This window comes from Rutidosis leptorrhynchoides, chromosome 3 (genome assembly GCF_046630445.1).
Source record: "Rutidosis leptorrhynchoides isolate AG116_Rl617_1_P2 chromosome 3, CSIRO_AGI_Rlap_v1, whole genome shotgun sequence".
Lineage (NCBI taxonomy): Eukaryota > Viridiplantae > Streptophyta > Magnoliopsida > Asterales > Asteraceae > Rutidosis > Rutidosis leptorrhynchoides.
This window is the reverse complement of record NC_092335.1, coordinates 348,509,630-348,581,718: the sequence shown is the minus strand read 5'-3', so window position 1 is coordinate 348,581,718 and position 72,089 is coordinate 348,509,630. Positions and strand designations below refer to the sequence as shown.

Here is a 72,089-nt window from a genome sequence, read left to right as displayed (position 1 = left end):
AGAATTTTGAACATTTGTAATCTTTTTAATGATGTTAATATTTGTGATGTTATTTTAAATGTTTATCATTTATTTATATTTATTACATTATGGTATAATGCTTTTTGTTTTGAACATCTGGGCAGAAATTGTATTTTGTATGATCAATTCGGCTGGACAACAGCTGTTTTGAAGTACATGTAAAAATATTTAATACATGCTTTCCAGACGACATGTCGTCGCAAAAGGGTCGTCGCGAAAGGTGACTTTGACCAAAAATGTCAAAATCAGTCAACAATTGACTTTTTCATGTCTGACGGCATGTCGTCACAAAAAATCGTCGCGAAAGGAGCAACTTCATCTTTGACTGTGTCAGTCAAAATGGGTCCCACCGTCGTCGGGATAGACGCAAAATAGGCGTCGGGAAAACCTTTTCGCGATGAGGCTTTAGGGACGACACATAAGCGACGAGCTGTCGTCGGAATAGGGCTTTCCAGACGACATGTCGTCGCAAAATGTCGTCTGGAAAGGGCTCATTTGTTGTAGTGTTTGTAAATTATAATTATATCGTTACAGCTCAGGTCAATTACTGTTCACGACATTTTTTTATTGGTATAATTACTATATGTTGTGGTAGGTATATAGAATTTAATGGGGTTTGTATCACTATTGTGGTGTGGTTTAGATGGTTAAGGCCGCTGACCCTTAAGAAAGGCAATTCTGGGTTCCTGTCTATTCTAAGCCTTTTTTAGCCCTTTTTCAGCTTTCCTCTTTAGCTGATAGTGGGATCCACATAATACTATGAGTCCATCTATTTGTTTGACGTCTTTTTCACATTTCTTTTTTTCCTTATTTCTCTTTTCTCTTTTATCCTGTTTACAACAACAACAACAACAAAACTCAATACCACAATTAGTGGTGTATGGGAGAGGTGAGATGTAAACAATCATTCCCATATCCGAGAATAAAGAAAAGTCCTTTCTCTACCCAGAATGAAACACTCTCAAAAGTAGAGAAAGTCATCCATCTCTCTATTCGCCAGATAGAGAGATTGCTTCCGAGTGGACCTCCGGCCAGTACGTAGGGGAAAAAAACGTTAACACAAATTAAAAATAAATTTTAAATATTGAAAATTGAAAAATAAAAAATAATAAAATAATAATAAAATAAATAAAAATAAAGTAAAATAAATAAAAATAAAATAAAATTAAGACGCCATGAAAATGGTTGAATCAAATTTCCATGAGTTTTAAATTTTGCTTGGTATTCAATTTCGGCTCTAAACTGCAAACAAGACGCCAATAATTCGACGCTTGCTCTTAACTCAAAAATAGAGACGCCAATAAAAATACTTAATAGCTAAAATAATAATAATAATAATAAAAATAATAATGATAATAATGATGATGATGATGATGATGATAATAATAATAATAATAATAATAATAATAATAATAATAATAATAATAATAATAATAATAATAATAATAATAATAAATAAAAATCGAAAACGTACCTGGGTGGGGGTGCTGGGCAGAGTTCAAAACATGCAAGAAAAGCTACACACAAGGGACGCTAAACGTATATAACACATAAAAAACTTACATCCATTAACATACATCAATATACATACATGTCTAGGCCTACCTACCTACATACATACATACATACATACATACATACATACATACATGCATGCATGCATGCATGCATGCATGCATGCATGCATACATACATACATACATACATACATACATACATACATACATACATACATGCATGCATACATACATACATACATACATACATACATACATACATACATACATACATACATACATACATACACACATACAGAGATACATAGATACATACATACATACATACATACATACATACTTGCATAAGAATACATACAATACGCATGCTTACATTACACTACATACATAAACATACAGACGTACATATATACCTGCATAAGCATACACACGTACGTGTGTATGACCATACTTATATACAAAGCTAAACATACATGCATACATCCAAGAACATATAAACAACACCTTCCTACCTACATACGTACGTACAAAAATACATACATCCATAAGCATACACACACAAACATGCGAACCTAAAGTAGACATATATACATATACATGTATACCTACATATACACATACATACCCATATAGACATACATACATACATACATACATACATACATAAAGCAACCTACGCCCATACATAAATATTGCATACAAACATACACATACAACAAGATAAATAAAGGGGAAAAACTTCACACATATAAATACATAATATATAAAATATGTCAATATATATATATATATATATATATATATATATATATATATCAAAAAGGGGTTTACATATATAGGGTACAAAGGCAAGGTTCTAAAAATAGAAAATGCTATAATACACATAATCTACCTAAAAAGTACAACCTTACCCATCTACACTAATTCTAGCCCTCCACGCATTCCTATCAGAAGTCATGTCCTCGGTCAATGAAAGCTCTCTCATGTCGATCCTAAGTCTATCATCCCACCTACGTCTGGGTCTACCCCTTCTTCTTACGCCCTCAACTGTTATGGCCTCCACTCTCCTGACCGGAGCAATATGTGGTCTCCTCTTCACATGCCCAAACCAACGCAGTCAATGTTTTCTTAGTTTATCGATGACGCTCCTAACTTCTAGGTTCTCCCTATAAACACCATTTGGAATCCTATCTAACATGGTTATACCACACGTCCACCTAAGCATTCTCATTTCAGCTACCTCCATCCTTCTCTCTTGAGCCTTCGTCATAGGCCAACACTCTGATCCGTACAACATGGAAGGTCTAATTGCCACTTTGAAGAATTTTCCTTTCAGTTTAAGTGGTACCTTCTTGTCGCACAAAACCCCTGTCGCCGCTCTCCATTTCAGCCAACCTACTTTGATACGATGGGTCACGTCATCATCAATTCTCCCATATTTGTGGAGTACCGAGCCTAAATATCTAAACGAGTCTTGCGGGTGTAAGACCTGGTCCCCAATGCTGATATTCACACCATCACTATGTTCATCTTCGTTCTCATCGAAATCACACCTAAGATATTCCGTCTTTTGTCTACTAATCCGTAGACCATTACGTTCTAGGACCTCCCTCCAAAGCTCAAGTCTTCTATTAAGCTCCTCCTTTGATTCCGATACTAGAACAATATCATCGAAAAAAATCAAGCACCACAGTATCCTTTCCTGTATCCCCCGAGATAGCTCGTCCAAGATCAAAGCGAAAAGGAAAGGGCTAAGGGAGGATCCCTGGTGTAAGCCTACATTTATAGGCTAAAACTCTATGTTTCCTACAGCCGTTCTTACACACGACATTGCCCCTTCGTACATATCATGAATAACTCGAATATAACTACTCTGGATGCCTCTAGCATCAAGCGTCTTCCAAATCAACTCTCGTGGGACACAGTCATATGCTTTCTCTAAGTCAAGAAAAACCATCTCTAAGCTCTTATGTTTTTCCCTATACTTTTCCATCAGACTCCTAATAATATGAATCGCCTCTATGGAAGAGCGCCCTGGCATGAACCCAAATTGTTTCTTCCTTTTTTTTTCTGCCATTTTTTCAGGTTTCCTCTTTAGCTGATAGTGGGATCCACATAATACTCTGGGTCCATCTATTTGTTTGACACGTCTTTTTTATATGTCTTTTTTTTCCTATTTCTCTTTTCCCTTGTATCCTCGTATACATTGTTCCTTCTTTCTTTTTTCTTTTCATCACTTGCTTCATCTTCACGTTTCTTACCGGTACGACGTTCATGTTTCTTGAATTGGTTTACCGATTGTTAATTGCATGTTAAAATATACTCTTTTGATTTGTTTATTGTATGTTCTTTTCCACTGAAATTCCGAGTCGTTTGCCGCTCCCGGGTTTTGCTAATGTTGTTCATTTTTTGTTGTTGCGGGTTATACTAGTTGCAGAGTATTTGGTTTCCTTAAAGTAAGTTATGTTCTTTGATTTTTTTTGATTTATTTTCTTCGTTTGTTTGTCAACGTGTTTTCTGTGATGTGAAGTTTACCGTCTCTGCGTCTTCCTGGAATTTTTTTTTCAAGGTTATTTTCTTAACCGGCGTCCATTTGCTTATCAGGTACGTTTTTTTCCTCTTTTGAATCGATGATGTTTCCCTTTTTAAGGGTTCAGTTGGTGCTTTTTTTACTGTGGATTCAATTGTATTGTAATTATGTATTTTCAGCATTTATCAGTGTGTTATTTAGTATGTCTTATTATGTTTCATGTGTGTCGTTTGGCCAAGGTTGGAGAACTCGGATCTTGAAGAGATCTTGTTTGGACAATTTTAAGGAGATTTCGGCATCTCAGAAAAATCTCGGAGAGATCTCGGACGTTGACTTGTGTTGACTTTTAGTCTTTTAATATAAATATATAAAAATAAATAAATATGTATAATTATATACATTTTTACAATATTTTACAAGAAAATCCGAGAAATGAGTGAGAAAAACTGAGAGTTTACGAGAAAAACTAAGAAATGAGCGAGAAAATCCGAGAAATCGTGACTTTAACCAAGTTTGACCCTATTGACCGAGAAATCTCGGGAGATGGACATCTCGTCTCGGTCTCCTTCCAAAAAAGAGATCTCGGGGAGATCTCGGGGAGAAATAACGAGATTTACAACACTGCGTTTGGCTATATGTTATAGACATCGTTGTTGTTGTTATGTTTCAGTTGTGTTCATTGGCCATATTTAGTTTTCTCTTGCTTTTACAGACTTGGTTTTTCCTTCAATGCATATGAATGTCAAGTTTTGTTCATTGCATTTTTGATATGTGTTATTTCTATTGGCCAGTGGTCAGCAGATTTTGTAACTTAGCTTTTGTTGAATTGTGTTCATACAATTCTGTGTGTGCTGTTTGATATAATTAAAATGCCGCCTAAAAAAGTCAAAGGAAATCACCCGCTGGTTCCTAATGATCATAGTTTTTCGACAAATACGTCTGCATTGTCTTCTAGACAAATAGCGGTGAGAAATACGTTGCGGGGATGTAATCGTATGGTCGGGTTACCTTCTGAACATTCGTCTTTCTTTATCGTTTCTGACGAAGCTTCTAGTATTCCTTATACTTATGATCATTTTCAAACTGCAACTTCATCCAACCATGCTAATTAATGAACGAGATCAGGTAGCATGTTTATTGGGTTTTTTTTCCTAACATACTTTTTGAACATGTTTTCATCGTTGTGTTGTGTTTCTTTTTTGTAATAATGGCTGGTTTAATCTGTCCACCATCAGCTCAATCCTCGAATGATAATGAAAGAGTGTGCAAATCGCCTGTTTCTCATGATTCATGGTTGTTTAATTCGGATGGTATGCTATCCATTACGAACTGCAACTTGCACTTTTTTTTTTTTTTACGTAATGTAATTATTTATCATTTCCAACTACATAAATTGAATATAAAAACCAACCAAGATTTCTAAAAAGCTCTGAGAGTTAATTTAGATTCTCAGAAAGTCATTGTTGTTGATGATTCGAGTCAAACTTCTGTCAAGCTTGAGGTATCTCATTAATTAACATAAAAAGCTACGTATCGAAACACGAAAGTCAAGCTGTGATAGGGCTCTACCGACCATTTACTTGTTTAACTCATTAACCCAAAAGGATTTATAGAACGCTCACACAATATACTTGAACTACATGCATAAATAATTATACATGATGAGTGGATCTATCTGGTAAGTAGAAATATCATTGCCATAAATTTAAGGGCGGGTGGACGTTTATACAATACAAAAAACCACACGTTTCACCGATTCATTGTGCATATTGAATTTGTATTGTCAACACATATATCGTTAGTAACGTCAATTTCGTTTGAAAGCCATTAGTAACTCTTATGAAAATTTGGGTATTCTCCTTGACATTGATAATGATTAATGACGTTCATAGGATTAGGTTGAATAGTAGTTTGAGAGTCTTTGCAATTCATTACCCATAAACCCCTTTCCATTACACTTACGTTATTATATGCTTGATTAAATCACATCATTCACATTAACGTGAAAGTGTTGGTGCATTGTTGGTGTTATCCTAATTTTTCATAAGAGATATTAGGGGTTCGATATTCATGAACTGCAAAAATATTTCCCTTAAGGTTACCAGCCCATGTCATGGATCGATGAGGTCTCGGACGTCTTCCGTACGAGCCTCGCACGAGGGGGTACACGCAATGCCCGCATGAATTCGCCAAGAAGGTTTCCATCTGAGGGGTATTAGGAGTGTAATGTTCGTCCCATATTATGATCGAGTGGATGAGTTTCGATATAGCGTTCGCAGCTCGTCAGTGACTTTTAACCGTGGTTTAAAGAAAAAAAAATCACATCATTCACATTGCATTTTGTGAGATTTTAAAAACTTACAAGAATAAGTCAATTATGTTACTCATGTGTTCACATTTTCATTTGGAGTAGTCCCAAATAAAAAGTTCACTTCGTTATCAAAATGATCTTTAGTTGAGCAATATGACATTTATTGAGAGATATTGAGGAAGATTCATTAAAAATCGACTTAAATAATTTGTCAAAAAAAAACATTTGGTCAAAATGCCCTCACAAATCGCAGTATTTTTCTCTTTTATGCTCATTCGCAAGTCCCAGATGGCTTTTGCGAATGGGTAACCGAGATCGCGAACCGTAAACTTTCAAAATATATCTTTTAATTCGTAGCTCCGATTTAGTCGTCAATGTGTGTTATCAGGACCTATCCATTTATATTAAAGTCGAAGGCCCATTTTTATTTGAAAAATAACCTCATGTTGTTTTGTGTACAAATTTGTCATTTGCGATTTGTGTTATTTATTTAAATTGATTGAGGGATTTATTGTACCTTTAGTCAACATTGTTGACAAACTTAACGAATTACTTAGAATGTTTTATAACAATTTATGGAGCGATGAAAGTATGTTTAGAAGTCAAAATCACGGAACACGTCAGAATCGAAGATCTTTGAGACCGAATTTTATAAATTGTTGTGAGCTAGGAATCAAAGGTTATGACCTTTCAAATTTTGGCAAAAGGTTTACGCTCCAATCTCGCAAGATACAAAAGTGATACACAAATCGTCAAAAAAAAAAAAAAAGTTTCTATTTGCGAATAAGCCAAGTTTCTCAGTTATGTCCAAGAAATCCAGGCCATACGCAAATCGGCAAGAAAAAATTTACGTATTGCGAGAACAGTTTCGCAATTTTTTTTTTTAAATGTTATAAGTCGTTCAAAAAAGGGCATATTCGTTACTATTCCTATTGATTGTTGAAAGGTAAATTAATAAGTGGAAAGAGTACCTGGTACCGCATTACAAAAAAATATATAGATTAATTATCCTACTTCCTATCCTATCTTATCCTACTTCCTACTATACATTAAAAGAGAGTCTTTATTAGCTAATAAATGTTTTCAAAACCCCCTTAATCACCGTTAAATTAGAAAATTACGTTACACTACCCTTTAATCTAATGGTCCATATTCATCCTCTTACATTATTAACTAATAAATCAAAAATTCTCATCTGTGTACCTAAACTACCCTTAAATTATGAAAAAACACGGGATAATAAACCTAAAATAAGAGGTCTGTGAAAATAATCTCATTCTAATGCTCAAAAACCCTAATCTTCAAAAGCCGGAATCAGTAATACTAAATTCAAAACCTATCCAAAAGTAAAACTAAGAACTTCAAAACTCAATATTGATATATGCTATCCGATCTGCTGATATTTGAATCGATTTGTTTCATCTGCTTCATGTTATGTTTCGTTTTTGATCCGATGGCTAAGGTATTGTTTAATTTGTTTGTTTGTGCTTTGTGTATATATGATGTTGTTCTAACCGCTTATATATGTAATATATGTATTACAATATTACATCGTGTATTATATATATATATATATATATATATATATATATATATATATATATATATATATATATATATATATATATATATATATATTTAAAAAGTTCTGTTAATTTTTGAAAGGCGAATATTAGCTTTATTCGCTATAGGTAGGGTTTTGTTTTGTAAAGTTCTGCAATCGGCGAAGATGAAAAATCAAAGCACATAAAGGTTTTGGTGATTGTAACTTTTTGACTTGGATAACGAGTATTGTCTTTCGAACTTTATGATCATGAATGAAATAAACAATCAACAACTTTATATAAAAGATATGAGGTATTTTTGGAAGCTGAATATGTAGTACTCCCGTATGAACTAATACTTCATTTAAAGAAATACGAATTAGTTAGTAGATGTGACAAAGCTCTGGTCTCCTGGTATCATTTGAAAGTTTATTTGATAAAAGTTTATATACAGAGATAAGGATTTGTTAGTTGATTTGACAAAGCTTATATGAGCTTGATTTACTCTGCCCTACTTTTTTTGGTATATGTTTGTGTTTTAATTTTTTCTTGTCGATATTTGAAGAGTTTAATTGAAAACTTATTGTGGACTGGTGTTGCAGGTTCCAATCTTAATGGACTATTTGGAAGGAAATCTGGTACCACTGCTGGATACTCTTACTCTGCTACTAACAAGAGCAAGGTTGTTCAATGGGAGGAAAATACTCTATACGACTATCTCTTGAATCCCAAGAAGGTATGAACTTTTGGCTACTTTTTTAAGCTTCATTTCTAGAAATCAAAAACAGTTGTGAACCTGTGTGCATCTACATATATGTATTGAATCGTAACTTTGGTTTTAATATATATCATGTTCTAAACAAATGCTAAAATAGTTGCTATTCTTATGATGCACCTGTGTGAGTAATAATGTTTGATGTTTAATGACAACTAAGTATTTAATCATGTTGAAAATTAAATCATTTTATTTCATGTTATGTGGGCGTCACATAAACCAGATGGCCTCTATCAAACAATAAAGATAAACGTTAATTTTAGTTTTGGATTTAGGGTTTTGAATCGGGGATGAATTTTGTGTTGTAGATTTGGTGTCCCTGACTTTTTTTCCTGATTAAGATAAAGATAAAGGTTAAAATGACGATTTTACCCTCACATGCAATGCATATGTCATGACTTAACGGACATTTCTAGCGGCTGGTTGACGGAGGGACTCGGTATGTTTAAATGGAATAATGTAATGATGCTGTTAGCAAAACAAAAAACCAGAGGGACGCTGTTAGCTTTTTGGTGTATAATGGAGGAACCAACGGCACAAAAAAATATATTTTGTACTTAATCGTATTTATTAGTGGCCATTCCAGCCCAAACGTAATATAGAAATGGGTAAGATGGGTTGCCCAAAGTGTACCGCCAATGATTATTGGAGTGTGAAGTCTTATTATGACTTAAATGATGGTTGATGAGATACTTATAAAGAGTTGAAGAAAGTGGACTGCCAATCGTTTGGATCGAATAACTTTACCCAAGGGGACCCTCAAGTGGGTTGAAAATTGCCCAACTCTAATATAATTCTTTTACTCTATTGTTTTAAGTATGTGTTAGCAATCTTGATTAACACATGACAAATGATAACGCCAAAATCATACATATTTGTTGTCGTTATTTCGATCCGATTTTGTATCATTTTGTATGTAATTGTTGTACTTGTGTATTGTAATAAATTAAAATGTGTGTATAATCCGTTGCGAGTGTTGAAGCGAAGATTTATGGAAAATAGTGCTGATTTTAGAAGATTCTGCGCACCTGCACGATTTTGGCCATAACTCGGTCATACGAACTCGAAAAAGGGTGAATCTGGAACCCAGACGTCCGTAACTCAGAGCACTACAACTTTCATTTAGACATTTTCTCATTTTACTAAAGATATGCGGCGCATCTGAGGGTTTATGCGGCGCATCCATTGCCTGCCGACGGTTTTGAGTGCTAAACGAGCTGGAATCCATAGAACTTAAAGAGATGCGGCACATCCCTTTTAGATGCAGCGCATCAGCCCCTGAATCACTACTGTACCTAACTTTTAAGCCTATTTATTGATGGTTAACATTCATAATCAGGAGAGAACTGAGACCAGTAAGATATATACGTAATAAAAGGCTTAAGGAAGGGTTCAAGAGCTTGTTTTGAAGGAATCTTCATTATTTCAACACCAAGATTGAATTTAGATTAGCCATCTCAATTGGTACTCTTGTTTTCATTCAAATTATGAATTTCAATTGTATGTATTGTGTTATTGTTCTTGTTTTAATCATGTCTAGCTAAAAAACCTTGTGTGTTTACTTCAATGTAAGATTTATGGCTTGGGATTGTTCTATATTTTGATGTTATAATAGGTACAAGTATGTTTTGATTGATTTATTAATCTAGTTCAACCATCAGAACCATTGTTATGCTTGCTTAGTTCATTACTTCAATTATATAGATTGTTAATCTATTAATGTGAGTTAATTAGAAAAACAATCTATACTTCAATACACCTAGTAATCTAGACGATTAGATGCATATGCTTAAGTGATTTTGTTATGTGTTTAATTCGGTAATTGAATGAGTTCCAAAGCAATATAGTTATGAAATTACCTTAAGTGATTGTTGTAATTTAGGTTTTACGTGAGTTTAACCGGGTTGGGTCTAGCTAGTTAAATCAATCTAAATCACCATGTTCTTTCAAGAAATCCATTGTTGTAACTATCTTTATATTCTAGTTTAATTATACGAGTTATGACTTGATTTATGTGAATTTATCAAAGGCTATAACTTGTACTTCAACACCTAGTGATCTAGACACCTATATGTGAATATAGGATGGTAATTGGATGATATTTAGGTCTTACAATCGTGTAGTCTACTTAGAGTGATCTTAGTAAACTAGGTTTTATGTGAATTTAACCAAGAAAGAATCATGTTGATTAAACATAGCTCTTAAGTTTATAGATATTGTGAAATTGATATAAACTAATTACTTGTAACTATGAAATAACCGTTTTAATTACAAAAGAACAATCCCTGTCATTTATCAAGCATAGAAGTAAAAACCGTTTTCTCATTCCTGTTATTTACTATATCTTGATTATTGTAGTATTATACAAAAACACAACTTCAAATACAAACCCCCTTTTAGAATAATTAATCGTGGTAAAATCCTTAAAACAAACTTCTCCCTGTGGATCGAACTGGTCAATTTACTTACTAGTTATTGCATGATCGGGTTTAGTTGCCTGTATTATGTGTTAATTATTGAGCATATTGTCTACATTTTAAAGGTTACGTCTTGACACATCAACTTTTTGGCGCCACTGCCGGGGAGCGGTTTTGTTAAAAGATTTTAATAAACTTTGAATTATTCGATCCTTTTGTAGGAATTCAATTCCTAGAAAAGTTACTTTTTATTGTAAGCTTGTGTTTTTGCAATTGGTTTGTTTGTGGTGTTGTGATTGCAGGATAGGTATTAGTGCAAGAATCTACGTTCTTCCAACTCTAATTTAATTCCTTCATATCCTGAGCCTGAAAGAGAACTTCACGAACGCTTAAGAGCTCAAGAAGTAGAATCTCTTGCTCAGGGTTTAGAATCACTTTCATTAGATTCTAACTCTGAACCAATTGTTCAACCAATCATCGAGCCAGTCACTAAAGAAGAGGAAGAGATGACTGCTACAAATCAAACGATGGATGCATTAATGAAGGCAACAAGAATAGGTCAAGGCCACGCAATTATTCAACCCACGATGACTGACGGTTTTGAAATAAAGGGTCAATTTCTCCACATGGTGACTAATACATGCCAATTCGGTGGAGCTCCGAATGAGGATGCTAACGAGCATCTTCGTAAGTTTGTAAGCATATGCAAGCTATTCAAGATCAAGGATGTCACCGATGATGTCGCATGTTTAAAAATCTTTCCATGGTCGTTAAAGGATGATGCAAGAGATTGGTTAGACTCGTTACCAGAAGGTTATATCGAAGATTGGAATGATATGATGGACAAGTTTTTGTCAGAGTTCTTCCCTGCTTCAAAAGCAGCAAAGTTACAAAGTGATATAAATCACTTTAAGCAAAAGCTTAATGAGACTCTTTATGAAGCTTGGACCCGATTCAATAAAATACTTAGAGTATGTCCTCAACACGGGTTGAATACATTCCAAAAGGTCCAAATATTCTATAAAGGAGTCAATGTGGCTACTCGAAAAGATATTGATGTTGCAGCAGGAGGTTCAATCATGAAAAAAACACCCGAAGAAGCTCACACAATCATTGCCGATATAGCAGCACATTCTCATAATTGGCATCAAGAGATGGAGTTCTCTAGATCAACCACGGTTGCTAGTGTTGAAAGCAACGATGAAATCGCTGCTTTAAAAGTTCAATTGGCAAATCAAGGAAGGCAAATTGAGAAGATGACTAAAGAAATGCATGCTATAAAAGTAGGTTGTGAATTATGTCAAGGATCGCACCTTACTAAGGATTGCGATCGAAGTTCAATGGAGGAGCAAGCTAATTTCATTGGTTACTTCGAGAATCAAGGTTCTAATGGTTATCAAAGAGAAGGAGCTTCGGGGTCCAACAATTATAATTACCAAGGAAGAAATTCGGGTTATCAAAACAACTTGAAAAATTTTTCATATCAAAATGGACCACCAGGGTTTAACAACAGAAATCAACCATCCTACAATCAAAATCAATTCCCACAACAGCAAAATCAAACTCATGTTAGCCCAGGTTTAGAAGATTTACTTAGGGATTTCATGGTGAAACAAGGAGAAAGTGGAAATCTTGTACAACAACAAATACAAAGTCAACAAACTACGATTCAAACTCTTGAAAGAGAAGTGGGTAGGATATCACAATTACTAGGGGAGAGGCCACCGGGCACTCTTCCATCTAATACGCAAGTGAATCCTAGTCATAGCATGAATCAACCTAGACCACCAAGTGCAAGTAACCCTCCGGTTATACTAAAGAAGAAGGATCCTCAAGCTCCAGCATATTCACAAGTGAATGCTATTTATAGTTTCTGTGAGGATGAAGCAAGTTTCAAGACACCGGAGTATAGTCCTATTTTTACTCTTGGGTGTGAAGATGATGATGAAGAGTGTGATGAGTTTATATTTTCTGATTTATCCAATATGGCGGATTACACTCCTTATCAAAAGATTGATGATGTCCGAGTTGAAAGTGTGAAGAGTATAACATGTGAAGATGAAGGGATCCGAGTTGGTGACATAACTCCCGAGTATGGTGATTATTTGATGAGGTTGATGTCGGGAAATCATGCAAAAGTGCAGAAAATGGAAACCACCGAGCCTTCCGAGTTTAGGGTTAATGATAATTTGAAGATGATCAAGGAAGAAGCAAAAGATACGGTGAAGCAAGCACCTAAAGTGGAAGACTACAAACCACCCATTCCATACCCGCAAGCACTTGCATCCGAAAAACCAAAGGAGAATCATTGTAAGCCTTTAAATACGGATAATATTTGTGTAATGTACCTTTGGTTGATGTTATTGCAGGTATGCCAAACTATGGGAAATTCTTGAATGATTTGATGGCAAAATAAGGAGTGTGTGAGCAAGCATCATCCGCGTTTCTTGAAGCAGAATGTGCTGCTATTGTGAAGAAGAATGAGTTGCCACCTAAGTTAGGTGATCCCGGACCGTTCATAGTACCTTGTAAGCTTAATGAATCTAAAACTCTTAGATCACTAGCTGACTCAGGTGCGAGTATAAATCTCATGCCCTATTCCATTTACTCGTGTTTAAACTTAGGTGAACTTAAACTGACCAATTCAGGCATTAGATTCATTGATCAGTCGGTTAATAAACCTATAGGGATTGCTGAAAACTTAGTAGTAAAAACAGGTGAACTTGAGTTTCTAGCTGACTTTGTAGTTGTAGACATGAAGGAAGATAAGTTCGTACCTATTATTTTAGGTAGACCATTCTTAGCAACTGCAAGTGCTTTAACAGATTGGAAAACAGGAAAACTAGTTTTGAAGGACAGAGGCAAGAGTGCAACCTATCAAACTGAGTTTAGTATGAACCCACCACCCACACCGATAGTTTCAGTGAATATTGTTGACAATGTCAAACCCATTAGTCAACAAGCAAAGTGTGGGGAGGGTGATGAGGAGAAACTAGATAGTAAACCGCCCAATGATAGTGTTGTTGAGAAAACCATGAAAAAGTTATATGGTAGGGTTAGAAATGCTATGTCAGAAAAAGATGAACATTTGAGAAAGAGATTGATGTCAAACTTATCGAAATTTGAGAAAGATAAGCTGAAAAAATTGGTTGAAGAGTCAAGATTTTCGGACTCTTGGTTATTGTCAAAAAATTAGTGGTGAGAATGGTTGCGGTAATGGTTCTATTTGAGTAAAGAAGGGTGATGTTTATCACCCCCACGTTAGTTAAAATCGGGGTGGAGTCGAGTGAATGACTCACTAATAAACTTCACATTTTGTACATAGTCTCATTCGTGCGTCTAGTTTTTTAGGATTGATTGTTTTTAAGTGATTTTTCGAGTTTTAATACGAACCAAGTTGTTTAGGGACCTTCCAAACTGATTAGACAGTGAAAAACATCAGAAAAACTGGTGAACCAGGGTCAGATGCGCCGCATCTATGATGGATGCGCCGCATTTGTGGACATAAAAAGTCGACAGTTTCAGATGCGCCGCATAAGGCAAAAGCACCACATTTGTCGAGGTAGATGCGCCGCATCTGGGGTATTTTTCTCCTGTCTCGGGTGTTACACCACAAAAACGGTTTTCATCTTCATTTTTCTCATTTTCTCACCTACAACTTCGAACCCCATTCCATTTTCTCTCAAAACATTCATCTCTAAACACAAAATCAACCGTTTAATCCCATCTTTAAACAACAAATCCTACTATCAACATGGGAAAGGTAAGATTACTCTTCATTTCTTCATGATTTTAATGTTCTTCATTGTTTAATTCGGATTTTTCTTGTTCTAAGTGTGGGGGTGTTTGAATCTTCATGTTTTGGTCATATTATGATTGTAATGTTGTTACTAATCCTTGTTCATGCTCTAACTTGATGATTACATGCTTAAATCTTCAATTTGCAAATTAGGGTTCTAGATGAAATTTAGGGGTTTCGAATTTTTGAACATTACTTGTTTAAATTAAGATGTTTTGATGTTTAACTACTTGTTTACACTAACAAAATGCCATGAATCCTTGCTGAATCAAATAATTTTGCATAAATTAAAATCTAGCTTTCTTAATTTGGGGATTTTGACTTGTGTTAACTTGTTGTTATTCTAAGTGGAATTGTTGCAATACATTACTAATGCTAAACTCATTTATACTTTAACTTAGTGTTTATTCAATTTGAAAGATTACATTTGAGAGTTAAAGCATTGTATGCGTTAGGCTTTTTGGTGAAATGTTGTCCTGGCTTGAATTTAATGTTTAAATGTATGAAAACCATAGATTGCATATTATTAGACATGATTATTGGCGAATGCTTATGGTTTAATATGTTATGACATTGAAAGTTTTGGTGAAATTAAACATGTTTTGTATGGTTATGCTTGTAAAAGTGTCTCTAATCATATGACATACTAGTACATGTTTGTTGAAGATGGAATGAGTCCGTACCATGATAGGATTATGTTTGGCATATAGTTCGAGAGATTATTAGATATGTATAATATAACATGTTTAAACTTATTCTAAATGGTTTTAGTGTATAAATGGTGGCTAATGTTAGGTTTTGGATTTGTATTTCTAACGCTAATCAATTTGGTTTGTTTTGTTTGGTTTTGTTTTGTCTATTTTGATTGTTCGCAGGTTTATATTGATGACTTCCGAGGATGATGATTTGTTTATTTAATGATTTGAATAATGTTGGTTATGTTTGAAAACAATTTATTTCATTTGGTTTGTTTAGGATTTTGGTAATTTGGATTGTGATGTAATTTGACTTCCTTAGGTTTTTATAAGTGGGGTATTTGCGGTACATGGAGTACCACCCCATTGTTTTTATGAAATGTTTGCTTGGTTTGGTTTGATACAGGTGAGCATTGTGCTATATGCTGCATCTTTGGCATTAAGTTCAGCACATACTTGAATGGTAATTAATTTGTGGTTACAAGAAGAGGATGATGTTCTTATGCTGGCATTCAGTTCAGTGCCATCATCCCGTGCACTTCTGTTTTTGCCCTTGAAAGTAATAATTCTCTTATACACTCTTTAACCCTCTCGAATTTAAATTTTACTGATTTCATGTAACGAGGGCGATACATGAACTCAAGTGTGGGGAGGAAGTTATAAATTCTTTCGTGAATTCTTTCGGGTTTTGATTTTGGTTAAAAAGACTTAAAATGGTGAAAATTTTTGAACTTTTATCTTCATAAATTCAAATTTTGTTTAAAATTTGTAGATTTTAAAACTAGGTGTATACACCGAAATTATTATCACAAAACAAATTAAGAAACAACCAAATGATTGAGTTTATTTTGTTAAAAATCATAAAACTAGTAGTCATATAAAAGAGATAAACATCATGCTATACCACATTCTTAATGGAAAGAATCATCAAGTACTTTGTTGTTCTAACAATCTAATCCAATGCTCATCAATGTAATGATTGTGGAGGAAGTCAAGTCTTCTAAAATGACACACTTGCTAACTTATGTTAGAAGATGTTGTCCAGAACAGCTGTAGGTTGACGAAAAATCTTGAAAAGTCATCTCTATCATCGGCTGGAAATCCACCTCACCTCAGCATCAAACAGGGTTTTTGGTGGTCAGACTTATCCTAACCATGAGATGGATCTGTCTCGTACAATGGGGGGGGCACATTGCAAATTAGCTTTAAGACTAATGAATCTAATCCCCAGATGGATGATCTCCGTAAAGATCAACCGCATCTATGTTGACTGAGGCCAACATACATATGCCATAACAAATTGAGGTGTGCAAACTCATGGTTCACCGATGATATTTGGACATGATATAGTTTCATCTAAAAATTTATGCTATTTTATGAACTATATTATGTAAAACCATTTTTAGGACATTCGGTTTCAAGTTCCATGATACTTAAATCATGGGGGCGAGTAGCTTCCTAAGCGCCGACTGGGGCTTCGGTTTTCAGTTACCCTCAACCGAACTTTGAGGTTAAAATCGGAAAACTTGATTAGTGTAAAAACTAACATGAATAATTTTCAAAACATAAAAGGTTTTTCGCAAAGGTCATAATTTCTCTAAGGATCCAAATTTTCAAGAAATGTGGACTTTAAAACCCACCTTTCGAATTTGGTGTGATTTCATTTCGCGTGTGTACTCTAAGTGTGCGTATTACATTGGGAAATAAATAAAAGCGTGTGTACTCCAAAGGTGTGTGTATACTCAAAACGCGTGCGTGTGTTACATTGTGAAATAAATAAAAAGTGTGAGTATGATTCCCATTTTTGTGTTCTCAATTAAATGTGTGTGTTCACTATAGTAAATTTCGATTTCTTGTAAGTCTTGCTTAAGGACAAGCAAGGTTTAAGTGTGGGGATTTTGATAACGCCAAAATCATACATATTTGTTGTCGTTATTTCGATTCGATTTTGTATCATTTTGTATGTAATTGTTGTACTTGTGTATTGTAATAAGTTAAAATGTGTGTATAATCCGTTGCGAGTGTTGAATCGAAGATTTATGGAAAATAGTGCTGATTTTAGAAGATTCTGCGCACCTGCACGTTTTTGGCCATAACTCGGTCATACGAACTTGAAAAAGGGTGAATCTGGAGCCCAGACGTCCGTAACTCAGAGCACTACAACTTTCATTTAGACATTTTCTCATTTTACTAAAGAGATGCGGCGCATCTGAGGGGTGATGCGACGCATCCATTGCCTGCCAAAGGTTTTGAGTGCTAAACGAGCTGGAATCCATAGAACTTAAAGAGATGCGGCGCATCCCTTTTAGATGCGGCGCATCAGCCCCTGAATCACTATTGTACCTAACTTTTAAGCCTATTTATTGATGGTTAACATTCATAATCAGGAGAGAACTGAGACCAGTAAGATATATACGTAATAAAAGGCTTAAGGAAGGGTTCAAGAGCTTGTTTTGAAGGAATCTTCATTATTTCAACACCAAGATTGAATTTAGATCAGCCATCTCAATTGGTACTCTTGTTTTCATTCAAATTATGAATTTCAATTGTATGTATTGTGTTATTGTTCTTATTTTAATCATGTCTAGCTAAAAACCTTGTGTGTTTACTTCAATGTAAGATTTATGGCTTGGGATTGTTCTATATTTTGATGTTATAATAGTTACAAGTATGTTTTGATTGATTTATTAATCTAGTTCAACCATCAGAACCATTGTTATGCTTGCTTAGTTCATTACTTCAATTATATAGATTGTTAATCTATTAATGTGAGTTAATTAGAAAAACAATCTATACTTCAATACACCTAGTAATCTAGACGATTAGATGCATATGCTTAAGTGATTTTGTTATGTGTTTAATTCGGTAATTGAATGAGTTCCAAAGCAATATAGTTATGAAATTACCTTAAGTGATTGTTGTAATTTAAGTTTTACGTGAGTTTAACCGGGTTGGGTCTAGCTAGTTAAATCAATCTAAATCACCATGTTCTTTCAAGAAATCCATTGTTGTAACTATCTTTATATTCTAGTTCAATTATACGAGTTATGACTTGATTTATGTGAATTTATCAAAGGCTATAACTTGTACTGCAACACCTAGTGATCTAGACACCTATATGTGAATATAGGATGGTAATTGGATAATATTTAGGTTTTACAATCGTGTAGTCTACTTAGAGTGATCTTAGTAAACTAGGTTTTATGTGAATTTAACCAAGAAAGAATCATGTTGATTAAACATAGCTCTTAAGTTTATAGATATTGTGAAATTGATATAAACTAATTACTTGTAACTATGAAATAACCGTTTTAATTACAAAAGAACAATCCCTGTCATTTATTAAGCATAGAAGTAAACACCGTTTTCTCATTCCTGTTATTTACTATATCTTGATTATTGTAGTATTATACAAAAACACAACTTCAAATACAAACCCCCTTTTAGAATAATTAATCGTGGTAAAATCCTTAAAACAAACTTCTCCCTGTGGATTGAACTGGTCAATTTACTTACTAGTTATTGCATGATCGGGTTTAGTTGCCTGTATTATGTGTTAATTATTGAGCATATTGTCTACATTTTAAAGGTTACGTCTTGACACATCAACAAATTTATCTCTTCATTCGATATTCATAATATTTTGGGCTACGTAGATTAATGGTAACTCTATTTATTACTAAACCATCTTATTGATTACGTGTTCTATTTTACGTTTCAGTTTTATGTCATTTTTAATTTTAAATATATGTTTACATAATATTGTTTCATCTCAATTACGTTTTTCTTTTATTCATTTCATATAATATTAATAATAATAATATACAATATTTATTGTTGTAATTATTTAAGTTTATTTGCTTCCGCTATTTTATTGCGTATTTATTTAAGGGTTCATTTAAATAGCCGTCTATTTCCTCAATTGTATTAAACTACAAAAAAAAAATTTCAACTAAGTAAACTAATAAATTATTATTTGATCTGAGCTTTATACACAATTCATGATTACGATCATAATACAATCATAAAGTAATATGTGGGAAACTTGACTATAATATATTAGCTACAAAGTAAACCTTTTTCCCTCTTTTGGTGTTTTCAACTTTGTGTAATTTTTTTCCCCAAGTTATAACAATATAACTCACTTGCTTTATTATTAGGAAGTAAACATTACTACTCTGATTTTTTTAACAACTAAATAAATACTATATTATAATATTAAAAATGATACAATTAAAGTATAACTATTTTGTAATATTAATTTTATTTTTCGAGAAATATTGTATCAATGTTTCTAATCCTTTCTTATGCATTTAACTCCGGAGTTAATAGTGAACCATATTGAATTATCAAAACAATAATATACAGAAATCAAAAATAATAAAATTTTCAACTATACAAGAAGAGGCTAAAATTACAAAAGAAATCGATAACTTGAAAGATTTATCAGACACATTTTTTGGCAAATCTTTTGTTGGAAAAGGAGATCATAATACTTTGTCCAACATGTAAAAAAAACATGTTTGAACAAGTTGGCAAGTTAACATCAATGAAAAACTATTTAGCTAATGTGACTTTATTATATACTTCATTTCTGCATTACTGATATTATATCATATTTTAAGTTTTTTTTATAATTGACACATATGGTTTTATTTTACATAGTTCTAATCACATTAATTAATAAAATTAATGAAGGCCAGTAAATTGCACGCTATTGCCTATAAGGAGCTACAGAGTGTACTTGTAACATAACAAACAACTTTTGCTATGTATGCAATTAATAAACATGTTAAACGATTACAATCGTGGAATAATTTGTGACCAGACCAAAGTTATAACTACAAAGTAGACTATTGAAACAACCCAACCCGTATTAAAACCGGCCCATAAAATTTTTTCCTTTTAATACGCTTTAAATAACACTTTAGGTCCCAATTGTGTTTCCATAAACATCTTTAATACAATAGAAGGTTTAATAAACCTTAAAACATTTACTACATTGATTAATTGTCCAAACGGACATACACGACCCGACTAGTTTAGTTTCCAACCAAAACCGAGCATGGTGATTTGGGACTACGCTACCCAAATCCTAATCGAATACAAAAGCAAGATCTTCTTAGCAACCTAGCCAAGATCTCTAATCCCCAAGTTTACCCGAGCCGCCAAGCATGCGATCCTATAAAAATAGCAACAACGAGAGGGTAAGCTAACGCTTAGTGAATGATAATATACTACATACATATATATGTATAAAATGGACACGCCACACAAATATCAAATACCGCATACCGAAGCATCCATGTATAAGGCAACTACCCTAAGCATACCGTACGATCTCTAAGCAACAAGCTAAAGATATCAACAAAGTATAAGTTCACCAACGACGATGTGAACAACGCCAATAAGCTACACCCAGAGGGTTAGCTACAACACAACATTACATTAATATATATAACAATATAAAACGAATAAGGTTAACCCCTTAACCCATTACCGAATACCAAACGCCACAATGAAGATTGGCCGAGCTACACGAGCCTTAGTAATCCGAACCCACACGAGATTACTAACTTCACAACATCGAGGTTGGCCGAACTACACGAGCCTTAGTAATCCGAACCCACACGAGATTACTACCTCAATAAGATGACCGAACTACACGAGTCATCGTAAATCCAAACTACACGCGATTCACTTCTCAACATCAAAACCCACGGTCACGGTATTATAAAATCCACCACATCGGGGTCATCCACTTCACAACAATATCAACCCTTCGCCATTGGGGTTATAACATCCAAATCACAACCACGTGTGATAACGTACACACAAGCGTGTACCTCGCCAAGGTGGTTAACCAAAACGCACAAACTTGCCAATTGGACCTATACACAAGTCCATCAATCCACATATATGTGAAGTGAGCTTTATGACCGAGAACCACTTCACCTGACCCGCACCCATCCTACACATACATATGCATATAGGATATTAACACTCACCTTGTCGCCTTGAAGAACGCTTTCAAATAATCCGCAACTCACCGAAGGAATGTACCTATTCCATTATCATAAATACTACAACACAATTAGGATGGATTTACAAACCAACCCAATTCGACACTTAGTGCAATTTCGACCCAATTGCACTTTCAAGCACAAACCGCGTCCAAACTAACCAATAATCACTAACACAAGTGATAATGGTCTTAATACGCCAATTAAACCCGAACACAAGTGTTAAACACTAATCGTTCTCAAAATCGCCCATAAACCCTAATTTTGACCCATAAGGTCAAAATCTCACCATTTACAAGTTTTGACACCAAAACATGTTTAACTCGGTTTTATACTTCAATTTAATCCATTTTAAGTTTACAAACCTCATCGAATCGACATTCGGGTCATAATCCTCAACAAACCCTAATTTTGACTCTAGTCAAAATTAGTCAACCACGAAAACTCTAAAAGTCTCCAAAACACCAATAATCACTAATGCTAGTGATTGTACACCATTTACAAGTCTTAAACATGGTTAAATCATTAACCAACCCAAAACCCGCCTTTAACAACAATAAACCCGAATATTGGTGTTAATCTCCAATTAACAACTAAATGGGTTTCACCTATGAATCATACAATCAAAAGCCCCAAATTTGAATGATGAACACGAAAATGAAATTCGGAGTTAGAGCTTACCACTAGTATCACCGTGTAGCCAAGAACGAGGAGAACAAACTTATCAACTACGCCAAAGATCAAAACCTGCTTCTTCCTTTCCAAAATCCCACTTGAATCACTTGGGGTATTTGAGTTTCTTGGGAGAAAATGAAAGAAAAAGGAAAAAGAAAATAAGAAATGAAATGAATGGATGAGGTTAAAGCTTCAAATCTGGCTCAAACGTGAAATGACCAAATTGCCCTTGAACTTCATTTAAAATTACAAGAATTCAGTGCTTGCTCGCACAGTTTGCCGCGCCGCGGCCTAATTCATCGCGCCGTGACCTATAACTAGGTCTGGGATCATTTTTTGTCCTACTTCTGATCTCAATTTCAGTCCATTGCCGCGCCGTGGCCTCCTTTGTCGCGCCGCGACACAAGGCACGATCTGAGTCATCTTCTCCTCACACAAGACTTAACACTAGAAAATGTCCCGAACCCTTCATACGCCTATCGTACATACACAATACATCTATAAATCATATACGGGGAAAAACGGGGTGTTACAACTCTCCCCCACTTAGACTCGATCACGTCCTCGTGATCCTCGTCACTTAACCAAACGGACCACACTTCACGGTCCTCAAACATAAGTCCCAATCCTAAGCAATTCTTCCCAATGAATTGCCTTCGACAACTAAATCGTCACCCGCGATTTATCAATTCCACAATCCGAGCAATAAACTTGCCCAATCCCTCACATCGGGAAATTCAACCAATCTCGTACCAAGATATAGATCCCTTAGCGAACCCTTACCGAGTACAACGCTAAAAGCAACCAGTCTAAACCTAAGGTCAACAACCCGAAATGATGAAGACCGAACCAAACGAATCCTTACGGATAACACCAATCACTAAACATCCCTTGTAGTGCGCAATACGACCAATACAGAACTACCGTAACATCATAATCCAATGGCTAGAACCGATAGCGCCCAAAACGACTATGGAAACGCGAATCCCAAGGTGTACAAAATCGACTATTGTCACACCCGTAACAACACGTGAGCGAAGCACGGCTATCACATCACTAAACATACAACATGGTCCTCACGACCCCACCATCGGCGTATAAAACAACCGATAGTTCCCACAACATGGTCCTACGACCCCACCATTGGTGTATAAAACAACCAATAGATCAAACATCATGGTCCTTACGACCCCACCATCGGTGTATAAAACAACCGACAGATCACACAACACGAAGGTTGGCCGAAAACACACGCGCCTTAGTGAATCCGAACTACACGCGACTCACTACCTTCACCACAACAACAATCGGGATTGGCCGAACTACACACGCCTTAGTGAATCCGAACTACACGAGAGTCACTATCCCGGAGGAATGACCGAACTACACGAGTCATTTGTGAATCCGAACTACACGAGACTCACTCCTCCATACAATAACCGAAACCACACGAGTCATTTGTGAATCCGAACTACACGCGACTCACTTCCATAATAAGATGACCGAAACCACACGCGTCATCGTGAATCCGAAACCACACGCGATCCACTACCATGATGAAGTCAGCGGACCCGAAGATCATGCTTCACCAATCTCAACACCGGATGAAGTCAGCGGACCCCGTAAACGGTCATGCTTCACCGATATAACACCTCGCTCATGATGAAGTTAGCGGACCCCGAAGGTCATGCTCCACCAATCGCATACTTCCATGATGAAGTCAGCGGACCCTAAATGTCATGCTTCATCAATCACCAGTACCATGATGAAGTCAGCGGACTCCGAAAGTCATGCTTCATCAATCAACGCCCTTTTGGCCTCGAACGACGAGTAGCGTAACATCGCGCTCTGCTACGCCATAGTGAATCCTAACGGATACCACTAACCATTCACACACTCGAGCAAGAACCACCTATATCAAACATAGGCATAAAACAATAATTCTCTAGAAGAGAATCCGACACACACCTCCCTTAACCGAAGGATTTCACCTTGCTCACCAAACACGTCCATTATCTCTCAACGAGATTTACCACATTACCACCTCGGTGATAATTCAAATCCAAACCATAAGTACAATTTATCCGAAATTGTAATCTACCACAAATCGACCAAAACCAGGTCTCGACAACATTTTCCGGATCTACCAAAAGCATCATCTGAAATCTCACACTAAAACTTCCTCGTGCGGAAGTGTAACTCCCCCACTCGGAACTACGTCCCATATCCGCACCTCGTACAACCGTACAATGCTACTAAAGGTAGACTTTACCAACAATTGGGTTCACACGACCCATCACCATCCTTGCTCCAATCTTGAGAACACGATGGATTTCAAACCATCCTTAAACACTTCGAACGAAAAGTGTACCACGATTTCACAAACCATACCCTCGCAATCATCCAATTGCTCTAGTTTGTCAATTTCCACCTAGTCACTCATGTACCTAAGGGTTTCACTCCGGTACCCTAAGTACAATGTAACCACAACACAATCGGAGTCAAACACCACGCTAGTATGTATAAAAGAGGCACCTAATGTCGCGTCTTATATACTCCATTACCAACATACATCGAGATTCAAAACATTCGATCTCAAGGTTTTTAGCCACTCGTCGAACCTCACGGTTCATCGACCTCCACACAAAAGCGAACACGCGCTTAACAACTGATACCAAAACCCATTTCCATGGCTTGGTAGAAACATTTCCCAAATACTAAGGAATGCTTGGTGGCACCAAGTCTTACGCCCTTCGCCCGACAATCAACATCACCATTGGGTACTTCCATTAGGAACGTCACCCATAACAACAACATGCATAACACAATGCATTTAATAAGCTCAAACTCAACGGCGCATAATAAATAATCAAAGGACATATTTATTAAAATGAAACGTACCTTAACGTCTCCTTGCCGCACCCGTCCCCGCTAACTTGGGACATTTCGCTCCTTCTTCTTGGCAATTAAACACACCATACCATCACCCTTTGGTACCGAACATTCCCAAGACTTGTGACCCCTCATGCCACAATTGTAACATCTAGATGCACTAGAATCCGATATACCCGTCCGCGTACCACCCGTGCTCACACTCGGACCCTTAGCCCTCTTACTCGGAGCACCATACGAAACAACCCTTCTCTCACTTGAAGGTTCACCAATCTTTGATTGCGTATACGACTCGAAACCTCTAGCCACTGCGAATAATTCCGCAAACGATTTCGCGTGACCCCGGCTAATCTTATTCTTCAAGTCATCATTCAAAGTTCGATAGAAATCTTGCATCAACAAATTATCATTCCCGATATACTCTGGGCAAAAACGAGCCTTCGCCATAAAGGTCGTCTTGAGAGTATTCAAATCCATAGAACCCTGTTGCAAATTTCGCAACTCATTACGCATTTCCGACAAATCGGCTGAAGTCCGGAACTCCTCGAAGAATTTCTTCTTAAACCCGTCCCATGATAACGCCATAAACGGTTCACCACTGACAAGATCAATCTTACCATCCAACCAATCCTTTGCCCTACCCCGCAACAAACTAGTTGCGAGTCTCGTCTTCTTCTCAGGAGGGCATTCAATAGTACGAAAATACCCTTCGACATCCGAGATCCAAGTTGTGCTTACCAAAGGAACCGGTTTCCCGTCATACATCGGGGGTTTAGTCCTCATGAAGCTCTTAAGACAACACTCCATTTCACTACTACCCCGAAATTCGGAATACTTCCTATCCATTTCTTCTCGAAACGCACTCATTTGCTCCACAACGGCGACCGCAACTCTAGAGTTAAACTCCTCGTCATTCGTATCGATCTCGTTTCGCATCGTCATTCTAAAGAATGCAAAACGATTAGTCCACGAACGTATAAAACAACACGCATAACACCGCCCCATCTTGCTCAACACTCGTCGTACATCACTTGTTAGACACGATTTGCACCCGTAATAAGGTTTGCAAGTCCTTATTACGCACACACGTCATCTCAACTCGTTAGTACAACCACCGCCTCGCTCGATGATATAACCAACACAAACGAAATTCTACGCGATATAAACACACGCAAGAATTATCATCACAACACAATCATATATTAATAATATCCGCATTACTAATATAAATGTTAGTCAACCTATAAACAAGGCACTAACTAAACCCATTTCGACCCGTACACATACAAGTCCCGCAACAAATAAGCACACACAAAAGTCTAAGTCTAGGCACCTATCTCAAGTCGCCTAAATCCCTTAGACCATGCTCTGATACCACTTGTAATGACCCAACCCGTATTAAAACCGGCCCATAAAATTTTTTCCTTTTAATACGCTTTAAATAACACTTTAGGTCCCAATTGTGTTTCCATAAACATCTTTAATACAATAGAAGGTTTAATAAACCTTAAAACATTTACTACATTGATTAATTGTCCAAACGGACATACACGACCCGACTAGTTTAGTTTCCAACCAAAACTTAGCATGGTGATTTGGGACTACGCTGTAGTGACCCGAACTTTTCCATGTTTATATATATTAATTGAGATTGATATTTACATGATTAAATGTTTCCAACATGTTAAGCAATCAAACTTGTTAAGACTTGATTAATTGAAATATGTTTCATATAGACAATTGACCACCCAAGTTGACCGGTGATTCACGAACGTTAAAACTTGTAAAAACTATACGATGACATATATATGGTTATATATATATTTAACATGTTTTTATTATAAGTATGTATCTCATTAGGTATTTTAACAATGAGTTATATACATAAAAATGAGACTATTAATTTAAGAAACTCGAAAACGATATATATAACGATTATCGTTATAACAACGTCTTACTAGGTACATATGAATCATATTAAGATATTGATACACTTGGTTAATTATGTTAAACGATAAGTAAATATATTATTAAGTGTATTAACAATGAAATACATATGTAAAAATAAGACTACTAACTTAATGATTTCGAAACGAGACATATATGTAACGATTATCGTTGTAACGACATTTAACTGTATATACATCATATTGAGATATATTATATATCATAATATCATGATAATATAACAATTTAACATCTCATTTGTTATAATAAACAATAGGTTAACAACATTCAACAAGATCGTTAACCTAAAGGTTTCAAAACAACATTTACATGTAACGACTAACGATGACTTAACGACTCAGTTAAAATGTATATACATGTAGTGTTTTAATATGTATTCATACACTTTTGAAAGACTTCAAGACACTTATCAAAATACTTCTACTTAACAAAAATGCTTACAATTACATCCTCGTTCAGTTTCATCAACAATTCTACTCGTATGCACCCGTATTCGTACTCGTACAATACACAGCTTTTAGATGTATGTACTATTGGTATATACACTCCAATGATCAGCTCTTAGCAGCCCATGTGAGTCACCTAACACATGTGGGAACCATCATTTGGCAACTAGCATGAAATATCTCATAAAATTACAAAAATATAAGTAATCATTCATGACTTATTTACATGAAAACAAAATTACATATCCTTTATATCTAATCCATACACCAACGACCAAAAACACCTACAAACACTTTCATTCTTCAATTTTCTTCATCTAATTGATCTCTCTCAAGTTCTATCTTCAAGTTCTAAGTGTTCTTCATATATTTTACAAGTTCTAGTTACATAAAATCAAGAATACTTTCAAGTTTGCTAGCTCACTTCCAATCTTGTAAGGTGATCATCCAACCTCAAGAAATCTTTGTTTCTTACAGTAGGTTATCATTCTAATACAAGGTAATAATCATATTCAAACTTTGGTTCAATTTCTATAACTATAACAATCTTATTTCAAGTGATGATCTTACTTGAACTTGTTTTCGTGTCATGATTCTGCTTCAAGAACTTCGAGCCATCCAAGGATCCGTTGAAGCTAGATCCATTTTTGTCTTTTCCAGTAGGTTTATCCAAGGAACTTAAGGTAGTAATGATGTTCATAACATCATTCGATTCATACATATAAAGCTATCTTATTCGAAGGTTTAAACTTGTAATCACTAGAACATAGTTTAGTTAATTCTAAACTTGTTCGCAAACAAAAGTTAATCCTTCTAACTTGAATTTTAAAATCAACTAAACACATGTTCTATATCTATATGATATGCTAACTTAATGATTTAAAACCTGGAAACACGAAAAACACCGTAAAACCGGATTTACGCCGTCGTAGTAACACCGCGGGCTGTTTTGGGTTAGTTAATTAAAAAATATGATAAACTTTGATTTAAAAGTTGTTATTCTGAGAAAATTATTTTTATTATGAACATGAAACTATATCCAAAAATTATGGTTAAACTCAAAGTGGAAGTATGTTTTCTAAAATGGTCATCTAGACGTCGTTCTTTCGACTGAAATGACTACCTTTACAAAAACGACTTGTAACTTATTTTTCCGACTATAAACCTATACTTTTTCTGTTTAGATTCATAAAATAGAGTTCAATATGAAACCATAGCAATTTGATTCACTCAAAACGGATTTAAAATGAAGAAGTTATGGGTAAAACAAGATTGGATAATTTTTCTCATTTTAGCTACGTGAAAATTGGTAACAAATCTATTCCAACCATAACTTAATCAACTTGTATTGTATATTATGTAATCTTGAGATACCATAGACACGTATACAATGTTTCGACCTATCATGTCGACACATCTATATATATTTCGGAACAACCATAGACACTGTATATGTGAATGTTGGAGTTAGCTATACAGGGTTGAGGTTGATTCCAAAATATATATAGTTTGAGTTGTGATCAATACTGAGATACGTATACACTGGGTCGTGGATTGATTCAAGATAATATTTATCGATTTATTTCTGTACATCTAACTGTGGACAACTAGTTGTAGGTTACTAACGAGGACAGCTGACTTAATAAACTTAAAACATCAAAATATATTAAAAGTGTTGTAAATATATTTTGAACATACTTTGATATATATGTATATATTGTTATAGGTTCGTGAATCAACCAGTGGCCAAGTCTTACTTCCCGATGAAGTAAAAATCTGTGAAAGTGAGTTATAGTCCCACTTTTAAAATCTAATATTTTTGGGATGAGAATACATGCAGGTTTTATAAATGATTTACAAAATAGACACAAGTACGTGAAACTACATTCTATGGTTGAATTATCGAAATCGAATATGCCCTTTTTTATTAAGTCTGGTAATCTAAGAATTAGGGAACAGACACCCTAATTGACGCGAATCCTAAAGATAGATCTATTGGGCCTAACAAACCCCATCCAAAGTACCGGATGCTTTAGTACTTAGAAATTTATATCATATCCGAAGGGTGTCCCGGAATGATGGGGATATTCTTATATATGCATCTTGTTAATGTCGGTTACCAGGTGTTCACCATATGAATGATTTTTATCTCTATGTATGGGATGTGTATTGAAATATGAAATCTTGTGGTCTATTATTATAATTTGATATATATAGGTTAAACCTATAACTCACCAATATTTTTGTTGACGTTTTAAGCATGTTTATTCTCAGGTGATTATTAAGAGCTTCCGCTGTCGCATACTTAAATAAGGACGAGATTTGGAGTCTATGCTTGTATGATATTGTGTAAAAACTGCATTCAAGAAACTTATTTTGTTGTAACATATTTGTATTGTAAACCATTATGTAATGGTCGTGTGTAAACAGGATATTTTAGATTATCATTATTTGATAATCTACGTAAAGCTTTTTTTTAAAACCTTTATCTATGAAATAAAGGTTATGGTTTGTTTTAAAAATGAATGCAGTCTTTGAAAAACGTCTCATATAGAGGTCAAAACCTCGCAACGAAATCAATTAATATGGAACGTTTTTAATCAATAAGAACGGGACATTTCAGTTGGTATCCGAGCGTTGGTCTTAGAGAACCAGAATTTTGCATTAGTGTGTCTTATCGAGTTTGTTAGGATGCATTAGTAAGTCTGGACTTCGACCGTGTTTACTTGAAAAATGATTGCTTAACAAATTTTGTTGGAAACTATATATTTTTAACATGTGAATATTATGTGATATATTAATCTCTTAACGCGTTTGATATTATGTGATAGATGTCTACCTCTAGAACAAGTCCCATTGACTCACCTAATAATAATGAAGAGTCAAATGTAAATTGGAATGATTCGTGGACTGATTCACAAGTTCCCGAAGAGGAACCGGAAGAAGAGTCGGAACCGGAAGAAGAATCAAAGCCGGAAGAAGAATCGGAACCGGATGAAGAAGTAGAACCGGTTGGGGAAATAATAAAACGGTTAAGTAAAAGAAAATCATCAACCAACCGACCAAGGTTAATTATGGTCAATGGTGTTTCCGCCAAGGACGCAAAATATTGGGAGGATTACCAATTCTCCGATGAATCGGATTCTGACGAGAATTCCGATGATGTTATAGAAATTACCCCAACTGAATTTAAAAAGGCAAAAGAAAATAATAAGGGAAAGGGCATAAAAATAGAGAAATCTAATTCCAACCCCGATGAACTTTATATGTATCGTCAACCCCCGAAGTCCTTAAGTTATAACAATGACCCGGGAACCTCTAAACCACCAGGTTTTTCTAAACCGTTGTGGAAAACGACAGTTAGTATTAGGGTAACATCATATATCCCTAGAAACTTGGCAAAACGAATCAAAACCGAAGAAGAAGAAACGAGCGAGTCGGAATAAGATAGTTGTATTCGTGTGGTGTAATATATGTAATATAGTGTTCTTATGCTTTATGATATATGTAAAAATTGCTTGTATTAATAAGTATTTTTTTATGAATCTAACTCTTGTCTATTTTACAGTTTAAAAACACAAAATGGATAGACAACCCAATATTTTAAGAGACCTACCCGGAGACATGATTGATGAAATCTTGTCTAGAGTCGGCCAGAATTCCTGGGCACAACTATTTAAGGCGAGATCAGTTTGTAAGGCATTCGAAGAACGTTCTAAGAATGTCTTGGTTTATAAGAGACTTTCATTTGAAAGATGGGGGATATCACATTGGGAAACCCATAAGTTACGATGTGTTTACTTTGACGCATATATTGCGGGGAACCCAAATGCTATTTTACGCAACGGGTTAAGAAATTATTTTGACTCAATATATCCGAATATTGGACTTCGTGATTTAGAAAAACCGGCTAACATGCAACATAAAGAAGCATGTTATGCTTACGGATTAGTAATGTTCGCTTCTCACCAAAGTGAGAACAAGAACATCGGGCTACAACTATTAAACAAAACGTTTCCACAAGTGACGGAGTCGGTAATTGGGGTAAGAAATGAGGTTTTTAGATTATTACGGGACTGTTGGACATTACGTAACCCTCGTCCCTTTGACGACGTTACAACACGCTGTCTTATCAACGGCCATAACGGTTATGTTCCACAAGACCAAGGATGGGAAGTAGTCCTAGTAAAACCAGAATGCATGACTTGTTTCTGGACGTATGAATTACGTGTCTTTATTGCCTTTGCTGAACGACTTGTGTACTAGCTAGAATTATCTTCACAACTATCTTGTATCAAAGTTATTGTGTGCTATATTTCATGCTTTATGTAAAATAAGCGGTATTGTAAGTTGTAAAATATTGTATAAAAGTTTGAACGCGAAATATTATTATAATCAGTTTTTCATATAGAATTGTAGTAGTTGAATTGTATATTAGCTACTAAGTATGAACTTAACGGGTAGGTACTATCCGAATTTAAACTTATAAAAAGCTAATATGAAGAAAAAGCTTTTATAAATGAGTTCATATTATGCTACGAAATACTATTAACTACTCTTAATATTCTGTATGATTAACTTGTTCCATTTGACTATTTTGAAGGAAATGGCACCGACTACTCGACACACCGTGAATATGAATGAAGAGGAATTCCGTACTTTTCTAGCTTCAAACATAGCCGCAGTACAGGCTGCGCTACATACCAACAATAACCTTGGATCTAGCAGTACAGGAAATCGTGTAGGATGCACCTACAAAGAATTCACTGCCTGCAAACCTTTGGAATTTGATGGAACCGAAGGACCGATCGGATTGAAACGGTGGACCGAGAAGGTCGAATCGGTGTTTGCCATAAGTAAGTGTACTGAAGAGGACAAAGTGAAGTATGCTACACATACCTTCACAGGTTCTGCGTTAACATGGTGGAATACCTATCTAGAGCAAGTGGGACAAGACGATGCGTACGCACTACCGTGGTCAGCATTCAAGCACTTGATGAACGAGAAGTACCGTCCCAGAACTGAGGTCAATAAGCTCAAGACAGAACTTAGAGGGTTACGAACCCAAGGATTTGATATTACCACGTACGAAAGACGATTCACAGAATTGTGCCTATTGTGTCCGGGAGCATTCGAAGATGAGGAAGAGAAGATCGACGCATTTGTGAAAGGATTACCGGAAAGAATCCAAGAAGATATAAGTTCACATGAGCCCGCCTCTATACAACAGGCATGTAGAATGGCTCACAAACTAGTAAACCAGATTGAAGAAAGAATTAAAGAACAGACTGCTGAAGAGGCCAATGTGAAGCAAGTCAAAAGAAAGTGGGAGGAAAACGGTGATAAGAATCACCAATACAACAACAACAGCAATTACAACAATAATCGCAACAATTATCCCAACAATCGCAACATCAATCGCAACTACAACAAACGGCCCAACAACAACAACAACAACAACAACAACAACAACAACAACAACAACAGCAACAGCAACTACAACAATCATCCCAACAACAATAATAACCGCAACAACAACAACAATCAGAAGCAGCTATGCCAAAGGTGTGAAAAGTATCACTCGGGGTTCTGCACCAAATTTTGCAACAAGTGTAAAAGAAATGGTCATAGCGCGGTGAAGTGTGAGGTCTACGGACCAGGGATTAATAGAACGAAAGGAACAAATGGTGTCGGAACGAGTAATGGCGGAGCAAGTAGTGTCGGAGCAAGTTATGCCAATGTAGTTTGTTATAAATGTGGAAAACCGGGCCACATTATTAGAAATTGCCCGAACCAGGAGAACACGAATGGACAAGGCCGCGGAAGAGTTTTCAATATTAATGCGGCAGAGGCACAGGAAGACCCGGAGCTTGTTACGGGTACATTTCTTATTGACAATAAATCTGCTTACGTTTTATTTGATTCGGGTGCGGATAGAAGCTATATGAGTAGAGATTTTTGTGCTAAATTAAGTTGTCCATTGACGCCTTTGGATAGTAAATTTTTACTCGAATTAGCAAATGGTAAATTAATTTCAGCAGATAATATATGTCGGAATCGAGAAATTAAACTGGTTAGCGAAACATTTAAGATTGATTTGATACCAGTAGAGTTAGGGAGTTTTGATGTGATAATCGGTATGGACTGTTGAAAGAAGTGAAAGCAGAGATCGTCTGTTACAAAAATGCAATTCGCATTATACGAGAAAAAGGAAAACCCTTAATGGTGTACGGAGAAAAGGGCAACACGAAGCTACATCTTATTAGTAATTTGAAGGCACAAAAACTAATAAGAAAAGGTTGCTATGCTGTTCTAGCACACGTCGAGAAAGTACAAACTGAAGAAAAGAGCATCAATGATGTTCCCATTGCAAAAGAATTTCCCGATGTATTTCCGAAAGAATTACCGGGATTACCCCCACATCGATCTGTTGAATTTCAAATAGATCTTGTACCAGGAGCTGCACCAATAGCTCGTGCTCCTTACAGACTCGCACCCAGTGAGATGAAAGAACTGCAAAGCCAATTACAAGAACTTTTAGAGCGCGGTTTCATTCGACCAAGCACATCACCATGGGGAGCTCCTGTTTTGTTTGTCAAGAAGAAAGATGGTACATTCAGGTTGTGTATCGACTACCGAGAGTTGAACAAACTTACCATCAAGAACCGCTACCCACTACCAAGAATCGACGACTTATTTGATCAACTACAAGGCTCGTCTGTTTATTCAAAGATTGACTTACGTTCCGGGTATCATCAAATGCGGGTGAAAGAAGATGATATTCCAAAGACTGCTTTCAGAACACGTTACGGTCATTACGAGTTTATGGTCATGCCATTTGGTTTAACTAATGCACCAGCTGTGTTCATGGACCATATGAACCGAGTGTGTGGACCATACCTTGACAAGTTTGTCATTGTTTTCATTGATGACATACTTATTTACTCAAAGAATGACCAAGAACACGGTGAACATTTGAGAAAGGTGTTAGAAGTATTGAGGAAGGAAGAATTGTACGCTAAGTTTTCAAAGTGTGCATTTTGGTTGGAAGAAGTTCAATTCCTTGGTCACATAGTGAACAAAGAAGGTATTAAGGTGGATCCGGCAAAGATAGAAACTGTTGAAAAGTGGGAAACCCCGAAAACTCCGAAACACATACGCCAGTTTTTAGGACTAGCTGGTTACTACAGAAGGTTCATCCAAGACTTTTCCAGAATAGCAAAACCCTTGACTGCATTAACGCATAAAGGGAAGAAATTTGAATGGAAGGATGAACAAGAGAAAGCGTTTCAGTTATTGAAGAAAAAGCTAACTACGGCACCTATATTGTCATTGCCTGAAGGGAATGATGATTTTGTGATTTATTGTGACGCATCAAAGCAAGGTCTCGGTTGTGTATTAATGCAACGAACGAAGGTGATTGCTTATGCTTCTAGACAATTGAAGATTCACGAGCAAAATTATACGACGCATGATTTGGAATTAGGCGCGGTTGTTTTAGCATTAAAGACTTGGAGGCACTACTTATATGGCGTCAAAAGTATTATATATACCGACCACAAAAGTCTTCAACACATATTTAATCAGAAACAACTGAATATGAGGCAGCGTAGGTGGATTGAATTGTTGAATGATTACGACTTTGAGATTTGTTACCACCCGGGGAAGGCAAATGTGGTAGCCGATGCCTTGAGCAGGAAGGAAAGAGAACCCATTCGAGTAAAATCTATGAATATAATGATTCATAATAACCTTACTACTCAAATAAAGGAGGCGCAACAAGGAGTTTTAAAATAGGGAAATTTAAAGGATGAAATACCCAAAGGATCGGAGAAGCATCTTAATATTCGGGAAGACGGAACCCAGTATAGGGCTGAAAGGATTTGGGTACCAAAATTTGGAGATATGAGAGAAATGGTACTTAGAGAAGCTCATAAAACCAGATACTCAATACATCCTGGAACGGGGAAGATGTACAAGGATCTCAAGAAACATTTTTGGTGGCCGGGTATGAAAGTCGATGTTGCTAAATACGTAGGAGAATGTTTGACGTGTTCTAAGGTCAAAGCTGAGCATTAGAAACCATCAGGTCTACTTCAACAACCCGAAATCCCAGAATGGAAATGGGAAAACATTACCATGGATTTCATCACTAAATTGCCAAGGACTGCAAGTGATTTTGATACTATTTGGGTAATAGTTGATCGTCTCACCAAATCAGCACACTTCCTGCCAATAAGAGAAGATGACGAGATGGAGAAGTTAGCACGACTGTATTTGAAGGAAGTCGTCTCCAGACATGGAATACCAATATCTATTATCTCTGATAGGGATGGCAGATTTATTTCAAGATTCTGGTAGACATTACAGCAAGCATTAGGAACTCGTCTAGACATGAGTACTGCCTATCATCCACAAACTGATGGGCAGAGCGAAAGGACGATACAAACGCTTGAAGACATGCTACGAGCATGTGTTATTGATTTCGAAAACAGTTGGGATCGACATCTACCGTTAGCAGAATTTTCCTACAACAACAGCTACCATTCAAGCATTGAGATGGCGCCGTTTGAAGCACTTTATGGTAGAAAGTGCAGGTCTCCGATTTGTTGGAGTGAAGTGGGGGATAGACAGATTACGGGTCCGGAGATTATACAAGAAACTACCGAGAAGATCATCCAAATTCAACAACGGTTGAAAACCGCCCAAAGTCGACAAAAGAGCTACGCTGACATTAAAAGAAAAGATATAGAATTTGAAATTGGAGAGATGGTCATGCTTAAAGTTGCACCTTGGAAAGGCGTTGTTCGATTTGGTAAACGAGGGAAATTAAATCCAAGGTATATTGGACCATTCAAGATTATTGATCGTGTCGGACCAGTAGCTTACCGACTTGAGTTACCTCAATAACTCGCGGCTGTACATAACACTTTCCACGTCTCGAATTTGAAGAAATGTTTTGCTAAAGAAGATCTCACTATTCCGTTAGATGAAATCCAAATCAACGAAAAGCTTCAATTCATCGAAGACCCCGTCGAAATAATGGATCGTGAGGTTAAAAGACTTAAGCAAAACAAGATACCAATTGTTAAGGTTCGATGGAATGCTCGTAGAGGACCCGAGTTCACCTGGGAGCATGAAGATCAGATGAAGAAGAAATACCCGCATCTATTTCCAGAAGATTCGTCAACACCTTCAACAGCTTAAAATTTCGGGACAAAATTTATTTAACGGGTAGGTACTGTAGTGACCCGAACTTTTCCATGTTTATATATATTAATTGAGATTGATATTTACATGATTAAATGTTTCCAACATGTTAAGCAATCAAACTTGTTAAGACTTGATTAATTAAAATATGTTTCATATAGACAATTGACCACCCAAGTTGACCGGTGATTCACGAACGTTAAAACTTGTAAAAACTATACGATGACATATATATGGTTATATATATAGTTAACATGTTTTTATTATAAGTATGTATCTCATTAGGTATTTTAACAATGAGTTATATACATAAAAATGAGACTATTAATTTAAGAAACTCGAAAACGATATATATAACGATTATCGTTATAACAACGTCTTACTAGGTACATATGAATCATATTAAGATATTGATACACTTGGTTAATTATGTTAAACGATAAGTAAATATATTATTAAGTGTATTAACAATGAAATACATATGTAAAAATAAGACTACTAACTTAATGATTTCGAAACGAGACATATATGTAACGATTATCGTTGTAACGACATTTAACTGTATATACATCATACTGAGATATATTATATATCATAATATCATGATAATATAACAATTTAACATCTCATTTGTTATAATAAACAATGGGTTAACAACATTCAACAAGATCGTTAACCTAAAGGTTTCAAAACAACATTTACATGTAACGACTAACGATGACTTAACGACTCAGTTAAAATGTATATACATGTAGTGTTTTAATATGTATTCATACACTTTTGAAAGACTTCAAGACACTTATCAAAATACTTCTACTTAACAAAAATGCTTACAATTACATCCTCGTTCAGTTTCATCAACAATTCTACTCGTATGCACCCGTATTCGTACTCGTACAATACACAGCTTTTAGATGTATGTACTATTGGTATATACACTCCAATGATCAGCTCTTAGCAGCCCATATGAGTCACCTAACACATGTGGGAACCATCATTTGGTAACTAGCATGAAATATCTCATAAAATTACAAAAATATGAGTAATCATTCATGACTTATTTACATGAAAACAAAATTACATATCCTTTATATCTAATCCATACACCAACGACCAAAAACACCTACAAACACTTTCATTCTTCAATTTTCTTCATCTAATTGATCTCTCTCAAGTTCTATCTTCAAGTTCTAAGTGTTCTTCATATATTTTACAAGTTCTAGTTACATAAAATCAAGAATACTTTCAAGTTTGCTAGCTCACTTCCAATCTTGTAAGGTGATCATCCAACCTCAAGAAATCTTTGTTTCTTACAGTAGGTTATCATTCTAATACAAGGTAATAATCATATTCAAACTTTGGTTCAATTTCTATAACTATAACAATCTTATTTCAAGTGATGATCTTACTTGAACTTGTTTTCGTGTCATGATTCTGCTTCAAGAACTTCGAGCCATCCAAGGATCCGTTGAAGCTAGATCCATTTTTCTCTTTTCCAGTAGGTTTATCCAAGGAACTTAAGGTAGTAATGATGTTCATAACATCATTTGATTCATACATATAAAGCTATCTTATTCGAAGGTTTAAACTTGTAATCACTAGAACATAGTTTAGTTAATTCTAAACTTGTTCGTAAACAAAAGTTAATCCTTCTAACTTGAATTTTAAAATCAACTAAACACATGTTCTATATCTATATGATATGCTAACTTAATGATTTAAAACCTGGAAACACGAAAAACACCGTAAAACCGGATTTACGCCGTCGTAGTAACACCGCGGGCTGTTTTGGGTTAGTTAATTAAAAACTATGATAAACTTTGATTTAAAAGTTGTTATTCTGAGAAAATGATTTTTATTATGAACATGAAACTATATCCAAAAATTATGGTTAAACTCAAAGTGGAAGTATGTTTTCTAAAATGGTCATCTAGACGTCGTTCTTTCGACTGAAATGACTACCTTTACAAAAACGACTTGTATCTTATTTTTCTGACTATAAACCTATACTTTTTCTGTTTAGATTCATAAAATAGAGTTCAATATGAAACCATAGCAATTTGATTCACTCAAAACGGATTTAAAATGAAGAAGTTATGGGTAAAACAAGATTGGATAATTTTTCTCATTTTAGCTACGTGAAAATTGGTAACAAATCTATTCCAACCATAACTTAATCAACTTGTATTGTATATTATGTAATCTTGGGATACCATAGACACGTATACAATGTTTCGACCTATCATGTCGACACATCTATATATATTTCGGAACAACCATAGACACTGTATATGTGAATGTTGGAGTTAGCTATTCAGGGTTGAGGTTGATTCCAAAATATATATAGTTTGAGTTGTGATCAATACTGAGATACGTATACACTGGGTCGTGGATTGATTCAAGATAATATTTATCGATTTATTTCTGTACATCTAACTGTGGACAACTAGTTGTAGGTTACTAACGAGGACAGCTGACTTAATAAACTTAAAACATCAAAATATATTAAAAGTGTTATAAATATATTTTGAACATACTTTGATATATATGTATATATTGTTATACGTTCGTGAATCAACCAGTGGCCAAGTCTTACTTCCCGACGAAGTAAAAATCTGTGAAAGTGAGTTATAGTCCCACTTTTAAAATCTAATATTTTTGGGATGAGAATACATGCAGGTTTTATAAATAATTTACAAAATAGACACAAGTACGTGAAACTACATTCTATGGTTGAATTATCGAAATCGAATATGCCCTTTTTTATTAAGTCTGGTAATCTAAGAATTAGGGAACAGACACCCTAATTGAAGCGAATCCTAAAGATAGATCTATTGGGCCTAACAAACCCCATCCAAAGTACCGGATGCTTTAGTACTTAGAAATTTATATCATATCCGAAGGGTGTCCCGGAATGATGGGGATATTCTTATTTATGCATCTTGTTAATGTCGGTTACCAGGTGTTCACCATATGAATGATTTTTATCTCTATGTATGGGATGTGTATTGAAATATGAAATCTTGTGGTCTATTATTATAATTTGATATATATAGGTTAAACCTATAACTCACCAACATTTTTGTTGACGTTTTAAGCATGTTTATTCTCAGGTGATTATTAAGAGCTTCCGCTGTCGCATACTTAAATAAGGACGAGATTTGGAGTCTATGCTTGTATGATATTGTGTAAAAACTGCATTCAAGAAACTTATTTTGTTGTAACATATTTGTATTGTAAACCATTATGTAATGGTCGTGTGTAAACAGGATATTTTAGATTATCATTATTTGATAATCTACGTAAAGCTTTTTTTTAAAACCTTTATCTATGAAATAAAGGTTATGGTTTGTTTTAAAAATGAATGCAGTCTTTGAAAAACGTCTCATATAGAGGTCAAAACCTCGCAACGAAATCAGTTAATATGGAACGTTTTTAATCAATAAGAACGGGACATTTTATACGCTACCTAAATCCTAATCAAATACAAATTCAAGATCTTCTTAGCAACCTAGCCAAGATCTCTAATCCTCAAGTTTACCCGAGCCGCCAAGCATGCGATCCTATAAAAATAGCAACAACGAGAGGGTAAGCTAACGCTTAGTGAATGATAATATACGACATATATATATATGTATAAAATGGACACGCCACACAAATATCAAATACCGCATACCGAAGCATCCATGTATAAGGCAACTACCCTAAGCATACCGTACGATCTCTAAGCAACAAGCTAAAGATATCAACAAAGTATAAGTTCACCAACGACGATGTGAACAACGCCAATAAGCTACACCCGGAGGGTTAGCTACAACACAACATTACATTAATATATATATATATATATATATATATATATATATATATATATATATATATATATATATATATATATATATATATATATATATATATATATATATATATATATAAACGAATAAGGTTAACCCCTTAACCCATTACCGAATACCAAACTCCACAATGAAGATTGGCCGAGCTACACGAGCCTTAGTAATCCGAACCCACACGAGATTACCAACTTCACAACATCGAGGTTGGCCGAACTACACGAGCCTTAGTAATCCGAACCCACACGAGATTACTACCTCAATAAGATGACCGAACTACACGAGTCATCGTAAATCCGAACTATACGCAATTCACTTCTCAACATCAAAACCCACGGTCACGGGATTATAAAATCCACCACATCAGGGTCATCCACTTCACAACAATATTAACCCTTCGCCATTGGGGTTATAACATCCAAATCACAACCACGTGTGATAATGTACACACAAGCGTGTACCTCGCCAAGGTGGTCAACCAAAACGCACAAACGTGCCAATTGGACCTATACACAAGTCCATCAATCCACCTATATGTGAAGTGAGCTCTATGACCGAGAACCACTTCACCCGACCCGCACCCATCCTACACATACATATGCATATAGGATATTTACACTCACCTTGTCGCCTTGAAGAATGCTTCCGAATAATCCGCAACTCACCGAAGGAATGTACCTATTTCATTATCATAAATACCACAACACAATTAGGATGGATTTACAAACCAACCCAATTCGACACTTAGTGCAATTTCGACCCAATTGCACTTTCAAGCACAAACCGCGTCCAAACTAACCAATAATCACTAACACAAGTGATAATGGTCCTAATATGCCAATTAAACCCAAACACAAGTGTTAAACACTAATCGTTCTCAAAATCGCCCATAAACCCTAATTTTAACCCATAAGGTCAAAATCTCACCATTTACAAGTTTTGACACCAAAATATGTTTAACTCAGTTTTATACTTCAACTTAATCCATTTTAAGTTTACAAACCTCATCGAATCGACATTCGGGTCATAATCCTCAACAAACCCTAATTTTGATTTTAGTCAAAATTAGTCAACCACGAAAACCCTAAAAGTCTCCAAAACACCAATAATCACTAATGCTAGTGATTATACACCATTTACAAGTCTTAAACATGGTTATATCATTAACCAACCCAAAACCCGCCTTTAATAACAATAAACCCGAATATTGGTGTTAATCTCCAATTAACAACTAAATGGATTTCACCTATGAATCATACAATCAAAAGCCCCAAATTTGAATGATGAACACGAAAATGAAATTCAGAGTTAGAGCTTACCACTAGTATCACCGTGTAGCCAAGAACGAGGAGAACAAACTTATCAACTACGCCAAAGATCAAAACCCGCTTCTTCCTTTCCAAAATCCCACTTGAATCACTTGGGGTATTTAAGTTTCTTGGGAGAAAATGAAAGAAAAAGGAAAAAGAAAATAAGAAATGAAATGAATGGATGAGGTTAAAGCCTCAAATCTGGCTCAAACGTGAAATGACCAAATTGCCATTGAACTTCATTTAAAATTACAAGAATTCGGTGCCTGCTCGCACAGTTTGCCGCGCCGCGACCTATAACTAGGTCTGGGATTATTTTTTGTCCTACTTCTGATCTCAATTTCAGTCCATTGCCGCGCCGCGGCCTCCTTGGTCGCGTCGCGACACAAGGCACGATCTGAGTCATCTTCTCCTCACATAAGACTTAACACTAGAAAATGTCCCGAACCCTTCATATGCCTATCGTACATACACAATACATCTATAAATCATATACAGGGAAAAACGGGGTGTTACAACTATTTGGTGTTAGCCTTTCGATTTCTTTTAGATGTATCATGTTAAATTTCAAAATAACTACATTGATTTGATATCATGTAACATTACTATGGTAACCGTATCGAGTTATTGTAAATCAAAGAGATAGTATATAACATATAATGAAATTAACAAGTCGATTGACATATAATCCTCAATAAACCCCGCGAATTCGCGTGTCTTCATCTCAATGAAGCTATAAACATAACAAAAAGGAGGATGCCTTGATTAAGAGAGTAAGGGATTTTAGAATAAAGAAGTTTAGGGAGGAGGTATGTGTTTATAACTGAATGTTTCAATGATAGGTAATTTGTAACGAAACCCATTAAAAACATAAATTTTGAGCTTTACCTGATCATGTGGTCTGAAAAGCCAAGTAAGTCCTGGTTTATTATGTTAATGTGTTATTTTTTAAGATAACAAAGTTGACACTACAATCTGATATGGAAAAGGGGAATGAGAATAAAACATCAATGGTCTTTTGTGTTTGAAATGTCAACCTCAATCAAGTCAATTAGTTGTTAAATGCTTTTGGTCCCAATTAAGTCATATTTTGAAAATTAGTGTTTGCACACCCATTGAAAAATCACTAATTATCTATCTTTATGCTAACAGTCGGGGTGTGGAGAAATACTTCAGAGGATCAAGAGTAACTTGAACAAAAAGGTTAATGATAGTGTGAAAGATAAGGAGGTAGGGAGAGAAACTGACGTGATAGAGAAGAATAGGTCGAAGAAGATGAAGAAAAACAAAGAGACGAAAAGTGAAGAAGTCAATTTCGAGAACAATGAAACTAAAGAGGAAAAAGACGGAGATGAGGGTTTGAAGTTGGGGAAGAAGAGGAGGAAAAGAAGACGAATAAAACGTGGTGCTGATATGGGTATTGTGAATACTGATTCCTTTATGCTTTTACTATTGTCTAAACCAACCAAGAAAGCTATTGTGGATATGGGTTTTCAGTATATGACACAGGTAAACCAAAAAGGCTTGAACATTTTTGGTTATATTATACTATGTGGATCAACTTTTCAAATTTGTATGTATACAATATGATTATAGATTCAATCCAGAGGTATTCCTCCTCTCTTGGAAGGAAAAGATGTTCATGGAGCTGCAAGAACGGGTTTCGATAAAACACTAGCGTTTCTTATACCAGCAGTTGAGTTATATCGGTAAAACGATAGTTGGTTTCGCGGGTCTTTAACTAGATCCAGTAGAACATCAAATCAGCCAAAACCCTATGTTGATTGTTTAATTGTGTTATCATAATTAAAAATTGTCTTAAAGTGGTTTAGAGTTTATCTTTAGGGTTTGGGGTTTACATTTTAGGGTTTAGAGTTTAGGTTTAGGGTTTTGGATTTAGGTTAGGGTTTAGGGTTTAGGGTTTAGGTTAGGGTTTAGATTTAGGATTTGAGGTTTAGATTTTAGGGTTTAGAGTTTAGGTTTGGGGTTTTGAATTTAGATTTAGGGTTTAGGTTAGGGTTTAAGTTTTAGAGTTTAGATTATAGGTTTTATATATTAGGGTTAGGGTTTAGATTTAGGGTTTGGAGTTTAGATTTTAGGGTTTAGAGTTTAGGTTTGGGGTTTTGAATTTAGATTTAGGGTTTGGGTTAGGGTTTAAGGTTTAGATTCTAGGTTTTATATTTTAGGCTTTAGGGTTTAGAGTTTAGAGTTTAGAGTTTAAGGTTATAGGGTTTGGGGTTTTGGATTTAGGTTAGGGTTTAGGGTTTAGGTTAGGGTTTAGATTTAGGTTTTGGGATTTAGATTTTAGGGTTTAAATTTAGGTTTAGGGTATTGAATTTAGATTTAAGGTTTAGGTTGGGGTTTAGGGTTTAGATTCTAGATTTTATATTTTACGGTTTAGGGTTATGGTTTAGGATTTAGTGCTTAGGGTTTAAGGTTTAGAGTTTAGAGTTTAGGGGTTAGGGTTTGAGGTTTTGGATTTAGGTTAGGGTTTAGGGTTTATGTTAGGGTTTAGAATTAGGTTTTGGAATTTAGATTTTAGGGTTTAAAGTTTAGGTTTGGGGTTTTGAATTTAGATTTAGGGATTAGGTTGGGGGTTTAGGGTTTAGATTCTAGGTTTTATATTTTAGAGTTTAGAGTTTATGGTTATGGTTTAGGATTTAGTGCTTAGGGTTTATGGTTTATAGCTAAGAGTTTAGAGTTTAGAGTGTAGAGTTTAGAGTTTAGGGTTTAGGTTAGAGTTTAGATTTAGGGTTTAGGGTTTAGATTCTAGGTTTTATATTTTAGGGTTTAGGGTTTAGATTCTAGGTTTAGGGTTTAGATTCTAGGTTTTAGGGTTTAGTGTTTAGGGCGTAGGGTTTAGGGTTTAGATTTTAGAATTTATATTAGGGTTTCAAGTTTATGGTTTAGGATTTAGTCTTTGGTGTGTATGGTAAAGGGTTGGTGGTTTAGGGTTGGTTTAGGGTTTAGGGAGATGTAGGAGGCCACATATATATGGATAATATTTACTCTGGTAGAAGTTCTGAAAGGACAAAAGTATTAATAATATGTTTTTTTTTTTAACTTATAAAGTATGAGATTACAAAAATTGAAATAATTTATCATAACTTCATTTACATGAGTCAAATATAAGTAATATATTATTTATTTTTTTAAAATTTGCAGAAAAAAAGCAAAGATAGAGAAGCAGTTATGAAACACCGCAAAAAAAAAAAAGAAAAAAAAAAGAAAAAAAAGAACAGGCTCCAATTGTTAGAATTACAATAGTAATTGTTAATTTCAAACTATTATAATTAACGTACAATTATAATTTTTTTTATTGTAGACGTACCTTACTAAGATGGAAGAAAACGTTATACAACTGAACAAAACAATACAACTAAAAAATGAACTACTACAAAAGGTAATTATTTAATAAATGGTCAACAAAAAAATAGAAAATATATGAATTTATGGCTTTCAATTATCAATCCATTTACAATTACATTGCTAAAGTATTATATCAATCCTTTTATTTTATTATATCATCCAACGAAGCATTGCTTCAGCGGCATCCCCTTCACCTTATGTGTTGGAACTGGGAGTTAGGTCATGGGTTCAAGTCTAGCTCTGTCCAACCTATTAATTAATTTGCCTAAAATATGGATATCCAGATTGACCCCAGTGGGGGTTTTCTCCCGGATCCTTCAGGATTCAAACCCGGTCCGCCTGTCCCTCGGGATGGTTAAAGGATCAGGTTCATGTAATGCTATTCGGGTTTCCTCCGAACGCATGTGTGTGTGCAAATGATGAACGTCGTTGAAATAAATGATACACTGATGGAATCTTGCCGTTAAAAAAGTATTATATCACATTTACAGATTGCTAGGAACCAAAACATCAATCGTGTACATTTTAATTTAATATAAATTATATACTTCGATCTTTTATAAAATAATACTATGTATACTTTATAAATTTTTGTTTAAATATTTTCTGAAGATCCGGTTAACTTTAGCAAAAAATATAGTGATTGGTTTGCTGAGCATCACCAAAGTATATTACAATTACGTAGAAGATTGATTGGAGAATTCAGTGAAGACGAAATTCTACCGATTATCGAAAACATATTATCATATTTCTATAGCTTATTTAATATGAGAAAATTTTCTACTAAATTTGATGTCTTTAGTATTACATGTGGCACTTGGATATGTCCTACTAAACGGTGTATAATGTGGATTGGTGGATTATGTCCAACTGATATGCTACATGCAAGTACACGAAACTATTTCTTTACCTTAATTTTTATTCTTGATTTTATATTAACTAATTTTTCAAATTTCATTTCAATTTCGAGATTAACATACATTAACTTAATCTTGATTGTGACAGTTAATCAACAATCATATTGAAATTTTTGGACCACTTGAAAAAAAGGAAATCTTTAACATCTGAAATCATGAACGAAGAGATTGCACTTAGTACAAAATTTAGAAATTTAAAAGCCACAATATCAAATACTTTTAACAGGGAAAGATTTTATCAATAAAAAAGACGAAACGGCAATGTCAAGTTATCACAATTCTATGTCATATTTAGTTGGAAAGCCTACTATTATCACAACTTTATGGATGAGGTAACTTCATACATTTTCTAAATAATTAAAAAATAGTTACAATATTATGCATTTTATTGTTTCAACTCATTATAGGCTGACGAATTACGACAGAAGACTTTCTCAGGGATGCACAAAGTACTAACAAAAAGACAAAAAGTTATGGCATTATTCACAATCCATGATCATCTAACAAGAATAACTACATTGTCGAATATGTGGGAAAATACAACGAATATATGAGATAATCATACACAATTCTTAATTCAATCGCCTAAAACTACATCACAGTATCGGAGATGATTTATTTAACTTGAATCAAAATTTTATTTTTTTATTTATTCGTTAGTATATTTTGAAACTTTAAAAATTTGAATCCTCTATAACATCTGGTTTAATGTTCATTATATACTTAATAATAGTTCGTTAGTACATTTTTAAACTTTAAAAATTTCAAGCCCTTAAAAAATATTTGGTTTAATGTTCCTCTAGACATAATAATGGTTTTTTAATTTATATATTTAATTTTATAGCTTAACAAATGATTAGACCCTTCAAAAATCCCTCGAAATCGCGGCATGAAGAAGCAACTATACCAACAACAATAGTAGTTTATTAATGTATTCAACATCAGAAACAAAAGCCAGAAGACAAAAGGTCGAGGATGTTGTAATACATATTATTTACAAATTACAAGCAATTTAATAAAAGTATTGGTTGTGTTACCCTTACTACAACTTTAATGTTGAGTAATTAGTGTTGTTAACCTATTAGCAATTGTTAACAAAATATTGCCGCAATGCGCGATCCATTAATATTATTAGTTGTAAATATTGTAGTAGTACATTATGTTGGTAAAAGTATTTGTTGTTGGTAAAAGTATTTATTGTCACTTAACGTATGCGGGTACCTGGTATGCAGCAACGACATGACACAAAAAAAAAAAAAAAATCACTTTTTCAAGTCTATTGCATATCATATACTCTGAAATCAAATAGAAGATACAAGTACACGAAACCTTATGTATTAACTTTAACGACCCGTTCATATCGACTATAAATGATTCATAAAAGTTGATTACATTGCGAGGTACTTGACCTCTATATGATACGTTTTATAAACATTGCATTCGTTTTTATAAGACAATCTTTCATTACATCGAAAGCTGACAGACATGCATACCATTTCATAATTTACCCAAACTATAAATGACTTATTATTAAATGGGAGTTTGATTTCTACCCGAAAGTTTAAGTATTTTCTTGGGCCATTCTTATCCTTAAACTTTATCGTAAGTTAGATTTCATAACTTTTTAATAAATTTTGTTTTACGGATGCATTTATTTTGGGTCTTCTTATCTTTTAGGATCTTTATATGAACATATTGATATTGACTAGTGATTACCAAAAGGCTGCCGTATCATATGCTTTTCTCAAATTTTGCTTGGTGTAATTTTTGCTTGCTCTGCAGTTCGATGGATTCCAACTCTGTCGAGGTACATATAATTTAGAATTACCCACATTTATGTTATATATATAGAGTCTGCATGTGATAATTTGAAAAACTATTCATTATTTACACCTTGTTAACAATTTCCAAACATGATTGAAACGTTAATAGACCTTAAGGTTTTTGAAACATACGTTAATTAATATTTTTAGTTTTTTTTTTATTTAATTCGGCACCATCTAAGTATATTACGTATTTATATCGTACAGGTACCAAAACCGCACCTGTACCAAACCAATAATAACAGTAAACTATTCGGTACTTATTTTCACTTTAGGATGATAAAAGATAGCGACCAATCAGATTGCGACACGTGGCGCGATAATCACATGTGATTGGAAAAAAAAATTCAAATTTTTTTTTTTTTCGAAAAAAATAAAATTTCAAATTTTTTTTTTCGAAATTTTTTTTTCAATTTTTTTTTCAATCACATGTGATTAAATTTGACATGCAGCACAATCACATGTGATTGTAAAACCCAATCACATGTGATTATCGCATGTCAAATCCAATCACATGTGATTGGAAAAAAAAATTCAGTAAAATTTCGAATAATGACGAATTTCACTAAATTTGTGCTAAAACCTTCAAACACCTAATCAAAACTTGATCAAATCACCGAATTAAAGTCTAAAATTTTGAATATACGATCACGAAACGCTAACAAACTTGATCAAATCACCGAATTAAAGTATGTTTTCGGTTGAAATTTTTTTAAAAAAATTGTAATTTTTTTTAATCAGATGTGATTGGATTTGATATGCAAAATCACATGTGATTGAGTTCCACAATCACATGTGATTGAGTTTTACAATCACATGTGATTGGATTTGACATGCTAATTTTTTTTTAAAAAAAATTCATAAAAAAAAATATCATAAAAAAAAATTTTCGAATTTTTTTTTTAAATTTATATAAAAAAAATTTAATTTTTTTTTCCAATCACATGTGATTATCGCGCCACATGTCGCGCTCTGATTGGTCCATTGAATTTCAAGCAAATTTTTGGTTTCAAGGGAATACAACTCATCAACCGGTTCGATACAAGTACATTACCATGCTTATACCTATGACACGTCTCGTAGGTGGAACCACAACCCAATACATAATATAAAATGGATTCAACATGTACAGTAGAAACTCTATAAAATAATACACTTGGGACCACCAAAATTTATTAATTAAAAGAGTTATTAATATTAATTAATTAATCGATAAATTAATAATTATTAATTTATATATTAATTAATATTTTATTAATTTATATTAGAATACTTAGTTTACAAACACCTCTCAACCTTTCACTTAATTATTGTATACAATGCATGTATATCAAATGAACGGCCCAAGGGGAAATTAGAGACGAGATTCAAGGGGAAATTGATTTCAATAAAAAACAAAAGACAATTGAGTCATTTTTCAAGAAACCTTCATAAACCATTCATTTATTATGCTATTTACTGTATAAGGAATTATTAATTTATATTTTATATATGGGGTTTAAAGAAATTATCAAAATTGTATTATCTTATAATTTTAGCGAATTATTAATTTAGCACTCTATCCTCGAGTCGGAACTGGCAAAAAAATATTATCTTATAGAGTTTATTAAATAATTGAGTATTAATTTATCGAGTTTTTACTATATTATTTTATATGGGTGTTACGGAAATGAAATCACAGCTCATAAAATAAAAACAAATGGGTTCAATAACATAACATATCTTCTACCTGGGTCGGGTTACGGAACTGAAATCACGTGAAAAGGCATATAATTTTTTTTTTCCCAAAATTAGAAGTTCGCTCCAAGCCCTAGCCTACAGCAATTTTCCCTCCTCCGCCGTCTTCCGCCGTCTTCAACCGTCTTCCACAGTTTGATACTTTATCTTCCAACCTTTGTGAGTATCACTATCTTTGTTTATCGATTGAAGGATTTATTGTCTTTTTATTCTTATCTTGTAGACCTTTTTAGTTAATTGATGATGATAATGATAATAATAGTAATAGGTATACTATAAAATAACTAAAAAAAATTCATCCATTGTGTCGCTTAAAACTTCCATTTTTACACAAATTGTATCATTTTGTATCCTTTCCAGTTTTTTTAGTTTTCTGTTGGTGAGAAAAGAAATGAGTTGAGGGAATAATATTATACATAACTAATTATTTCAGACACAACTAGTAATTTTTATTTTTATTTTTATTTTTTTGTTAATTTGATAGTTTAAATTTTGATTTATTGAGTCGGTAAAACAATTTTAAACAACTAAATAAGTAATACAAGAGCTGGTTCTTTTTGCTTATTAATAAATTGAATTATTTTGTAAGACAATGGAAGGATTTATGGCTTATGAAGTTGGATTTGGGGCCATTTTAATATCACCAGATAAGGGTGTTTTGCTAAGTTTATTACTAATCTTTTGCTGCTATGGACATCTAGTTTATCACTCTTTCTATATATGTATAAAATAAATCTAAACACAAGATTATGAATTTGTGAGCATCAAGAATATCACTCATTTTGATGATACAGGGATTTTTGGGGGCTTTGGGCAATGTTTTGATTTGTTCTGTATTGATTGAAATATTACTAAATTAGTAAACACTGTGCGACTGTGAGTAAGATTTTTTATACCTGTTATACTTTTCACAGTTCACAGTTTATACATATTTTGGTGTAATATATTGATTTTATCTATTGATTTTATCTTAAGAAATGTTCAAAAAAGTTGAATATGGATCTTGTCCAAACCTACGAAAATACTCCAATAGATCTTAGTAAGTAGTAAGAATGTTTCTTTTTTTTTTTTTTTTTTTTTTTTTTTTTAAATTTGTGGTATGTGCATGAATTAGGAATGCTATTGTACACATGCTAAGTTCCCTTTTATGACAACAAAAAGAGTACACATACAATATCTTCATAGGCGTATATGGCAACTGGTCAACTTATAACACGGTGACTAATTTTTTAATTGCGAAGACAACACCTTTTTATGAATTTGAAAGTGATTAGAAAAAATTTCACATAAAAAAGGTCTTAACCCGTCCCAACCCTACCCTACATGTCTATAACATGTACACGTTTCAACCCGAACCTGTTTTTACCTGACCCAAATCCAGCCCAGCCCAACCCAATTGACCCTGTACAATTATGAAAATCTTACTTATTATTTTAAATCATTCACTTAACTAATGAAAATGATGAAGATTACCGCTGCCATATGCATAATTGTATGATAAATGATTACTCACTGTGGGTGAGGTGACTTTGTTTCGGTCAAGTCTCTTAATATTAGAAAGTATGGGTGTAGTAACGTAATATTTAAAGTTTGTGAGGATGAGAAGTGTAACTGAGCAGAACATCAAAGGGGTTAGTAAATAAATATAAATAAATACATATTAACAAAAGAAACGAAGATTCGCATCCCAAATGTTTTGGAAAATTTGTATAAACCCTAACCCTAATTGTTGCAACAGAGGAGAGAAATGGATGTTGAAATTAATAAAAAGCCGAAGAATAATAATAATAGCAGAGGAGGATCAAACAAAGAAATCTTCGCTTCTTGTGATTTCTTAAGTCTTGGCCTTCATCCATCATTATGTGGCCAACTAAAAGGTACCTCCGTAGTACGTCATTTTTGAATTCAGTTTATTTTTTGTATTGGTTTTCTATATAGTATATATCAACTACTCTACTCGCGTATTCTAAACGGTTAATATTCAGTTTATAATGAATTTTATTATATGTATATTATATGTATATATCAGAAAGAATGGGATATGAAGCTCCGACGTTAATTCAAGCACAAGCTATTCCAGTTATCCTCTCCGGAAGACATGTGTAAGACGTGTAACTATTATGTCATTATTAGTTAATTCTCATTAATCTTATATTATTAATTATTAATAAATCAAACCTAATCAATTAATTACTATTATAGGCTTGTTAATGCGGCTACGGGCACAGGAAAAACTGTAACTTACTTGGCTCCTGTTATTCATCAGTTGCAATTAAATAATCCTAGAATTCAACGGTCTGATGGTACTTTTGGTAATGTCCTTATCTTACTTGTTAAGATATAGAACTTAATTTGTTTAAAAGTGTTTGAGTTGATAAAAATGTACAATAGCGCTGGTTCTTGTACCAACGCATGAGCTATGCATGCAGGTGTATGAAAATTTACAAAAGCTATTGCACCGTTTTCATTGGATTGTTCCTGGTTATATCATGGGTGGGGAAAACAGGTCAAAAGAGAAAGCCAGGTTGCGAAAAGGTACTAACTCTATCCACTGTTGTAAAAAAGCCCCAACTACCCATGATTACTCCTTTTAAGAACAGACAAATCCGATTTTCCAAAACCCATTTAAATAATCGGTCAACGTTGGTTAATGGCTCAAAATCGGATTTGTCGGTCAAAGTCGGTCAAAGTCAAAATTGGTCAACATTTTAATATGAATTTAAACTATAATCTGAGTTTTTGAACAAATGATGATTTGGTTTATGTTTTTAGACAATCATGTTAAAGTTTGTGTTTATGATTAGGGTTTTCTTCTAAAGTCACACATATAATTTAGAAATTTATTATTTAAATGTATAGAAAGACCAATATGATTACTCCCTCCAAAGTCCCGACAGAGTACTTTACGAGTAGCGAATTTTGCAACCTTGACTCTATGTCACAACGTAACGTTAATGCCATAAACCTGAATCACGTGTTGTATACTTGTATTGTAGCCAAGGTTGCAAAATTCGCTATTCAGGGATTAATCGGTCGGGACTTTGGAAGGATTAATCGGCAATTCGGAGATTAATTGGACATTAATCGGATTGCACTGTATACATTTAAATATTAAATTTTAAAAATTATATGTGTAACTATAGAAAAAAAATCATAAATATAAAGATAATTTTTATAAATAATTGTCTAAAATTGTTGATTTTGCTTCAAAACTATAAAATTCTACTTTAAATTCATGTTAAAATGTTAGCCATTTTTGACTTTGACTGACTTTGATTACCAAATTCAATTTTGATCCATCAATTGACGTTGACCGTTTAATTAAACGGATTTTTGGAAATCGGAACGGATTGCTCCTAAAAATTATTAATCGAGGATTAATCGGCGAGTAATCGGGTTTTTTTACAACACTGATTGTAGCCATTAGGCATTTTTTCAATTGAACTCCTGACCATACGTGTTTTAGGAATATCTATTCTTGTTGCGACTCCGGGACGTCTGTTGGATCATTTAAAGCACACATCATCTTTTGTACATAAGAATATGCGCTGGATAATATTTGATGAGGCAGACAGGTTTACCTGCAATCCTGTATATAAAGGCTTCATGTTTTAATTTCTACGTTTTCTGTTTTTTACTTTTTTCATTAAAAAATTAGTATTTATTGTATAATGTAATAACAGGATACTGGAATTAGGATTTGGTAAAGAGATAGAAGAGATACTTGATATTTTGGGTTCAAAAGATACCGAATTTGCGAGACAAAATCTGCTCTTGTCAGCTACTTTAAATGAAAAGGTCAATCATCTTGCAAATATTAGTCTGGACAATCCAATAATGATTGGTCTTGTTGATAAGAAATTACAACAGCAGCACAATAAGAAAGTTACTTTGTTTGATAATGCGATTGAAAAACTAGAGAATTCTTTTAAAGTTATGATTAAATCAGACGAGGAATATAAGCTTCCAGCTCAACTTAATCAGAGATATGTTAAAGGTAATTATTATATAGTAAAAGGTGAAATAATTTCATTATTTTTTTGGAGTTGTTTTTATATCATTTTTTTCTCATGTTGTACTCCAGTACCATGTGGTTCTCGCCTTGTTGTGCTGCTTTCTGTTCTAAAGAGTCTGTTCACTGGAGAAGCGTCTCAAAAGGTAAAGTCGTCTATTAACTTGATACCAGAAATTCTGTTTGCTTTCTTATTATATAAACATGGTTGCAAACGGCAGTTGCGGTGGTCTAGTAACTAGCTCGTCCCGTTTCGAAGAAAAACGTTTAATAAGTTGGGCAATGGTCAACTATCGGGTCAAAGTCTGGAAAGGTCGTCGGTTAAAAGTTGACTTTTTTATCTAGCCTTGTTCTAGTGTAAACATAAATCCTAAACTTGTTATTAAATTAGTTGGGATAAACACCGACCGATTTACATAGTATCTATAAAATGATAAACTAATAAATACTATAATTATTATTTAAAGTATATTATTTATAATAACACCACATCATCTTATTTGTATATCATTAAATTAATTTTCAATATATTTATGTTTAAAAGTCAGCGCTGGTCAACACCTGTCTTGATCCCGTCTCGACCGACTCGACCTTAAGGTCCCGACTGACCTGTTTCTATCACGCGTCTTCTTCAATCCTGTATAAATATAATATAACTTTTATTTAATTGCCATGATAATTTTGCTTTGAGGCTGGTAGTTAAATTGATTTACAAAGATTGAGTTGTTTGTTATGGTTTCAGATTGTGGTATTTTTCTCAACATGTGATGCTGTAGATTTTCATCACGCACTCATTAGTCAATTTCGCGGACTATCAAATTCGAAATCAGATGTAGAAACGAGTGAGCTGTTTGTGAAATGTAACATATTAAGGTTACACGGAAACATGAAGCATGAAGATCGTGTGAAAACGTTTAATGCTTTTAAAACTGAAAAATCAGCTCTTTTGTTGTCAACCGATGTTTCTGCCAGAGGCTTAGACTTTCCAAAAGTTCGATGCATTATACAGTACGATTCCCCTGGGGAGGCAACTGAATATGTTCACAGGTATTTGCATATTCAGTTACATGTGTTGCTACAATTATGATTGTATTATGTTAAACGGACTAAAGTTATTTTTGACTTTTGACCAAGGTAGAAAAAGTCGCAAGACGGAGAGGGTTGAGTCGGTCAAGAAGGGTGTTGACTAGCATTGACTTTTAAATGGAGATATATTTAAAGCATACACATTTCAAACCTAAATATATTAAACAAGAATAATAGCCAACTCAAATGAGCTGTGGTAAAAGTTTTTACTAAGATTAAGTGATTAACATGTACAAAGTACATTATTAATAAACAAAAACTAATAGTTTTTTAGTTTGCTTGACTTTCGATGACCTTAACTAACTTTGACCCATCTTGACCGGCTTTGACCGACTTAGGCCCAAACGAGTCGGGTAGTCTTCTAGCCGTTGCGGCCAACTTCTGCAACACTGCTTAGGTTACTAGGAAAATTAGTCAAAATACGACCAAAAATCGGAAAATCAGTCAAATTTGGTCAAAAAAGGTCAAAGTCAAACTTGGTCAACATTCGAGTAATCTTCCAAGTTGCCGAGTACTCCCTAAAAAGTCCTGAATGAGTACTCTCTAAAAAGTTCCGACCGAGTACTATTGCATCCTTGGTTACATGTATTGCTACGATTATGATTGAATTTTGTTAAACGGACAAAAGTTAATTGTGACTAATACATTTATAATATGTGGGATGTACATACAGGGTTGGAAGAACGGCTCGTTTGGGTGAAAAGGGAGATTCTTTGTTATTTTTACAACCCATTGAAGCTGATTACCTGGAAGAGCTTAAGAAACATGGTGTGATGTTAACCGAATACCCACTTGTCAAACTTTTGGATAGTTTCCCGTTACATGGTCCGAAACATCATGCCAGAAAATTTGTTTCGATCGAGATGCATCCATGGGTAGTTTCTCTACAAAGGTCCCTTGAATCCTTCATCTTCGCCGAGGTAAAATGTCTTGACACCACATTTTTTTTTATTAAAAAAAAAAAAAAAATTCTTCATATGGTATATTGTATTGGTTGTTGTGACATATATATAATGAACAAATGATCTTATTAGGCGAAGTTGAAGAAGCTAGCACAATGTGCATTTTGTTCGTGGGTGCGCGCGTACAGTGCTCATCGTGGGGAGTTGAAGAGTATATTCATGGTGAAGAAGCTTCATTTGGGACACGTGGCAAAAAGTTTTGCACTCAAAGAGCAGCCCTCATTGGTTGGCAGATCACTTCAAAAGAAACACACGGAAAAAAGGAAAAGGGACCAGAAAACACACAAAGTAAAGGAAGGTTTGAAAAGGAAAAGAGCGATGATTAATGAGGTATGAATGTATTTTCGTTGTTCTTTTTATTTTTTTCAAATTATTATATCATATGGTCGATGTGAATTATTGTGACGTGTCAATTAAATGGTTTTTGACAGGATGATTGAGATGGCAAGGGAAGAAATATATGTTGCAAAGGGTTAATGTGAGTAGGGTCTGCATTCAATTGCAAGCAGCTTAAGATGCAAGCGTTACCCGGAATGATCGTGCAAACTGGAGAATGTATCCTATGGAAATTTTGGTTTGACAAAGCGCGAGTAGTAACAAGAATTGTAGCTTTGATAAACTCCATTTATGTTATATGATCTAGAGAAAATTAAGATATATGGAGACTTTTACACATGCATATGCATAGACGCCAAAAAGATCAATGGATTAGTAAGCCATATATGGTTTAAGTTCTGTCACTACCAAGACACCAACTCTTTAATTGATTTTATAGTTTAATGTTTCATTTTTCTATTTATAAATTATGCAAAACATTTAGTTTACTCCAAATCCTTCAGCTAACACTACCATCATCGAACCAATGTCTAGAGCAAAATACCTTCCAATTCATACACATTATAAGTTTCCTTTACATTTTTATGACATGTATTATATGGATGAACATATTTAATCTCAAAAGTGAACCAGCTAGAATGTTGTTCAATCTTAGTGAACATATTGATCAGTTAGTGTCAAATTGAAGACAGATCATTTATTCTCGTAGGATTACACAAATATATTTATCACCGATTACTATTATTACCATTTCTTCTTTTTTTTTTTTTTTTTTTTTTTTTTTTTTTTTTTACGGCCAAAGAATGATTATATTAACTAAAAGCGATCCCTAGTAAGGTGCTAAGGGATGATTACAAAGGCATAGAGAGCCATGATTTCCAGTTAGAAACTAAATGGCCTCTATTTTTAATCCAACGAAAAGTAATTAATCTTACAAAATCAAATAAACTACTTTTGTTACAAAATGAATCTGAAAAAACGAGGCCGTTCCTAAAGCGCCAAAGAGCCCATAAAAACGTCACCATAACCGCAATAATCCGATCCTTGGAAGAAGACCGTAATCGAACCCCTTCTATCCATGCCAAAAAGGAGTCCCATGATAACATAAGAGGCATATCACAATCGATCCAAACACGAACTTTCCGCCATAAATCACGAGCCAAATCACAATCGAAGAATAAGTGATCTCTAGATTCCACCCCATTATTACACGACGGGCAAACAATCGAAGTAACATCAATCCCCTTCGCGGATAGATTCCAACGGACCGGGAGGGAATCTAAACGAAAATGCCATAAAAACATTAACTTTTCTAGGGATAAAGTCGTACCAAATCGTGTGAATCTGTGATGTGGGAAGTAACACATTATCGATCAACTCCCTCGCTTTTTTCACCGTGTAACACCCATCATTAGTTAACGAGCACGTCCACGAATCCGGCCGATCACAAAGCACCGGTTTACCAATAGTTTCGAAAAGGTTATTGATAAGAACTTCATTTCTCCCACCTAAATTATCTCTAACACAAGTGAACAACCAATTACCATCAACCCATTTATCTGAAATGCTTGCATTAGGTGTTGAATCTAAGTGGAGAATTCTATTAAAGCGATACGAAAGCGGTTCATTTCCAACCCATAAATCATACCAAAACCGTATGTTGCGACCATCTCCAACTAGCATCCGAAAAGAATCAGAAGGAAGAATTTGTTTAGAACATAAGTTCGAACAGCAAGTCACAATCGTCGACCAAGTTGACGAGCCTCCAGAAGCATCGAAAAAATTACAACCATGAATTGACTTCATTACTCTAGTCCATAAGGCATTCGGGCTCTTTAAAAAACGCCACCTTATTACCATTTCTAAAACCCATGTTTCTATTCTAGTACATTCCAAGATGCCATGACTCAAAGAATGCTAATCTAAACATGTCTGTAAAAGTCCCGGGATCATGTTGATTAGTCCATGAACTAGTCGGGATTTTGAAGTATTTTGACATATCCCCTGCGGCCGAAGTAATGAAAAGTACAATTTAGTCGGTTAATATCGAATATATTACTCGATCAAAGAGAGATAAAGCCAAAGTTGATCAATATCCGACTAGTCTTAAACTTGACCAATTACACGTGATTATATTTCTAATCATATTCTAAAATTTAAATCACAAGCTATAATCACATGCAAATAATTAAATTTACAAATTTTAAGTTTATAAACTACATGAAAATAATTTTAATTTCTAACTTGATAAACTTGAACAAAAAATTAAGTTGTAATCAATTGTAATGAAACATTATCTTAGTAAACACATATGATAAAAGAGTATTCTAATACGATTTTTAAATAACTAATCATCATATCTATACAAGTAACGAAATATAAAGAATATTTATCCTGAATGATATTATTCTACTGATCGTGCATATATTTTCCAAGAGGTTAATATGCATGTTCAATACGTTTAAAAGAGGTTTAAGGATCTTAGAACTTAGCTCTCCGGTCCGGCTACCGTGAATAACCCTGGCCGACATGATGATGTTGGCGAGGTGGTTAGGTGATTAAGTCCACCTTCGATGACGGTCGTCGATCGAAGGCCCGAATAAGGTTGTAGGAAACCGTCGAGAGTGACTAACCTGTTAACCTTTGATGAATGACGATCATGATTACGTATTGTGAGCCACGTAAATGTGATGTCCCTGGAATGATAATTAGGGTTAGTATATATAGGCAAACCCTAATTCTAGAATCATCCAAGGTCATGATAATTCTTTCCATAACAAACTCCCCGAATCTCGGATATAATTATGGAAAAGATATTTAGGCTTGATGGCCAAGTAACCGCCATTCCGGGAACAAAGACATTCAATACGCTACCGCATACCGCATACCGCATATAAAGTACATGCGTACGCACGCTAGTGATTTCTCGCATACGTATAGAATGCGCATGCGGGTTGCGGTATCATTATGTCCCCCCAGTTTGATGTTATGTGACGCAAGACATATGATATCAAATTATTAAGCGAAAAATAAAAAAGCCAGCATTAAATTCTCCGCGTGCGGTTCGAGGCCATTTAATGCCTCACACTGCCACAGAAGCCTGTTCGGCTGACAAGACATAAAGCAACAGCAACACAGCGCGCGTGAGCCACGCGCCCTGTGGTGGAAACGGCAACCAATGATGACTTAGTAGTTGCAAATAAGGACCGTCAAATCAAGACACGTGTAAACCCACGATAACATTACTATTTCACATTTGCCTATAAATACACGCAAAAACGTCTCATTTCCACTTTTCAGCAATTCAGTCTCCAACACGCTTTATAAACAATTCCGATCACCCTACGCATATCTCCGATCATCCGACATATATTCCGGCCAGCCATAAAAAGGTTAGTATTCTTCGATCACTCTATCAAAATGACCAAAGCCACTGAGACCTATGTAGATAGTGTAGAATCGGTCATAGAACAGAAGCACATAGACTCACTAGTGAAACAATATCCACCACTAAAACAGTACAACCCGATTCCTCCCCTTGCCCATCAACGTGCACACGAACCCCCGGAGAAGAAGGTGGCCATATATGAGCATGCCTTTAAACATGGCAATTATAGGGTACCGCCGTCAGATTTTTTCTTAGGCGTTCTAGATCATTACCACGTCGGACTAGGGCAACTGCACCCTTACGCTATCGAAAAGATCGTACTTTTCGAAATGTGGTGCGTAGCTTTAAACAAGGTGCCGATGATTAATGTGTTTTGTCATCTGTATCGTCTTGCGATTCATCACAAATCCTGGTATACCTTCTTCGCACGCCAAAATTTTACCAAAACCCCAAAATCCAACGCCGGCAAATGGAAAGAAACGTTTTTCTATGTCGACCAAACCGTTGTGGGAACTAACTTTCCGCGAACACTAGTATGGTGCGAAATCGTGGCCAAAGATGTGAACAAAACCCCAAAATTAGATGACGAGGAAGCAAAGCTGCTTGCGGAATGCGCGAACGCACAGCTTGTCCACCGCGCTTATGGGACCGTGATGCTGCGGTTGGGGAAGATATCTGCCCATTGGTCATGGGAGAACCTGCGACCCGCCATAGTCGCACCAAGTGGCAAGGGTAGGAATAGTAACGTATATTTTAATTTACGCAGCCACATATATCTATATTTAACCTGCGTGTTTATGTATGCAGAAATGAGGATGATGAAAGTGTTAACCATGGAGGAGATTGCGACAATATCCTTCCGCAAACAGAATATAAATGAGCCACTGGAGCAGGAAAAGTCTGGTGAGAACGAGGTTCCCATTCCGCAGACATCTGCAAACAAGCGCAAGACAACCACCACCCCGCAAACAAACGCATCCAAGAAGAAAAAGCTGAATTCGAAACAAAGGGAGGATATGCGGAACGACAACTTCGTTCCCGTAGAGCAGCCCTCTACAAACCTGCCTCCTCCATTCACTGGTAAGCATTTTATTATTACCGCATAACCAGCATTATTGCTTCGTTAACTAACTTACGCAAGTCCTCGCAGAGCATATGGATGACATGCATCACACACCACCGCAGGTGAACCCCGACCTCGAAGCAACCGCCACCTCCAAAGACCGGGCCATTGAACTGGATTCGGACACCGTGCCGACACCACCACGCGGTAGCTTCCGATTATCTAACCTGGCGCAGCTCACCCAGTCTTCCGCCGAAAATGCCGCAGAGCAGTCCGCTTTTTTGCAGCAAATTTTCCCGGCCGAATTCTGCGAGTAACTAGCCGTACTGCCCTTCCACCAAGCGCACAACGCCTTTATCTGAAATGGCCTTGTGTTTTTTGGCATGTTCGCGGATGGAGTACGTCGTGCTACGAATTTGTACCAATTGGCCTTGCGGAAAGAAACTGAGCTAGGCTTGCTACAAGCGGGTGTTGATCAGTTGAGGAATGATAGGAGAGACGAAGAGGAGGCACGCAAGGCTGCCGAGGCGTCTGCGGATGAAATGAAAACTTCCTTGATTACGAAAAGGAAGAAAAATCAAGAGCTGGTGGGGGCCGTTGATCAGGCCAAGGGTGAAGTGGAACGTTTGCGGGCTGACCTAGACAGGGTCAGCCGAGAGAAGGATGATGTGGTAACTGGCCGCGAGCTGGTAGAGGCGGACCTGACGAAACTACGCACCTCTCTTCCGGTCCTTGCACAAAAAGTTATGGATTCAGACCCCGTAACCGAAAAATTCAACGCATATTTAGACGCGGTCCTCGACCATGAGCTTAACAAGGTCGTGAGATAGGTGCTCAAATGCTGCGACCTCGCGCCCCCTACCCAGACGCAGTCTAGAAGCATATCAAGGAGGACACCGCCGCCATACTCATGGACGCAGAACAAGCGATCCAAAATATTGACATCCCTAAGCTTGTCGTGTTCTCCAATGATCCCAACGCCCCAATTGATCAGCTTTTAAAGGAAAATTTGTAGGTAATTGCGCCGTAAGTCCTATGCTTAGGCGGGTTTATGTATTTTGGAGCCCTAAGTCCCATGTTGGGTAGGCGTTTAAAACAATTTGCATTTGTAACAACTTATTTTGTTGTATAATTGTATTATGCATGCGTGGTAGTGTAGTTGTTTATATATCGCGAGTCAAAACAAAATGTAAACCGCATGCCTATATGTGTTAGTCAACCAAAACTCACACGCATAAGCGGGCGCTGCGTAAAATAAACCAATACTTTAGTGAATTTACCCTTAAATTTTAGACTCAAAAGCTACTGCGTTCTTGCTTTGGCATGTGCTAGAGGTGCACTTTAGCTGTGTGGTAAGCAACGCAACTAAAAACAAACCAATGCTTTTATAATTAAGAGTTCCTCAAGAAAACCAATGTGAGAGTAATTACGCACAAGCAAACCAATGGTTGTATTTTTATGTCGACTTGGTAGCCATCTAGTCTGCGTGGCGCTTGGTTAGGGGAAAACCAATTCCCTTCACCTGCCGTTAGTGTCTAGCCTTGTAACCAAACAGGCTTCTGCCGCACGGGGGCTAGAGGACACCCCTTAAGTAGGCAGGAACCGCATACAATAAAGATATATACAAAAAGAGTATGTGCGAGTAAATATTTTAATTGGCATTAATCATGATTACAACCGTGACACATCCAAACGGACGGAAATTACATAGAAAAAAATAATGTGCTAAAACATTTGGAGTGATCAGGTCCAACCAGCTACATGTAACATTTTTTCAACAACGTCGCGTGCCAAGTGCGCTTCACAGGCTTTCCATCTAATGTCGCGAGATGGTATGCCCCGGTGTTGCTTGCTCCCACTACCTTGTATGGACCTTCCCATCGGAGCCCAATTTCCCAGTATCTTCCGCATGACTTGCGTCATTTTGACGCCAAACCAGATCCCCGCACTTATAAGAGCGCGAACGCACATGCTGGTTATAGTACTTTGTGATTTTCTGCTTATTATTAGCTTCATTAACTACCGCAGAGAGTCTGCGTTCTTCCAGAAAATTAATGTTTTCCCGCAAAGCTTCTGAATTATTTTGCTCGTCAAAATTCTGTATGCGGAACGTTGGTACCCCAATCTCTGCGGGTACAATAGCTTCCGATCCATATACCAGACTGAACGGAATTTCACCAGTGCTTGCTTTTGGCGTTGTTCTATGCGCCCATAATACCTTTGGTAGCTCGTCCACCCAACCAATGCGACTGTGGCCAAATCTAGCTTTAATTCCAGCTACTATATCCCGGTTGGTGACTTCGCACTGGCCATTTGAAATGTCCCGTTCTTATTGATTAAAAACGTTCCATATTGATTGATTTCGTTGCGAGGTTTTGACCTCTATATGAGACGTTTTTCAAAGACTGCATTCATTTTTAAAACAAACCATAACCTTTATTTCATAGATAAAGGTTTTAAAAAGCTTTACGTAGATTATCAAATAATGATAATCTAAAATATCCTGTATACACACGACCATTACATAATGGTTTACAATACAAATATGTTACAACGAAATAAGTTTCTTGAATGCAGTTTTTACACAATATCATACAAGCATGGACTCCAAATCTCGTCCTTATTTAAGTATGCGACGGCGGAAGCTCTTAATAATCACCTGAGAATAAACATACTTAAAACGTCAACAAAAATGTTGGTGAGTTATAGGTTTAACCTATATATATCAAATCATAATAATAGACCACAAGATTTCATATTTCAATACACATCCCATACATAGAGATAAAAATCATTCATATGGTGAACACCTGGTAACCGACATTAACAAGATGCATATATAAGAATATCCCCATCATTCCGGGACACGCTTCGGATATGATATAAATTTCGAAGTACTAAAGCATCCGGTACTTTGGATGGGGTTTGTAGGCCCAATAGATCTATCTTTAGGATTCGCGTCAATTAGGGTGTCTGTTCCCTAATTCTTAGATTACCAGACTTAATAAAAAGGGGCATATTCGATTTCGATAATTCAACCATAGAATGTAGTTTCACGTACTTGTGTCTATTTTGTAAATCATTTATAAAACCTGCATGTATTCTCATCCCAAAAATATTAGATTTTAAAAGTGGGACTATAACTCACTTTCACAGATTTTTACTTCGTCGGGAAGTAAGACTTGGCCACTGGTTGATTCACGAACCTATAACAATATATACATATATATCAAAGTATGTTCAAAATATATTTACAACACTTTTAATATATTTTGATGTTTTAAGTTCATTAAGTCAGCTGTCCTCGTTAGTAACCTACAACTAGTTGTCCACAGTTAGATGTACAGAAATAAATCGATAAATATTATCTTGAATCAATCCACGACCCAGTGTATACGTATCTCAGTATTGATCACAACTCAAACTATATATATTTTGGAATCAACCTCAACTCTGTATAGCTAACTCCAACATTCACATATAGAGTGTCTATGGTTGTTCCGAAATATATATAGATGTGTCGACATGATAGGTCGAAACATTGTATACGTGTCTATGGTATCTCAAGATTACATAATATACAATACAAGTTGATTAAGTTATGGTTGGAATAGATTTGTTACCAATTTTCACGTAGCTAAAATGAGAAAAATTATCCAATCTTGTTTTACCCATAACTTCTTCATTTTAAATCCATTTTGAGTGAATCAAATTGCTATGGTTTCATATTGAACTCTATTTTATTAATCTAAACAGAAAAAGTATAGGTTTAGAGTCAGAAAAATAAGTTACAAGTCGTTTTTGTAAAGGTAGTCATTTCAGTCGAAAGAACGACGTCTAGATGACCATTTTAGAAAACATACTTCCACTTTGAGTTTAACCATAATTTTTGGATATAGTTTCATGTTCATAATAAAAATCATTTTCTCAGAATAACAACTTTTAAATCAAAGTTTATCATAGTTTTTAATTAACTAACCCAAAACAGCCCGCAGTGTTACTACGACGGCGTAAATCCGGTTTTACGGTGTTTTTCGTGTTTTCAGGTTTTAAATCATTAAGTTAGCATATCATATAGATATAGAACATGTGTTTAGTTGATTTTAAAAGTCAAGTTAGAAGGATTAACTTTTGTTTGCGAACAAGTTTAGAATTAACTAAACTATGTTCTAGTGATTACAAGTTTAAACCTTCGAATAAGATAGCTTTATATGTATGAATCGAATGATGTTATGAACATCATTACTACCTTAAGTTCCTTGGATAAACCTACTGGAAAAGAGAAAAATGGATCTAGCTTCAACGGATCCTTGGATGGCTCGAAGTTCTTGAAGCAGAATCATGGTACGAAAACAAGTTCAAGTAAGATCATCACTTGAAATAAGATTGTTATAGTTATAGAAATTGAACCAAAGTTTGAATATGATTATTAACTTGTATTAGAATGATAACCTACTGTAAGAAAAAAAGATTTCTTAAGGTTGGATGATCACCTTACAAGATTGGAAGTGAGCTAGCAAACTTGAAAGTATTCTTGATTTTATGTAACTAGAACTTGTAGAATATATGAAGAACACTTTGAACTTGAAGATAGAAATTGAGAGAGATCAATTAGATGAAGAAAATTGAAGAATGAAAGTGTTTGTAGGTGTTTTTGGTCGTTGGTGTATGGATTAGATATAAAGGATATGTAATTTTGTTTTCATGTAAATAAGTCATGAATGATTACTCATATTTTTGTAATTTTATGAGATATTTCATGCTAGTTGCCAAATGATGGTTCCCACATGTGTTAGGTGACTCACATGGGCTGCTAAGAGTTGATCATTGGAGTGTATATACCAATAGTACATACATCTAAAAGCTGTGTATTGTACGAGTACGAATACGGGTGCATACGAGTAGAATTGTTGATGAAACTGAACGAGGATGTAATTGTAAGCATTTTTGTTAAGTAGAAGTATTTTGATAAGTGTATTGAAGTCTTTCAAAAGTGTATAAATACATATTAAAACACTACATGTATATACATTTTAACTGAGTCGTTAAGTCATCGTTAGTCGTTACATGTAAGTGTTGTTTTGAAATCTTTAGGTTAACGATCTTGTCAAATGTTGTTAACCCAATGTTTATAATATCAAATGAGATTTTAAATTATGATATTATCATGATATTATCATGTATGAATATCTCTTAATATGATATATATACATTAAATGTCTTTACAACGATAATCGTTACATATATGTCTCGTTTAAAAATCATTAAGTTAGTAGTCTTGTTTTTACATAAGTAGTTCATTGTTAATATACTTAATGATATGTTTACTTATCATAGTATCATGTTAACTATATATATATCCATATATATGTCATCATATAGTTTTTACAAGTTTTAACGTTCGTGAATCACCGGTCAACTTGGGTGGTCAATTGTCTATATGAAACATATTTCAATTAATCAAGTCTTAACAAGTTTGATTGCTTAACATGTTGGAAACATTTAATCATGTAAATATCAATCTCAATTAATATATATAAACATGGAAAAGTTCGGGTCACTACAGTACCTACCCGTTAAATAAATTTCGTCCCGAAATTTTAAGTTGTTGAAGGTGTTGACGAATCTTCTGGAAATAGATGCGGGTATTTCTTCTTCATCTGATCTTCATGCTCCCAGGTGAACTCGGGTCCTCTACGAGCATTCCATCGAACCTTAACAATTGGTATCTTGTTTTGCTTAAGTCTTTTAACCTCACGATCCATTATTTCGACGGATTCTTCGATGAATTGAAGTTTTTCGTTGATTTGGATTTCATCTAACGGAATAGTGAGATCTTCTTTAGCAAAACATTTCTTCAAATTCGAGATGTGGAAAGTGTTATGTACAGCCACGAGTTGTTGAGGTAACTCAAGTCGGTAAGCTACTGGTCCGACACGATCAATAATCTTGAATGGTCCAATATACCTTGGATTTAATTTCCCTCATTTACTAAATCGAACAACGCCTTTCCAAGGTGCAACTTTAAGCATGACCATCTCTCCAATTTCAAATTCTATATCTTTTCTTTTAATGTCAGCGTAGCTCTTTTGTCGACTTTGGGCGGTTTTCAACCGTTGTTGAATTTGGATGATCTTCTTGGTAGTTTCTTGTATAATCTCCGGACCCGTAATCTGTCTATCCCCCACTTCACTCCAACAAATCAGAGACCTGCACTTTCTACCATAAAGTGCTTCAAATGGCGCCATCTCAATGCTTGAATGGTAGCTGTCGTTGTAGGAAAATTTTGCTAACAGTAGATGTCGATCCCAACTGTTTCCGAAATCAATAACACATGCTCGTAGCATGTCTTCAAGCGTTTGTATCGTCCTTTCGCTCTGCCCATCAGTTTGTGGATGATAGGCAGTACTCATGTCTAGACGAGTTCCTAATGCTTGCTGTATTGTCTGCCAGAATCTTGAAATAAATCTGCCATCCCTATCAGAGATAATAGAGATTGGTATTCCATGTCTGGAGACGACTTCCTTCAAATACAGTCGTGCTAACTTCTCCATCTTGTCATCTTCTCTTATTGGCAGGAAGTGTGCTGATTTTGTGAGACGATCAACTATTACCCAAATAGTATCAAAACCACTTGCAGTCCTTGGCAATTTAGTGATGAAATCCATGGTAATGTTTTCCCATTTCCATTCCGGAATTTCGGGTTGTTGAAGTAGACCTGATGGTTTCTGATGCTCAGCTTTGACCTTAGAACACGTCAAACATTCTCCTACGTATTTAGCAACATCGGCTTTCATACCCGGCCACCAAAAATGTTTCTTGAGATCCTTGTACATCTTTCCCGTTCCAGGATGTATTGAGTATCTGGTTTTATGAGCTTCTCTAAGTACCATTTCTCTCATATCTCCAAATTTTGGTACCCAAATCCTTTCAGCCCTATACCGGGTTCCGTCTTCCCAAATAAGAAGATGCTTCTCCGATCCTTTGGGTATTTCATCCTTTAAATTTCCCTTTTTTAAAACTCCTTGTTGCGCCTCCTTTATTTGAGTAGTAAGGTTATTATGAATCATTATATTCATAGATTTTACTCGAATGGGTTCTCTGTCCTTCCTGCTCAAGGCATCGGCTACCACATTTGCCTTCCCCGGGTGGTAACGAATCTCAAAGTCGTAATCATTCAATAATTCAATCCACCTACGCTGCCTCATATTCAGTTATTTTTGATTAAATATGTGTTGAAGACTTTTGTGGTCGGTATATATAATACTTTTGACCCCATATAAGTAGTGCCTCCAAGTCTTTAATGCAAAAACAATCGCGCCTAATTCCAAATCATGCGTCGTATAATTTTGTTCGTGAATCTTCAATTGTCTAGATGCATAAGCAATCACCTTCATTCGTTGCATTAATACACAACCGAGACCTTGCTTTGATGCATCACAATAAATCACAAAATCATCATTCCCTTCAGGCAATGACAATATAGGTGCCGTAGTTAGCTTTTTCTTCAATAACTGAAACGCTTTCTCTTGTTCATCATTCCATTCAAATTTCTTCCCTTTATGCGTTAATGCAGTCATGGGTTTTGCTATTCTGGAAAAGTCTTGGATGAACCTTCTGTAGTAACCAGCTAGTCCTAAAAACTGGCGTTTGTGTTTTGGACTTTTCGGGGTTTCCCACTTTTCAACAGTTTCTATCTTTGCAGGATCCACCTTAATACCTTCTTTGTTCACTATGTGACCGAGGAATTGAACTTCTTCCAACCAAAATGCACACTTTGAAAACTTAGCGTACAATTCTTCCTTCCTCAATACTTCTAACACCTTTCTCAAATGTTCACCGTGTTCTTGGTCATTCTTTGAGTAAATAAGTATGTCATCAATGAAAACAATGACAAACTTGTCAAGGTATGGTCCACACACTCGGTTCATAAGGTCTATGAACACAGCTGGTGTATTAGTTAAACCAAATGGCATGACCATAAACTCGTAATGACCGTAACGTGTTCTGAAAGCAGTCTTTGGAATATCATCTTCTTTCACCCGCATTTGATGATACCCGGAACGTAAGTCAATCTTTGAATAAACAGACTGTAACGACCCGACCAAAACCGTTATTGACGGCGCCGTTAACTTAGGTCCCGTTGCGTGGTCGTAGTCCCTATATGAGACTCGTTTGACCAAAATTATGTCGCGTTCATTTGAAAGGTACAAAGTTTAGTTTACAAAGTTATAAAGTATGAATGAAATAACTTGCGACATAATTAGTTTGAAACCACAGTTGCTATAAATAGCGTAAGTATGTAAACAATATGTTTGAATCCAAAGGTGCTATCACTAGCGTATGCACGTATGTATGCTTGACTCCAAGCATGAAATCAGAGTGTATGCATGTATGCTCGACTCCAAGCAAGTATGAGTGTACGCGGAAGCATGTATCAAATAGCCAAGTATGAACCTGAGAAACATATAGAAAACTGTCAACGAAAAACGTTGGTGAAATCATAGGTGTTTGTAATAAACGTTGTTTTTGAACCACAAGATTTAGTATTCCCATAGTTGATTATCAAAATCGTTTGCATTCCAAAAGTATTGTTCGCGAGCACCCAATTATCAAGACTTAACGTTTCCTTCCATAGAACCCCATCACAATAGTGTTAGAACATACACTGTTTCCCGAAAATATATTTCATCCGTAGACGGTAGCGAACCGTCCAAAATGAGGGTTTGTCAAACCCGTATGGCCACACAATATAAGTTCTCGCTTACACCCTGCAAGTGTAACTAATGATAATCGAATTGAGGATTTTTGTTCTAACTCGCTGTGGAATGTTTGTTTTCCTTGTACTTGTGTTCAAAGTGTAAAAGCAAGTAGTACAAAATGTAACAAAGTATATGTTTCTCAGCCCACAATGTAAAAGTATAAAAAGTTGTTGAAAAGGTGGGACTATGATCTCACCTCGAGTGCACGAGTATAAAAGTACTTCACAAAGTAACGTATGCATGAAAGTTGCTTAGCCTTGACCTAAACAAGTAAGTTATATCAATTAACCGGTTACGACACAAAGTCGGGTGAAATGTGTTCAATTAGTCCTATGGCTCGTTACGACTCGATTAAGTATAGCATGTGAATCACGTTGTCAAGTTTCATACAAGAAACAAGTATAAAAGCATGTTAGAATGATTGTATAAAAGTTTGGTTAAGTTTGACTAAAAGTCAAACTTGGTCAAAGTCAACGAAAAAGTCAACACGTTCGGGTTCGGTCCCGAACTATTTTTCTGAGGTTTTTATTCATATATAAGCATATTAGAACAAGTTTCATGTGAATCGGAGGTCGGTAGCTAGTCAAACATTTCGCGTGAAATGTGACAAAGTGAGCAGAATCTGGCCAGGCGATTCTGCGCGCCGCGCGGGGATGTGGCGCGCCGCGCCACTACCTGGGCAGAGAATTCTGGTCAGTTTTTCCAAGTGTGCACGAACCAAAACCTTTTCCAACCCAATTCTTGACCCGCAAACACTTATAATGCCTATCATATATCGTCGAAAAGGTATTTTGACGAGAAATACAACTAACCACATATCATCAATCAAAAACATCATTTACCATAACCGAAAACTCGTCAATTGATCAAGAAAGGTTTATTTTCAAAGTTTCAAGTTCGTAAAACGTATTTTGAGTTCCGGGAATCCAATTCACACATATGATATGCCGTTTTGAAGGTAATGAAGCATACATTACTACTAAACACTAACAATTAACATTCCATGGCATTTAAGCATCCAAAAGTTCATGTCAAGAACTATCAAACCCTAGTCAAACATCACAAAATCATTAATCGGGTTTTTGAAGTTTTCTTAATCAACCTACACATCCAAATGTGGCTAATGATACTAGTAACACAATTAAAACATGCACTTTAACAATCTAACAACATTAACTCATCCAAAATCAAGGATTAAGCAAACCCATTTCAAAAACTCAAACTAGTTACTCCAAACCACAAATCGAGCAAACAAAACATATATTCATGTTACACACGAGCCATAGACACTAACTAACACAATTTCAAGTATATAAAACGAATTTAGAGAAATTTAGTGTTTTAGAAATGTTACCCAAATTGGATGAAATTGGTACCAAATCGAAGAGGATGATGAGAGGATCACGAATATGTAATTTGTTTTGAAGTTTGCTTCCCGATCCGAATTTAGATGATGAATTATGTTTGTGTTCTTGAGAGAAAAAAAGAAAGAAAGAGAGAGAGAGGGAGGGATTGAATGGTGGTGATTGGGGTGGACTAGTTGACCTAGTCAACTAGTTTGCCCCGTGTCAATTTTAGTCCCTCGAGTTTAGAAGCGGGTGCGGGATTTAACCAAACGAATATTTTAAAAACGCTCGAGTAGACGAGTGATGTTATAATTAAATAACGAGAATATTATAAACGTTAGTCAACGGAAATTGGGAATTTAAATAGCGAAAGATATTATTTAAAAAAAAAGACGGTGTTAAAAATAAATTTAACGGAAAAACGCGGGATGTTACATTATCCACACCTCAAAAGAAATTTCGTCCCGAAATTTAGTTGGAAGTAGTAGTTGTTGAATCTTACTCGAGATCTTGCGTTGTAAATTCTACGAATAAGTGAAGGTACGTCCTTGAGTATTTCCACGAATTTTGACGGTCGGGATCATATGTTGTTTTAAGGTTTGGCTTCCATGATTCATGGTTTCAACCGGTCCTCCTAGGAAGTGAGGTTTATCGTCGATAGTGAGTTCATCAAAGGAGATAACAAGTTCTCGTTTCGCAAAACACGTCTTTGAGTTGATACATCGAATGTAGGATAAACGGAGACCCAAAATGAGTCGGAAAAGTCTAAACGGCTAGCGACGGGTCCAAAACACCCCAAGAATTTAAAGGATCAAAATATCGCGGATTTAGCTTCCTACGTTTTCCCGAAACGGATTGCACCTTCCCAAGGTGCGACTCTTAACGTGACGTGGTTTCCCACGTGGAATTTGAAATGTTTACGTCTAACATCGGCGTAGCTCTTGGTGATTACGAGTCGCGTAGGGTTTTACCTGAATATGAATAAATTTTCTCGGTTGCTCATGAATAACCTCGGCCCCGGTGAATTGATCATCGTTTACTTGGTTCGACAAAGGAGAATGACGTTTCCGGTCACATGTGGTTTCAAAAGGAGTGACGTTAAAAATCGAATGAAAATCATTGTAGTACGAGGATTCGGTTAAAGGAAAATACTTTTCTCAAGTAAATTTGAAGTTGGTAATACAAACTTGTATTATAGTTTCCAAGGTTTAAATCGCATGTTTGTTCGGTCCGTCGGGTTGTGGATGGTACGCGGTACTCATGTCTAAACGCGGTCCCGAGGCTTTTTGTAAGGTACTCCAAAA

The 72,089-nt window shown here is 35.2% G+C and overlaps 2 protein-coding genes across 3 annotated transcripts; one reads left to right on the top strand and one right to left on the bottom strand.

Annotated features, from left to right (window-relative positions):
- Positions 1-716: 716 nt before the first annotated feature.
- On the bottom strand, positions 717-3,615 carry LOC139901185 (uncharacterized). Its single transcript, XM_071883918.1, has 4 exons — positions 3,411-3,615; positions 2,692-3,194; positions 2,578-2,631; positions 717-851 (listed from the first exon to the last, which is right to left on the bottom strand). The coding sequence occupies exons 1-4, from the start codon at positions 3,613-3,615 to the stop codon at positions 717-719; spliced, it is 897 nt and encodes a 298-aa protein (XP_071740019.1).
- Positions 3,616-49,838: 46,223 nt separating this feature from the next.
- On the top strand, positions 49,839-56,685 carry LOC139897554 (DEAD-box ATP-dependent RNA helicase 17). 2 transcript variants are annotated; one of them, XM_071880259.1, is made up of 12 exons: positions 49,839-49,989; positions 51,569-51,707; positions 51,860-51,932; positions 52,033-52,142; positions 52,222-52,365; positions 53,297-53,405; positions 53,514-53,827; positions 53,915-53,988; positions 54,585-54,889; positions 55,602-55,848; positions 55,963-56,220; positions 56,322-56,685. In XM_071880259.1, the coding sequence occupies exons 2-12, from the start codon at positions 51,578-51,580 to the stop codon at positions 56,328-56,330; spliced, it is 1,773 nt and encodes a 590-aa protein (XP_071736360.1). In that variant the 5' UTR covers positions 49,839-49,989; positions 51,569-51,577; the 3' UTR covers positions 56,331-56,685. The 2 variants fall into 2 exon arrangements, with proteins under 2 accessions (XP_071736360.1, XP_071736361.1); XM_071880260.1 differs by lacking the exons at positions 49,839-49,989; positions 51,569-51,707 and having other exon boundaries at positions 51,863-51,932; positions 52,260-52,365.
- Positions 56,686-72,089: the final 15,404 nt, after the last annotated feature.

Bases quoted from the DNA above. Each gene is read 5' to 3' on its own strand.
- LOC139901185 (XM_071883918.1), bottom strand. From the start codon at position 3,615: ATGGCAGAAAAAAAAAGGAAGAAACAATTTGGGTTCATGCCAGGGCGC. The intron at 2,632-2,691 runs GTTAGGAGCGTC...GGGCATGTGAAG, and splicing joins TTTATAGGGAGAACCTAGAA to AGGAGACCACATATTGCTCC. The intron at 852-2,577 runs GTAAGAAGAAGG...TGTTGTAAACAG, and splicing joins AGGCCATAACAGTTGAGGGC to GATAAAAGAGAAAAGAGAAA.
- LOC139897554 (XM_071880259.1), top strand. From the start codon at position 51,578: ATGGATGTTGAAATTAATAAAAAGCCGAAGAATAATAATAATAGCAGA. The intron at 54,890-55,601 runs GTATTTGCATAT...ATGTACATACAG, and splicing joins GCAACTGAATATGTTCACAG to GGTTGGAAGAACGGCTCGTT. The intron at 55,849-55,962 runs GTAAAATGTCTT...TGATCTTATTAG, and splicing joins AATCCTTCATCTTCGCCGAG to GCGAAGTTGAAGAAGCTAGC.